The sequence below is a fragment of the Pelophylax lessonae genome (assembly GCF_965119305.1).
Source record: "Pelophylax lessonae genome assembly, chromosome: 12".
Classification (NCBI taxonomy): Eukaryota; Metazoa; Chordata; class Amphibia; order Anura; family Ranidae; genus Pelophylax; species Pelophylax lessonae.
In genome coordinates, this window is record NC_138779.1 from 2,288,086 (window position 1) to 2,360,174 (window position 72,089).

Here is a 72,089-nt window from a genome sequence, read left to right on the forward strand (position 1 = left end):
ACCTATAGTGCTCTGGGATTCCTATAACCCATAGTGCTCTGGGAATCCTATACCCATGGTGCTCTGGGAATCCTATAACCCATAATGCTCTGGGATTCCTATATCCCATAGTGCTCCAGGGAATCCTATACCCATAGTGCTCTGGGAATCCTATACCCCATAGTGCTGCGGGAATCCTATAACTCATAGTGCTCTGGGAATCCTATACCCATAGTGCTCCTGAAATCTTATAACACATAGTTCTCTGGGAATTCTATAACCCATAGTGCTCTAGGAATCCTATGACCCATAGTGCTCCCGGAATCCTATAACCCATACTGCTCTGGGAATCCTATAACCCATACTTCTCCGGGAATCCTATATCCCATGGTGCTCTGGGAATCCTATAACCATAGTGCTCCAGAAATCCTATACCCGTAGTGCTCTGGGATTCCTATATCCCATAGTGCTCTGGGAATCCTATACCCATACTGCTTCGGGAATCCTATAACCTATAGTGCTCTGGGAATCCTATACCCATGGTGCTCGGGAATCCTATAACCCATAGTGCTCTGGGAATCCTATATCCATAGTGCTCTGGGAATCCTATACCCCATAGTGCTCCGGGAATCCTATAACTCATAGTGCTCTGGGAATCCTACACCCATAGTGCCCTGGGAATTCTATAACCCATAGTGCTCTGGGAATCCTATATCCCATAGTGCTCCGGGAATCTTATAACACATAGTTCTCTGGGAATCCTATACTCATAGTGCCCTGGGAATCCTATAACCCATACTGCTCTGGGATTCCTATAACCCATAGTGCTCCGGGAATCCTATAACCCATAGTGCTCCGGGAATCCTATAACCCATAGTGCTCCGGGAATCCTATAACCCATAGTGATCCGGGAATCCTAATACCCATAGTGCTCTGGGATTCCTATAACCCATAGGGCTTTGGGAATCCTATACCCATAGTGCTCTGGAATTCCTATAACCCATAGTGCTCTGGGAATCCTATACTCATGGCGCTCTGGGATTCCTATAACCCATAGTGCTCCAGGAATCCTATAACCCATAGTGCTCCGGGAATCCTATAACCCATAGTGCTCTGGGAATCCTATACTCATGGTGCTCTGGGATTCCTATAACCCATAGTGCTCTGGGATTCCTATAAACCATAGTACTCCGGGAATCCTATAACCCATGGATGCTCTGGGAATCCTATAACCCATAGTGATCCGGGAATCCTAATACCCATAGTGCTCTGGAATTCCTATAACCCATAGTGCTCTGGGAATCCTATACTCATGGTGCTCTGGGATTCCTATAACCCATAGTGCTCCGGGAATCCTATAACCCATAGTGCTCCGGGAATCCTATAACTCATAGTGATCCGGGAATCCTAATACCCATAGTGCTCTGGGATTCCTATAACCCATAGGGCTTTGGGAATCCTATACCCATAGTGCTCTGGAATTCCTATAACCCATAGTGCTCTGGGAATCCTATACTCATGGCGCTCTGGGATTCCTATAACCCATAGTGCTCCAGGAATCCTTTAACCCATAGTGCTCCGGGAATCCTATAACCCATAGTGCTCTGGGAATCCTATACTCATGGTGCTCTGGGATTCCTATAACCCATAGTGCTCTGGGATTCCTATAAACCATAGTACTCCGGGAATCCTATAACCCATGGATGCTCTGGGAATCCTATAACCCATAGTGATCCGGGAATCCTAATACCCATAGTGCTCTGGAATTCCTATAACCCATAGTGCTCTGGGAATCCTATACTCATGGTGCTCTGGGATTCCTATAACCCATAGTGCTCTGGGAATCCTATAACCCATAGTGCTCTGGGAATCCTATAACCCATAGTGATCCGGGAATCCTAATACCCATAGTGCTCTGGGATTCCTATAACCCATAGGGCTTTGGGAATCCTATACCCATAGTGCTCTGGAATTCCTATAACCCATAGTGCTCTGGGAATCCTATACTCATGGTGCTCTGGGATTCCTATAACCCATAGTGCTCCGGGAATCCTATAACCCATAGTGCTCCAGGAATCCTATAACCCATAGTGCTCCGGGAATCCTATAACCCATAGTGCTCTGGGAATCCTATACTCATGGTGCTCTAGGATTCCTATAACCCATAGTGCTCCGGGAATCCTATAACCCATAGTGCTCCGGGAATCCTATAACCCATAGTGATCTGGGAATCCTAATACCCATAGTGCTCTGGGATTCCTATAACCCATAGGGCTTTGGGAATCCTATACCCATAGTGCTCTGGAATTCCTATAACCCATAGTGCTCTGGGAATCCTATACTCATGGCACTCCGGGATTCCTATAACCCATAGTGCTCCAGGAATCCTATAACCCATAGTGCTCCGGGAATCCTATAACCCATAGTGCTCTGGGAATCCTATACTCATGGTGCTCTGGGATTCCTATAACCCATAGTGCTCTGGGATTCCTATAAACCATAGTACCCCGGGAATCCTATAACCCATGGATGCTCTGGGAATCCTATAACCCATAGTGATCCGGGAATCCTAATACCCATAGTGCTCTGGAATTCCTATAACCCATAGTGCTCTGGGAATCCTATACTCATGGTGCTCTGGGATTCCTATAACCCATAGTGCTCTGGGAATCCTATAACCCATAGTGCTCCGGGAATCCTATAACCCATAGTGATCCGGGAATCCTAATACCCATAGTGCTCTGGGATTCCTATAACCCATAGGGCTTTGGGAATCCTATACCCATAGTGCTCTGGAATTCCTATAACCCATAGTGCTCTGGGAATCCTATACTCATGGTGCTCTGGAATTCCTATAACCCATAGTGCTCCGGGAATCCTATAACCCATAGTGCTCCAGGAATCCTATAACCCATAGTGCTCCGGGAATCCTATAACCCATAGTGCTCTGGGAATCCTATACTCATGGTGCTCTGGGATTCCTATAACCCATAGTACTCTGGGATTCCTATAAACCATAGTGCTCCGGGAATCCTATAACCCATAGTGCTCCAGGAATCCTATAACCCATAGTGCTCCGGGAATCCTATAACCCATAGTGTTCTGGGATTCCTATACCCATAGTGCTCTGGGATTCCTATAACCCATAGTGCTTTGGGAATCCTATACCCATAGTGCTCCCGGAATCCTATAACCCATACTGTTCTTGGATTCCTATACCCATAGTGCTCTGGGATTCCTATAACCCATACTGCTCCGGGAATCCTATAACCCATAGTGCTCTGGGATTCCTATAACCCATAGTGCTCTGGGATTCCTATACCCATAGTGCTCTGGGATTCCTATAACCCATAGTGCTTTGGGAATCCTATACCCATAGTGCTCCGGGAATCCTATAACCCATACTGCTCTTGGATTCCTATACCCATAGTGCTCTGGGATTCCTATAACCCATACTGCTCCGGGAATCCTATAACCCATAGTGCTCTGGGAGTCCTATACCCATAGTGCTCCGGGAGTCCTATAACCCATAGTGCTCTGGGAGTCCTATACCCATAGTGCTCCGGGAATCCTATAACCCATAGTGCTCGGGGATTCCTATAACCGATAGTGCTCTGGGATTCCTATAACCCATAGTGCTCCGGGAATCCTATACCCATGGTGCTCCGGGAGTCCTGTGTCAGTGAAGCATTCCTGAACCCTCATCCTTCTTAATTGCCTATATTTGAGAATGACAATTTTATATAACTAACAATCATGGATGTAAAAGAGGTAATGTATCTTTCTCTTCGTATCATTAAAGGTTTCATTTCTAAGCGGCTTTTCCTGGGAACGCCATCCGGGAAGAAGAAAGGATTGGCAGAGAATGGCCCCCCCGGAGTCACGCTGAATGTTCCCCCGCCGCCTCGTACCGCGGTGACATTTCCATGCCGCATGTATTATGATAATTACACCGACATTCATACAATGGGAGTTCATTGGAGGAACAAAGAGCGGAGTGTTGTGCGGAGGACGCTCAGCGCGGGTCCAACACTGAGTGGGCCGACCGACAGATTCTTAACTGTTTATTGGAACCCCTAAAATATGACTCTCCATAGGAAAGTATGACGGAGGTCCTGGCTGGAGGGGGGGCTTATTAAGATGTAGGTGATGTCATCCATGACCTTATATGGGGTCATTTATTTACCAGAGAAACATGAGAATGAGCCGCCAACACCGGGCTTATCCAACAATCAGAGCATGGCAGGGGTTCTAATCCTCCCAGAATCAGAGCATGGCAGGGGCTCTACTCCTCCCAGAATCAGAGCATGGCAGGGGTTCTAATCCTCTCAGAATCAGAGCATGGCAGGGGTTCTAATCCTCCCAGAATCAGAGCATGGCAGGGGTTCTACTCCTCCCAGAATCAGAGCATGGCAGGGGTTCTAATCCTCCCAGAATCAGAGCACGGCAGGGGCTCTACTCCTCCCAGAATCAGAGCATGGTAGGGGTTCTAATCCTCCCAGAATCAGAGCATGGCAGGGGTTCTACTCCTCCCAGAATCAGAGCATGGCAGGGGTTCTAATCCTCCCAGAATCAGAGCATGGCAGAGGTTCTAATCCTCCAAGAATTAGAGCATGGCAGAGGTTCTAATCCTCCCAGAATCAGAGCATAGCAGGGGTTCTAATCCTCCCAGAATCAGAGCATGGCAGGGGTTCAAATCCTCCCAGAATCAGAGCATGGCAGTGGTTCTACTCCTCCCAGAATCAGAGCATAGCAGGGGTTCTAATCCTCCCAGAATCAGAGCATGGCAGGGGCTCTACTCCTCCCAGAATCAGAGCCTGGTAGGGGTTCTAATCCTCCCAGAATCAGAGCATGGCAGGGGCTCTACTCCTCCCAGAATCAGAGCCTGGTAGGGGTTCTAGTCCTCCCAGAATTAGAGCATGGCAGGGGTTCTAATCCTCCCGGAATCAGAGCATGGAGGGGGTTCTAGTCCTCCCAGAATCAGAGCATGGAGGGGGTTCTACTCTTCCCAGAATCAGAGCACGGCAGGGGCCATACACCCCACACTCCATACACCCCACACTCCATACACCCCGTACTCCATACACCCCGCACTCCATACACCCCGCACTCCATACACCCCGTACTCCATACACCCCGCACTCCATACACCCCGCACTCCATACACCCCGCACTTCATACAACCCGCACTCCATACACCCCGCACTTCATACAACCCGCACTTCATACACCCCGCACTCCATACACCCCGCACTCCATACACCCCGCACTTCATACAACCCGCACTTCATACACCCCGCACTTCATACAACCCGCACTTCATACACCCCGCACTCCATACACCCCACACTTCATACACCCCGCACTTCATACACCCCGCACTCCATACACCCTGCACTCCATACACCCCGCACTCCATACAACCCGCACTTCATACACCCCGCACTCCATACACCCCACACTTCATACACCCCGCACTTCATACATCCCGCACTTCATACAATTCGCACTTCATACACCCCACACTTCATACACCCCGCACTCCATACACCCCATACTCCATACACCCCACACTCCATACACCCCGCACTCCATACACCCCGCACTTCATACAACCCGCACTCCATACACCCCGCACTTTATACACCCCGCACTCCATACACCCCGCACTCCATACACCCCCCACTCCATACACCCCACACTCCATACACCCCGCACTCCATACACCCCGTACTCCATACACCCCACACTCCATACACCCCGCACTCCATACACCCTGTACTCCATACACCCCATACTCCATACACCCCGCACTCCATACACCCCGTACTACATACACCTCACACTCCATACACCCCGCACTCCATACACCCCGCACTCCATACACCCCACACTCCATACACCCCGCACTCCATAGACCCCGTACTCCATACACCCCGCACTTCATACATCCCATACTCCATACACCCCATACTCCATACACCCCGCACTCCATACACCCCGCACTCCATACACCCCGCACTTCATACACCCTGCACTCCATACACCCCGTACTACATACACCCCGTATTTCATACACCCCGCACTCCATAAACCCAATACTCCATACACCCCGCACTTCATACACCCCGCTCTACATACACCCCGCACTACATACACCCAATACTCCATACACCCCGTATTCCATACATCCCGCACTACATACACCCCATACTACATACACTCCGTACTACATACGCCCCACTCTACATACACCCCGCACTACATACACCCCACACTACATACAGCCCACTCTACATACATCCCACTCTACATACACCCCACTCTACATACACCCCGCACTACATACACCCAATACTCCATACACCCCGTATTCCATACATCCCGCACTACATACACCCCATACTACATACACTCCGTACTACATACGCCCCACTCTACATACACCCCGCACAACATACTTCCCGTACTACATACTTCCCGTACTCCATACACTCCGCACTCCATACACCCTGCACTACATACACCCCACTCTACATACACCCCGCACAACATACTTCCCATACTACATACTTTTGTACTACATACACCCCGTACTCCATACACTCCGCACTCCATACACCCCACACTACATACACCCCGTACTCCATACACTCCGCACTCCATACACCCTGCACTACATACATCCTGCACTCCATAGACTCTGCACTACATACACCTAGTACTCCATACACCCCGCTCTCCATACACCCCGTACTACATACACCCAATACTCCATACACCCCGTACTCCATACACCCCGCACTACATATACCCCGCACTTCATACACCCGGCACTGCATACACTCCATACTACATACACCCTGTACTACATACAGTGGCGTACCTAGAGCATTTGGCACCCGGGGCGGATCCTATATCTGGCACCCCCCCCCCCCGACTTTAAAATGTAAAAACACCCACAAAAAAATGTAATGTTTCCAAGAATATTTTTTGCACAAATTTCACAGCCCCCCATCACAGTGCCCCTTGCGGTCTGCCCTCCGTCTCTCTAATCACAGTTCCCCCTTTTGCACTCTCTGCCTCCCCTGCACAGTCCTACCTTCAGCATAGATAGATAGATAGCTAATATTAGCAATGTGTTTAAGTTTGAGTAAGAGATTGTAGACTTGCTAAAGGAGATATTCAGAGACTACAGACATGATACAGGAGATGGTCAGAGACTGAGGACATGATACAGGAGATGGTCAGAGACTGAGGACATGATACAGGAGATGGTCAGAGACTACAGTCATGATACAAGAGATGGTCAGAGACTACAGTCATGATACAAGAGATGGTCAGAGGCTGCAGACAGGATACAGTAGATGGTCAGAGACTGCAGACAGGATACAGGAGATGCTCAGAGACTGCAGACATGATAAAGTAGATGGTTAGAGACTGAGGTCATGATACAGTAGATGGTCAGAGACTGCAGACGTGATACAGGAGATGGTCAGAGACTGCAGACGTGATACAGAAGATGGCCAGAGACTGCAGACATGATACATGAGATGCTCAGAGACTGCAGACATGATACAGGAGATGGTCAGAGACTGAGGACATTAAACAGTAGATGATCAGAGACTGAAGACATGATACAGTAGATGGTCAGAGACTGCAGACATGATACAGGAGATGGTCAGAGACTGCAGACATGATACAGGAGATTTTCAGAGACTGCGGACATGATACAGGAGATGGTCAGAGACTGAGGGCATGATACAGTAGATGGTCAGAGACTACAGACATGATACAGGAGATGCTTAGAGACTGAGGACATGATAGAAGATAGAAGAGCACTAGGGGGGCCGGAGAGCACAGACGAAGCAGAGAGCACTGGAGGTGCTGAAGGGCACGGTGGGGGGGGGGACTGGAGAGAATTAAGAGGGGGTTTGGAAAGCATTGTAGGGGGGTTGGAAGGTGCAGGGGTGGATTGCACTGGGGGGGACAGGGAGCACTTGGGGGGCGAGCAGGGAAAACCAGGGGGGTGGAGAGCACTGGGGGGGACAGGGAGTACATGGGGAGCAAGCAGGGAAAATCAGGGGGGTGAAGAGCACTGGGGGGGACAGGGAGCACTTGGGGGGGTGGGCAGGGAAAATCAGGGGGGTGGAGAGCACTGGGGGGGACAGGGAGCACTTGGGGGGTGGGCAGGGAAAACCAGGGGGGTGGAGAGCACTAGGGGGGACAGGGAGAACTTGGGGGGTGGGCAGGGAAAATCAGGGGGTTGGAGAGCACTGGGGGGGACAGGGAGCACTTGGGGGGCGGGCAGGGAAAACCAGGGGGGTGGAGAGCACTGGGGGGGGGCAGGGAGCACTTGGGGGGCGGGCAGGGAAAACCAGGGGGGTGGAGAGCACTGGGGGGCAGACAGGGAGCACTTGGGGGGCGGGCAAGGAAAACCAGGGGGTGTAGAGCACTGGGGGGGGACAGGGAGCACTTGGGGGGCGGGCAGGGAAAACCAGGGGGTGGAGAGCACAGGGGGGGACAGGGAGCACTGGGTGGGGGACAGGGAGCACTTGGGGGCGGGCAGGGAAAACCAGGGGGTGGAGAGCACAGGGGGGCAGACAGGGAGCACTTGGGGGGCGGGCAAGGAAAACCAGGGGGTGGAGAGCACTGGGGGGGGGGGGACAGGGAGCACTTGGGGGGCGGGCAGGGAAAACCAGGGGGTGGAGAGCACAGGGGGGGACAGGGAGCACTGGGTGGGGGACAGGGAGCACTTGGGGGCGGGCAGGGAAAACCAGGGGGTGGAGAGCACAGGGGGGGGACAGGGAGCACTGGGTGGGGGGACAGGGAGCACTTGGGGGCGGGCAGGGAAAATCAGGGGGGTGGAGAGCACTGGGGGGGACAGGGAGCACTTGGGGGGAGGGAGAAAGCACTGTGGGGAGCTGAAGAGCATGGGGGGGGCTAAAGAACAGGGGGGGTCTAGTGCACTGGGGGTGGGGCTAAAAGCACTGAGGGAGGGATTAGGAGCACTGGAGGAGGTTAAGAACTTTGGGGGGCCAGCAAAAGAAGTTGTATAGGAGGGGGATGGGGCAGCTGCATATAGATGAATTGATCTTTCCCTATTCTTCCTGCAGGAGGGAGAGGAGGAGAATCGGTTATTCAGCAGGAAGCTGCAGGAAGAATAGAGAAAGATGAATTCCTCTATATGCAGCAGCCCCATCCCCCTATCCAGCACACACTTTTGCAAATTGCAATGGGCACTCACCTTCTTCCCGCCAAGGCTCCGCCCCTTCTTCCCGCCGAGGCTACGCCCCCTTATTCCCGCCGCGGCTCAGCCCCCTTATTCCCCCCACTGCAGCTGCCTTCACACTGCGGGATCTGTCTGAACACACCGGCTGACACCCCCCAGTGAGTGGCACCCGGGGTGGGCCGCCCCCCCGCCCCCCCCCATTGGTACGCCACTGACTACATACAACCCGTACTCTATACACCCCGCATTATATACACCACGCACTATATACACCCCGTACTCCATACACCCCGCTGTTAAACTTTCAGTGCGAAATAGAAATACATTTTTATTATTACAGGTCAAGAATTGTGAACTTTGAGGCCTCCATTGACCTTGCTACATATTGAGTCAAAACTCTTTCAGTTTGAAACACACATTGCGTCCATTGTTGAGATGGTTTTGTTTGCATGTACTTTGAGATAAAAAGCTGTGTTATCTGCCCCCCGAAAGGAAACTGTGTTTGACAAACTTTTAAATACAATACTCAGAAAGACAGATAAATAAATCGCTTATCACAGGTGGATCGGCCTTTGGGGGAAAAGGTTTACATAAGACATCCTTCCCCTGGTCTTGAAACACGAAAAACCAGAGAGGTCGTAAAACTTTATGTTCAGGCCATGACTCACACAATGGGCGAAACTCAATTTCAGGATAACACCTGTGTTCACCCATCCACAAGCAGGATAAGCTATTGTCTATATCATGAGGAGACAAACAAACGGAAACGGACAAAGACTAGAATCTGTCATTTATTTACCTAAACACAAACAGGGGGATAAAGTTGTTGAAATCTACACGGAGTCACATAAACATTGTCACTTAGATTGATGAGAACTGCAAATCTCAAAATGAATTTCAGAAAATCATAAATTGATATCTTTGCCCCATCATATACAAAAGGTGTTATGGAACTATGATGTTATGACAACCTCCTACTGAGAAGTACATTATATTCTATCATATAGTAGTGTCAAAGGGTCAGACATTTCGCCCATATTTTATAATCCAGTCCCCATATCATGAATGTACTGTTGTTAACATAATAATGCCTAAATGGATAATATATTATGATCAGAAGTAACCATGTATAGGACAAGTTACATATACAAGCTGTTGTGTATCAATATATATATAACCGTATATTTTTCGATATAATTCTTACTGCTACTAATTGAAGTCTTGGGTTAAAGAGTAAAATCCAATATATATATATATTACATAAGAGATATTAAATATGAGAATGGTGGTATCCAGATTAATCTTTATTCAGATACCTGGTGGATTAAATGGACGTCATAGATGAGAGCATGATTACATTTATGTTTTTTATAATAGTCTTAAATGGAGAAATCTTTAATTAATTTTAATATACTGGTTAACCAAGAGGTGTCACCCTATGACATCACCAGTTAATGAATAAGATGTTCCAACCAATAGGAATAATGTTCCTCCCACTGGGTTTGGCTTATGATAATTTTTACTGCCCTTTTGTTCAACACAAAATAAAAAGGAATCAGAGATGTAATAGAAGACAACAGAACACAACACAACACAACAGACACACAACAGACACAAGACACAAGATACATCACACTTACAACATACACACTACCACAGCTATGCACAGACTCATCTACACAGACGACTCCATTTCAATCTGCCATGTATCTGAACCTTTGAGGGACGCCAAACAAAGCTCCTCCCTAATTGGCCACCATCTTGGAAATGCAGCCATCTTAAAGGAACCTGGTAACTACTATTCTAAGCTAAGCGGCCATTTTAAATATGGTAATTATGCCTTGCTGTTATTTGATTATTATTCAATATTGTTTATGTACTTCCTTAAATGTTTTACATTTCCTATTTAAAGGGTAACGAAAGTACAATCCCAGCCGTATAAACCATATGTAGATTTTTCTCTAAAGAGATGATTTTTGTTTTTATAACATTTTTAATATCAGATTAAGCGCATTATTTGCGATTTTACGTCTTCCGTTTTGCATGGCTTATTCTCACTTCATCTGCAGTGGAATGACTTTCGGCCATGTGATTCGCAGACTATTGTGGTCTGATTATATAGAATATTAATTTATGGTTCATACTACACCTGGGAAATACATAATCTTGCTTTATTTTACTTTCATCGTTTAGCTAAATATCACATTGCATTTATCGTTTTAAGTTGGTATTTTATGTAAGGTTATCTCTTTGTGTCACTCAAGTATGATCATTTATGGTGAAAATATGTCTTGCGAATAAATATTCTTATATATATATTCCCTACTGTAGACTGCTTCACTAAGATTGGTATATGCTTTTAAAAAGAAATTAACTGATATAAAAAAAAGAACTTGGGAAAATTGCGTGGTATACTATGAGTGTCTGAACAAAATTAATTGGGTTTTTTTTCTTAGATATTAAATTATTTGCCGTAATCGGCTGGAGGCACTGCGTCATAATTCTATTGATAGTTCAGACACCGCCTTTTAGTAATAAATTAAAAATAGTCAAATTTTATACCAAAACGCACAACATATTAAATGGAGTTGCACTGCTGAGATATCATTAATTTTTTACATATGCCAATCATAATTTTGATCATGGTGACATAATTAATAACTTTGCAAAAAAAAAAAAAATAGAATTTTTTTTTAATATTTTTTTTTTTAAATTATTTAATTGTGAATATTAATAGTAATGCCCTAAAATGTCTACATAAGGTAAGGTTCACGCTGCCAACTCTGGCTAGATGTTAATCCCACAGCCCCAGTAGATTCGGCACAGATCTAGAATATGTAGAGACACCTCTCTGAGTCTAAAATGGTGGTGTATGTATAGGCTAGTTGGAGTCATACCAAAATCCTCAGAAAAAGTCGGGCCAAAAATGGGCACCAGACGTGGGTAGGGGAAAACCTGATGTATGAACTCACCGAAAGCTTCTCTAACCCCAAAGACGTCAGGAAGCGTGATCACATACTTTTAGAATCATGGCCAATCTTACTGTATCTCTGTGAGGAACTGCACCATAAGGCTCAGCAAAAAGGAATTTAGTAAAGTTCTAATCTCCACTCCAAATAATAAGAAGTGAGATAAGGAACCTCCTTGAGCAGGTGAAAGTGACCTCTATTGGGACACATAGGTTAAGAGAATGTAGCGTGAAACTGTAGGAAAAAGTAGAACTGTGGCAGAAGTTTTATTCAGAAAGCTGTAATATAAGCAACCATTTGAAAGAACAATGTAAACGATTAATGCAATAAGTAGGAAGTTTTGAGCAAGGAAAATTTTTTTTTATTAGTGGAAGTTGCAGAGTAATCAGTAGTTGAAAATTAAGTTGCCGAGTAACCAGCAGTGGAAAATTTATAAATAAATAAATAAAAATAAAAATGTAACAGTTCCAGTAAGGACAGGAATTCATCAAAAAATAAATAGGAAAATTCAAAAAGGTTATGGTGTCCATACAAAAGGGTACTGCTTATCAGTCCTGCATTATAAATAAAATGAAGTAATTAATTAGACCCAGATATGACTCCCAGTCTGATGGTTAAGACCCAGACAAGGGGGGGAGAGTTAGGCAAAGAGTCCACGTCCTACCCCAGCCATATTCCTAAGATAGGAGGGCAGAAATTGGGCAGCCATACATAACTAGGTATGAGTCATATCGGGTCACCGCAAAAAGACTAGCACCCCTAAAGAGATACCATACACCTCCAGAATTTAAAAAGTTTGTTTTAAAAAGAGTACTGTCCCGATTTTTATTAAGAAAGGGTCCTTAGACATTACTAATCATCTTTAGGCCTACGAAAACAGCCTATCTGTGTTGTGCCTCAAGGATGTAATTTAAAAGTCGGCCCACACATAAAAAAAAAAGAAAATCCTTAACTCTGCTAGAGCTGCTATATATAATTTAAAATGTACACAGCACCAAAGCCCACTGAATTTTTGCTGTACTGTACTCAAAAGTGCCTAACACCCTTCAATGGAGGAGCCTGAGTACAACCATCCAGAATTTAAAACCCTGTGCTTTGAGGCATCGGCCAGGTACATAAAAATAAGTTTGGCCAGGGACTACAAGTTGGGGTGTTCACTGGAATGGTTGGCAAAAGAGAGCGACAATTTGCACTCCATCCAACAGACCAGTGAACAAAGAAAGGCGTGAGCCTGTCACCAAAATTGTGGCAGAAACACACCTTTCTCCTCAACCTTAACACTAAAAAAAAAAAAAAAAAATAATAATAAATAAATAAATAAAAAGGTGCAAGATTTTATACTGGATACCTCAAGGAGGACACCGGACACCCCACCAATAAGGAGGGGGGAACAGAGGCCATTTTAGGATTTCTTTCCAAGGGGACAGGGCCCAAGGTTTAAAAGAATCTCCAGAGAGTATCCCCAAAGAGCCCAATTCACCCTTGAGGATGGAAATCCTCGCTATGCCAAATATCCTCAACAAAAGGGGGGACCCCACAAATAAATAGGGATTTGCCCCATCTTAGGGCTCCCCAAAATCATCGGGAAGATGGAGACATTAAGGCCCAGACCCCGCCAGGACCGAGCAAATGGTTCTGATAGGGATCTGTCCCATCTGTCTGTACCCGAGAGACATAGGCACCGCCGGAGGCGGAGCCAAATATATAAAAAAAAAAAAAAAAGCCAATAATTCTATTTCTGAAAAGGTTTTTCAGCAGAGTAGATGCCAAGGTGGATCGGATGATCACTTGGTTCACTCAGGGCACTGTAGCCCGAACTAAAATAATTCCTCTTTAGGAACAAATCTTGTGGCCAGCCAAAGGCCACAAAATCCTTAAATGCCCAAATAGCAAGGGATCAGAGGGACACACTGAATGGATGCATAGGAGACAGAGGTTCTAACACCATTTTATCCCCAGGTCACAGTATTGAGGATCCTGAAAATCCCTGCCAGGGGGATCTTGGTTGTTAGATAATAACTACTCTCCTATTTTTCAGTGGTCACTTCATCCCTCTGACTCAAACAGGTCGCTCAAAGCGGGCACATTTCGAAAAATCGCCAATGGCGGTGATACAAGGAGGATCAAACCCTAATGACGTAATGAAGTCAAGAGGTTAAAGGTGGTATTACGGTAACCAAGAAGAATCCTCAATGTCAGGTAGTTTTGTTGCCTACCATGAATTGCATTGATGCCCCAAAGGGGGGATATTATATTTTTTTTTTTTTCCTCCCAAGTAGAAGGTAAATTCTAACAAAATAGTATATCACTGTTCAATTGTTCAATGTGTGGTATCCATGGTGATGAATACGTCCCCATGTTAATGAGCCCCAGAAGTCAGTCTCCCCTGGGAAAGGTTGCATATATAGTCTCACCGTCCATGGTGGTCAGATAAAAGGCTGATCACACGATGGAATAAAAGGAGGACTCTGAGGAAGCTCAGGATACTAACTTTACATTGAAATCCCAACTAAAAGTTATGGCTGAAAACTGTATGTATCATTTTCTCATGGAATCCATTTCCCTTTATAGGACTAAGAGACCCAGGAAGTAAGCAGGAAACCGAGAGTCTGATGTATCTGAGACACCCGAGGGGGGTGACAGTGTGAAGGACCCCGGGATATCCCTGATGGCCGGTCTACCAAGACGAACCTGTCAAGACAGCCAAAGGCAAAAGTGCCCGGAGAAATCCACATTCCACTGACCAACAGATGATCACCCTTGGATCCACACCTCACTCGGAGTCACCATGCTTGTTTACTGAAGTCACTACACCTACTTGCAGGTGTCTACACCCCATTCAACTATTCCATACCTATCTACAAAGCTGTCAAAGTCCGATTTAAGCCCTATTTCTTCAAGAGTCTGCCTTGGAAAAATGTTTCAAATGGCTACGGCATTTTTTTTCACACTTTTTCCAAGGAGGGGGGATTTGTTAAACTTTCAGTGCGAAATAGAAATACATTTTTATTATTACAGGTCAAGAATTGTGAACTTTGAGGCCTCCATTGACCTTGCTACATATTGAGTCAAAACTCTTTCAGTTTGAAACACACATTGCGTCCATTGTTGAGATGGTTTTGTTTGCATGTACTTTGAGATAAAAAGCTGTGTTATCTGCCCCCCGAAAGGAAACTGTGTTTGACAAACTTTTAAATACAATACTCAGAAAGACAGATAAATAAATCGCTTATCACAGGTGGATCGGCCTTTGGGGGAAAAGGTTTACATAAGACATCCTTCCCCTGGTCTTGAAACACGAAAAACCAGAGAGGTCGTAAAACTTTATGTTCAGGCCATGACTCACACAATGGGCGAAACTCAATTTCAGGATAACACCTGTGTTCACCCATCCACAAGCAGGATAAGCTATTGTCTATATCATGAGGAGACAAACAAACGGAAACGGACAAAGACTAGAATCTGTCATTTATTTACCTAAACACAAACAGGGGGATAAAGTTGTTGAAATCTACACGGAGTCACATAAACATTGTCACTTAGATTGATGAGAACTGCAAATCTCAAAATGAATTTCAGAAAATCATAAATTGATATCTTTGCCCCATCATATACAAAAGGTGTTATGGAACTATGATGTTATGACAACCTCCTACTGAGAAGTACATTATATTCTATCATATAGTAGTGTCAAAGGGTCAGACATTTCGCCCATATTTTATAATCCAGTCCCCATATCATGAATGTACTGTTGTTAACATAATAATGCCTAAATGGATAATATATTATGATCAGAAGTAACCATGTATAGGACAAGTTACATATACAAGCTGTTGTGTATCAATATATATATAACCGTATATTTTTCGATATAATTCTTACTGCTACTAATTGAAGTCTTGGGTTAAAGAGTAAAATCCAATATATATATATATTACATAAGAGATATTAAATATGAGAATGGTGGTATCCAGATTAATCTTTATTCAGATACCTGGTGGATTAAATGGACGTCATAGATGAGAGCATGATTACATTTATGTTTTTTATAATAGTCTTAAATGGAGAAATCTTTAATTAATTTTAATATACTGGTTAACCAAGAGGTGTCACCCTATGACATCACCAGTTAATGAATAAGATGTTCCAACCAATAGGAATAATGTTCCTCCCACTGGGTTTGGCTTATGATAATTTTTACTGCCCTTTTGTTCAACACAAAATAAAAAGGAATCAGAGATGTAATAGAAGACAACAGAACACAACACAACACAACAGACACACAACAGACACAAGACACAAGATACATCACACTTACAACATACACACTACCACAGCTATGCACAGACTCATCTACACAGACGACTCCATTTCAATCTGCCATGTATCTGAACCTTTGAGGGACGCCAAACAAAGCTCCTCCCTAATTGGCCACCATCTTGGAAATGCAGCCATCTTAAAGGAACCTGGTAACTACTATTCTAAGCTAAGCGGCCATTTTAAATATGGTAATTATGCCTTGCTGTTATTTGATTATTATTCAATATTGTTTATGTACTTCCTTAAATGTTTTACATTTCCTATTTAAAGGGTAACGAAAGTACAATCCCAGCCGTATAAACCATATGTAGATTTTTCTCTAAAGAGATGATTTTTGTTTTTATAACATTTTTAATATCAGATTAAGCGCATTATTTGCGATTTTACGTCTTCCGTTTTGCATGGCTTATTCTCACTTCATCTGCAGTGGAATGACTTTCGGCCATGTGATTCGCAGACTATTGTGGTCTGATTATATAGAATATTAATTTATGGTTCATACTACACCTGGGAAATACATAATCTTGCTTTATTTTACTTTCATCGTTTAGCTAAATATCACATTGCATTTATCGTTTTAAGTTGGTATTTTATGTAAGGTTATCTCTTTGTGTCACTCAAGTATGATCATTTATGGTGAAAATATGTCTTGCGAATAAATATTCTTATATATATATTCCCTACTGTAGACTGCTTCACTAAGATTGGTATATGCTTTTAAAAAGAAATTAACTGATATAAAAAAAAGAACTTGGGAAAATTGCGTGGTATACTATGAGTGTCTGAACAAAATTAATTGGGTTTTTTTTCTTAGATATTAAATTATTTGCCGTAATCGGCTGGAGGCACTGCGTCATAATTCTATTGATAGTTCAGACACCGCCTTTTAGTAATAAATTAAAAATAGTCAAATTTTATACCAAAACGCACAACACCGCACTCCATACACCATTTTGTACATGCACCCAGTACTCCATACACCCCACACACCCCATACAACATACATTCCACACTCCATACAGTCCATACTATACACACCCCATACTGTATACAGCAGCGCTCCATACACCCTTTACTCCATACACCCTGTACTACATACACTCCGCACTCCATACACCCTGTGTGATGGGAGTCACTTTGGTTTGGGGGGCCCATGGAACCCAGCTTACCTTAGAGAGTTTGAGAAATCCCTCTCTCTGCTCCCTAGGCCCCTCTTATGTGTAGGTCACCCTGTGTCTATTAAGGGCACAGGGTGACCAAGAAAATGAAGGACAACTTCTTCATGGACACTGAGAATATGGTTTGGATTACTTCAAATGGGACAGTAATAATTATCAACAATATCTCTCAAGAAATATATGAAGACTATCCCTGGTTTGCTTGATTCTGAACATGTTCATTGAAAGAGCTGGTCTCTCTGGCCTCTGTTCCATGTTCGTCAGTGTAGGAGACGGACAATCTGTTACTGGTGGTCTCCTGCTATTGTCTGTGTATTAAGGTGTGATGTGTTTACACTGATAATAATGTATATTGTACGTTATGAGCTCGATGACGGCAAGTCTGCTACTTAATTAGCTCAAGTTAATTAGATCACTGTCATCTATTGGTTGCTAGTGGGAAAGTAGAATACTGTTTGTGTTGGTTGTTCCTTAGATATGTTAATTATATTTATGTACACAATTTCATCTGCATATGATAATGTAATCAGGCACCTGACCTGGTGGGGTATATATTCGGTGTGAGTTTGTTCAATAAATGTTCCAGGTCTTATACAAGCTATTCTCGGCTAGTTTTGTATGGGGGTGGCTAGAATATCTGATATCTATATATCCAAACCTCCACTGGGATCCATGGTCTGGATAGCAGAAGAGAAGAGGTACAGATATCAGTTGCCATGGAAGAGGAATTCAGAAGGAGGTTGTAAGAGACGCAGATACAGCACAGGGGACCAATGTCAGAGCAGGTCCTGCTAGGATGGTATTATTTAATCCGCTTGGAAGAAAATGCTAGCCCATGAGCAGCGACATCAGGGAAAAATCCTCCCCTCCATCCAGGAAAGGTACTCATTGCAGTATGGGGTGTGGGTGCTGATTTTGGGAGATAAACTGCACAAGGAGCAGACAGCTGAGTTAAGCAGGCTGGTCTGGACAGAGATGCGTTTGGAAGAGAGCTATAGAGCCCTCCGGTGGCATGTATCCCAAGCTTGCCCTTGGATAGTAAATGACAGCCCAACAGAAGGCTTTGGCTACAGCGGCCAGGGATTGTTGTAAGGCACTGTTCCGGGCACTGAAACATATGGAGTTTCTGGCCGTTCAGGAATAGGAGCTGGAGATCGCCTACAGATGGCTGCTAGACTCTGCTCAGCGCCAGGGCTGGGCTCCCTTTCCTAGAAATATCCAGAGGTACCAGCTGACAGTCCGGAAATCCTGGCTAAAGAGTCGGCAATGTGGCACAGTAACAATGCGTTTTGCTCACCTGCACCCACACCTGCGGCAGTTCCGGAGGCCCAGGGCGAGAAGGTGGCGGTCACTCCCCAGCAGCAGATTAGGATCCAGGGGGAGAAGGGAGAGAAGGTTGTCATCCTCCCTCCCCAACAGTCAGTCAAAGCGGAGGAAACTGTCTTCCTTCCCCAGCCAGGATCTGTGCACCTGGGAGATGGAACCAGAGAAAGGTTGTCCCAACACCCAGATGAAGGTAAGGAAGAAGGAGCAGCCAACTCCCCTTCCCAGCAGCAGATGATGCCCCAGAATGATGACACCAACCCAGCGGAAGAGCTGGCAACAGAGCAGAGTGCTGCTGGCCTCTGCCCTCAACTGACAAAGAATGACTTTCCTGAGAAAGTGGATGGGACTCCACCTGTATACCCCAGGGATGCTTGGCAGTCAGCACAGGAGGAGACCCCAGACAGGTTGACTTCGAAGTTAGTCTGTAATTCCAGTCCCCCAATGCCCGTACTCGCACAGTACCCCAAACAAATTGTCCCAAACAGAGCATTACTTACCCAGCAGCTGGAGAGAAGACAGGGTGGCTGGGCTCACTTCCTCATGCTGTTGGGGATCTGAGATGATTGCCCAGCATCCCTGGAGTATACAGGTGTAGACTGTAGTCCCATCCACTTTCTCAGGAAACCCATTCTTTGTTAGTGGAGGGCAGAGGCCAGCAGCACTCTGCTCTGTTGCCAGCTATTCTGCTGGGTTGGTGTCATCATTCTGGGGCGTCATCTGCTGCTGGGAAGGGGAGTCGGCTCCTCCATCTTCCTTACCCCCATCTGGCTGTTGGGACAACCTTTCTCTGGCACCATCTCCCATGTGCACAGATCAGAGGCGTAACTAGAACCTTCAGGGCCCTGATGCAAGAAACCATGAAGGGCCCCCCAGACCCCTGGCCGGGGCCCTTACCTTCAAGCCCAGGGCTCTTCCCACTAATCCTGGCGCTCTTTACACTCATTGCATGGCCTTTTATTACGGTCCCGCAGCAGGATTCTTTCACAGGTTCTGCAGTGGGCCCCCTTCCTGCAATCTTGGGGCCTCCCCACAGTGGTGCAATGCCAGGGTCCGGTCGCAAGTGTGACCTTTGCGATCCTGGAAGTTCACCCACTGGTTTGCTACCGGGCCCCCTGGAGCATGGGGCCCGGTAGCGATTGCAACCCCTGCATCCCCTGTAGTTACGCCCCTGGCACAGATCCTGGCTTGGGAGGGAAGACAATTTCCTCTGCTCTGACTGACTGTTGGGGAGGGAGGGCAGCAACCTCCTCTCTCTTCTGCCCCAGGACCTGATCTGCTGCTGGGGAGTGATCACCACATTCTCGCCCTGGGCCTCTGGAACTGCCTCAGGTGTGGGTACAGGTAAGCAAAGCACACTGTTACTGTGCCACACTGCCGACTCTTCAGCCAGGGTTTCTGGACTGTCAGCTGGTACTTCTGGATATTCCCAGGTAAGGGAGCCCAGCCCTGGCGCTGAGCAATGTCTAGCAGCCATCTGTAGGCGATCTCCAGCTCCCATTCCTGAAAAGCCAGAAACTCCATATCTTCCAGTGCCCAGAGCACTTCCAAAATGTTCAGGATCTCTTCTCTGTAATCCATAATTTCCTTCCTCTAACCGCCACTCCAGATTGCTCCCAAAGTTAGGGCCCCCTGACAGCTTCCCGAAACAACAGTCCCAAACCACCGCAGCCAAAGCCTTCCGTTGAGCTTTCATCCGCTATCCAAGGGCAAGCTTGGGATACATGCCACCGGAGGGCTCTATAACTCTCCTCCAAATGCATCTCTGCCCAGACCAGCCTGCTTAACTCAGTTGTCTGGTCCTCGTGCGGTTTATCTCCCCACCCACAACCCATACTGCGACCAGAACTTTCCTGGATGGAGGGCAGGATTTTTCTCTGGTGTTGCTGCTCACGGACTAGCGTTTCCTTCCAAAGTTCCAAGCGGATTGAATCATACCATCCTAGCAGGACCTGCTCTGACACTGGTCCCCTGTGCTGTATCTGTTAGGGATAGATCGATTATCGGCAAGGCCAATATATCGGGGGCCACTATTCACTTTCACCGATATATCGGCAATATCGCTCACGGAACTGGCCGATATTGCCAATATTTTTGTGATGTCATTCTGCCTTCTTTGGCCGTCTCCCTCGCCTTGGACAGCCTCGCCTGGAGTCGGGACTACATACACCCACCCACAGCAGCTCGTGCCAGCCAGTGTTAATTTCGTAGACTAAAACCGACTAAAACGTTTTTGTCGACTAACATAATTCAGATGACTAAAATACGACTAAAACTAAAAGGGCATTTTAGTCTTAAGACTAAAATACGACTAAAACTAAAATGGCATTTTAGTCAAAAGACTATTAACTAAAACTAAATGAAAATTTAGATTTTGAATATTAGATTTTTCACTCCAGGACCAGCAGTAGTATATAATATGTTTGGAAATTGTAGAGAAATGCTTAAATAATGCATTACAAATTACAATTGAACTACACCCATTCGATTATAGATGACTAAAATGAGCTTTAGTCGACTAAAATGTAAGACATTTAGTCGACTAAAATATTTTGGAGTTTTAGTCGACTAAATACGACTAAAACTAAAACACTTGCAGAAGACTAAAATGGGACTAAAACTAAAATGCCATTTTAGTCCTAAGACTAAGACTAAAACTAAATTGAAATTTGCTGCCAAAATTAACACTGGTGCCAGCCAGCCACCCACATCCACAGGCCCTGTACCAGCCAGCCAGCCACAGGCACTGTACCAACGAACCAGCCAGCCACCCACAGGCCCTGTACAAGCCAGCCAGCCAACCACAGGCCCTGTACCTGCCAGCCACAGGCACTGTACCCCCCAGCCAGCCACCCACAGGCTCTGTATCAGCCAGCCACCCACAGCCCCTGTGCCAGCCACCCACCCACCACAGGGTGCCAGCCAGCCACCCACCACAGGGTGCCAGCCAGCCACCCGCCCACCCACCACAGGGTGCCAGACAGCCACCCGCCTACAGGCCCTGTACCAGCCACCTACAGGCCCTGTACCAGACAGCCACAGGCACTATACCAGCCAGCCGGCCACAGGCCCTGTACCAGCCAGCCACCCACAGCCCCTGTGCCAGCCACCCACCTACCACAGGGTGCCAGCCAGCCACCCACCACAGGGTGCCAGCCAGCCACCCACTACAGGGTGCCAGCCAGCCATCCACCACAGGGTGCCAGTCAGCCAACCATCCACCACAGGGTGCCAGCAAGCCAGCCACCCACCACAAGGGGCCAGACAGCCAGCCACCCACCACAGGGTGCCAGCAAGCCAGCCATTAAGCATTAAACAAAAATTAACATGTTCAGTACCAGATTTGTATCAAAAATTGTCTTCATTTTTGAGAAATTTAAATGTACAAAATATCGTCCCATATCGGCCGATACCGATACGTTGTGACCAAAATATCGGTATCGGCCCTAAAAAAACCATATCGGTCTATCCCTAGCATCTGGATCTCTCGCAACCTCCTTCCGAATTCCTCTTCCATGGCGGCTGGTATCTGTACCTCTCCTCTTCTTCTTTCCGGACCTTGGATCCCAGTGGAGGTTTGGATGTCCCAGACTGCAGGAAGCATCCCACTGCTTGTAACCAATATAACAGAACCACGACCCCACAATGTGCTTCCGTCAGAATACCGCTCCCTTCAGTCTTGAACATAGATATCAGATATTCTAGCTGCCCCCCATGCAACACTAGCTGGGAATAGCTTGTATAAGATATGGAACATTTATTGTACAAACTCGGAATATATACCCCACCAGGTCAGGTGCCTGATTACATTATCATATGCAGATTAAATTATGTACAGAAATATAATTAACATATCTAAGGAACAACCAACACAAACAGTATTCTACTTTCCCACTAGCAACTAATATTTGACAGTGCTTTAATTAACTTGAGCTCATTAACTAGCAGACTTGCTGTCATCGAGCTCCTGAAGTACAATACACATTATTATAAGTGTAAACACATCCCCACAGTAGACAATTGGTGAGTTAATCTGCACAATCAATAATGTGTAGAAGACAGGTGGTTGAGCTGATGATATTAGCATCTGTCATGAGTCTGACTGTGTGGAGCAGTCCCCTATTGGCAATAGGCAGCTAGGCTTTTACCATGGATCCCAGGCCTAGAGTCCCAGAGTCTGTGTGACTCGGGGAGATGTGGACTTGAATACAAAGTAACATTACTCCAAGGGTCCCCCCAGCATACACCCCACAAAGAGCAGTGTTCCCTCACAAGCCAGGGCCCATAGTCAGTAGGCAAGAGGCTAGCCTGCAGTCCCCTTCAAAAGCCCCTGTCCTGAGTGAGTTTGTCACAGTGCTGAATAACTCACGCATTGTCTACTGTGGGGGTGTGTTTACACTTATAATAATGTGTATTGTACTTCATGAGCTTTATGATGACAAGTCTGCTAGTTAATTAGCTCAAGTTAATTATATCACTGTCATCTATTAGTTGCTTGTGGGAAAGTAGAATACTGTTTGTGTTGGTTGTTCCTTAGATATGTTATTTCATCTGCATATGATAACGTAATCAGGCACCTGACTGGGTGAGGTATATATTCAGTGTATTACCGTACTACATACACCCCATGCTCCATACACCCCGCACTTCATACACCCCGTACTCCTTACACCCCGCACTCCATACACCCCGCACCCCATACAACCCACTCTACATACATACACCCCATGCTACATACACCCCGCACTCCATACACCCCGTACTCCATACAACCCCCACTCCATACACCCCGCACTCCATACACCCCGCACTCCATACACCCCTTGCTGTGACATGTATAACGCTTTCTTTTGCACCGTTTTCTCCCCTATTCCTATTCTCTGGGGGTCTCATTAGAAGATCGGCTCAATAACACTCAGAAAAGCAGCTTAGTATCCAGCAGAGTGTTTATTGAGTTTAAAAACAAAGTTCGCTTTATAAAGGTTCTGCAGAGAGTTCAGATGTTTAGTAGAAGCGGCTGCTCCTCGTCATCCAGATCTCCACTTGGTGGAATGTCGTAGATAACAAATAAAGAGGAGTAGAAGCAGCCCACAAATGCCATGAGGCTGGAGAAGTACATGACTCCATTGGCACTGCCGACAATCGACGTCAGAGGTCCCATGACGATGGAGACCAGGATCTGGGCGAGGAAATACTGGCAGCTGAGGAGAGAGATGTCCACCCCCATCCCACGTTTGGTGCCCTCCGAGCTGGAGCCTACAAACTGGAAAAAGACACTTCATGAGGATATAAAATGTATAGAAAACTCACCTGAGAGGTTCCTGGGTTGTGTTGGGTGTTGGCTGCAATGAGTGGACATGGAGGGTCGCCTTGAACTTCTTGTCTCCATTTGGCACAAACTTGGGACCGGCCATTTATCATTTCTTTTTAAAGGTCAGAGCTTCAGGGCTGCCATCATTTTCTTTACTAATTAGAAAGTTACATTTTAAATGTCGGGAAAATGAAAAAACAAACCTTGTGGTCGGGGCTCCCCCCACACTGCAAGGGTTAAAAGCTTATCCTTGCCTAGAGTACCAGCAAAACCCCTCATACAGTACCTACCTTACTACTTCCTCCCCTGATAGCCGGCGCTCTCCTCTTCCTTCGGACGCCTCGAGGAGTGGACGGGTCCTCAGCGCCCTCACTTACAATGCACACATTGCTGGTCCTGCATTGTAGGTGATGACATCAGAGCTGTGACCAATGAGTAGGGGGCCGAAGTGGAATGACTTTGGGAAAACCAGTTGCATAAAGTAAGGAACCTAAAGGGGTGAGGGATAGGGTGAGTAAAGGTGCTTTCTACTGGTACCCTAAAAATAAGCAATTAACCCTTGCAGTGTGGGAGGGGCCTCAGTACATGGGTCGTTTTACCCAGAGTTCAGTTTTAACCCATTGAGCAGTAAGGAAAGGAAAAAAAATGGCAGCCATGAAGCTTAATTATAATAGCCTGAGACAAGCATGTGTATACCGGTATCATTCTTGGATGTGAACGGAGGAGCGTCTGGTACAAAAATAGACGTGGGATTTAGTTCATGAATTGCAGACAAAATTCTCCTTATTCGGAATTTTGGATGTATCCGAATTTTCTGAATACAACAGTAACGGATTTTAACAAATCCAAAAAAAACATTAACGAAATAAACAAAATTATTTTATTTCATTTGGATGCATGAAGCATCTGAATGAAACAAATGATTCAAATGAATTTGATAATAACTGGTTGTTAGGGAGCAGGGCGGCCTTAACTACAATGCCTCATGGGAATCCCACTGACCGCAAATATAAACAAACAATGCCAACATTAAAAAACAAACAAACAGCATGCCCCCCCCCCCCCCCCAAACAATACCAGGCCCTTATCCGAGCATGCAGCCCATCCCCTCCTAATCCGTACCAAGCCACATGCCCTCAACATGAGGGGGTGCTTTGAGGCACCTGGTTCCCATGTTAATGAGAACAAGGGCCTCTCCACCACAACCCTGGGCGCTGGTTGTGGGGGTCTGCAGGCGGGGGCCTTGTTCCCATCAACATGGTGACCAGCTGCTTTGGGGGGGGGGGAGACCCTGCCCCAAAGCACCCCCCCATGTTGAAGGCATGTGGCCTGGTATAGTTCAGAAAGGGGGGGATCTCATTCGCCCCCCCCTTTCCTGGCCATGTTCGGATAAGGGTCTGGTATGGACTTTGGGGGGGGACCCCACGCTGTTTTTCTAAAAAAAAAAATGTAATGCCAGGACTGGTTTGTTCATATTCTGCTGTGAATCCCGCTGGGATTCCCGCTGACAGCAGATGAGTCATGGCTGGTAAAGAGGCGGTGGCTGGGAGGGTGCCCTGCTCCCCAACAACCAGCTATTCTTCACACAGAATTTGGGTTGGATCAATATTTTCAATTTAAATTCGAATCCATCCAAAAATGAATAAACAAAACAAAACTAAATGAATTCAGAAAACAAGTAAAATAAATGGAATTAGTAACATAACGAATTTATCCAAGATGAAAGTAAACTCATTTTTCCATTCTGCATGTCTAGTACAAAGCAATATTCCAAACGTTCACGCTACTGAAAATGGCGGAATGTGTAATGGGTGGTGTAGTGACTGTCGGCTGCAGACTGGAAGGAGATATGCCACCGGCACCCCAGGGAACTCCATAAAAGGGTCCAACGCTTTATTGAATGACCGCATCACAGCAGAAGATAGCGACGTTTTGGGGGCCATGCAAGACTGCTCACCAGGCATGTGACCTGTAGAAGAGGTGACCTGATGTGACCTCACATTCCTGATCAGCAGTCCTGCATGGCCCCCAAAATATCGCTATCTTCTGATGTGATACGGTCATTCAACAAAGCGTTGGACCCTTTTATTGAGTTTCTGGTGACCTATCTGGTACAAAAGTTCATCTCACTTGAAGGACTCTTTGATACATTTAATGGTTAAGAGTATCAGATCCAGCCAACGCGTTTCAGGAGGAAAAGTCTCCTCCTTCCTCAAGGCTGAATGTTAATAAAATCAGAACAAAATGAAGGGACCAATGTTAAGGCGTGACGAAGATGAGCGTCACCTGACGGCACTGAGACCAGCCGGCTCAAACCGAAAGACTTGGCACACCTTTTGTATCGATGCTCCTATTAGCTGATTTAGTTCATTTGGGCTTTAAATGATTTAATTGATCTGCTTTCAGTGATTATTGGGTATGATGAGAGATGTCAGTGATTATTGGGTATGATGTGCGATGTCAGTGATGGGGTGTGGATGTCAGTGATGGGGTGCAGATGTCAGTGATGGGTTGTCAGTGATGGGGTGCGGATGTCAGTGATGGGGTGCGGATGTCAGTGATGGGGTGCGGATGTCAGTGATGGGGTGCGGATGTCAGTGATGGGGTGCAGATGTCAGTGATGGGGTGTGGATGTCAGTGATGGGGTGCGGATGTCAGTGATGGGGTGCGGATGTCAGTGATGGGGTGTGGATGTCAGTGATGGGGTGCAGATGTCAGTGATGGGGTGAGGATGTCAGTGATGGGGTGCGGATGTCAGTGATGGGGTGCGGATGTCAGTGATGGGGTGTGGATGTCAGTGATGGGGTGCGGATGTCAGTGATGGGGTGCGGATGTCAGTGATGGGGTGCAGATGTCAGTGATGGGGTGCGGATGTCAGTGATGGGGTGCGGATGTCAGTGATGGGGTGCAGATGTCAGTGATGGGGTGCGGATGTCAGTGATGGGGTGCGGATGTCAGTGATTGGGTGTGGATGTCAGTGATGGGGTGTGGATGTCAGTGATGGGGTTGTCAGTGATGGGGTGTGGATGTCAGTGATGGGGTGCGGATTTCAGTGATGGGGTTGTCAGTGATGGGGTGTGGATGTCAGTGATGGGGTGCGGATGTCAGTGATGGGGTGTGGATGTCAGTGATGGGGTGCGGATGTCAGTGATGGGGTGCAGATGTCAGTGATGGGGTGCGGATGTCAGTGATGGGGTGCAGATGTCAGTGATGGGGTGCGGATGTCAGTGATGGGGTGCGGATGTCAGTGATGGGGTGCGGATGTCAGTGATGGGGTGTGGATGTCAGTGATGGGGTGCGGATGTCAGTAATGGGGTGCGGATGTCAGTGATGGGGTGTGGATGTCAGTGATGGGGTGCGGATGTCAGTGATTATTGGGTATGATGTGAGATGTCAGTGATTATTGGGTATGATGTGAGATGTCATTGATTATTGGGTATGATGAGAGATGTCAGTGATTATTGGGTATGATGTGAGATGTCAGTGATTATTGGGTATGATGAGAGATGTCAGTGATTATTGGGTATGATGTGAGATGTCAGTGATGGGGTGCGGATGTCAGTGATGGGGTGTGGATGTCAGTGATGGGGTGCGGATGTCAGTGATGGGGTGTGGATGTCAGTGATGGGGTGCAGATGTCAGTGATGGGTTGCGGATGTCAGTGATGGGGTGTGGATGTCAGTGATGGGGTGCGGATGTCAGTGATGGGGTGCGGATGTCAGTGATGGGGTGCGGATGTCAGTGATGGGGTGCAGATGTCAGTGATGGGGTGCAGATGTCAGTGATGGGTTGCGGATGTCAGTGATGGGGTGTGGATGTCAGTGATGGGGTGCGGATGTCAGTGATGGGGTGCGGATGTCAGTGATGGGGTGCAGATGTCAGTGATGGGGTTGTCAGTGATGGGGTGCAGATGTCAGTGATGGGGTGCAGATGTCAGTGATGGGGTGTGGATGTCAGTGATGGGGTGCGGATGTCAGTGATGGGGTGCGGATGTCAGTGATGGGGTGCGGATGTCAGTGATGGGGTGCGGATGTCAGTGATGGGGTGTGGATGTCAGTGATGGGGTGCAGATGTCAGTGATGGGGTGCGGTAGACGTACCCTCTTATTCTGGTAGTAGTCGCAGAGCAGGGAGTAGGGAAGGATGCAGAGTGTGGAGAAGAGGATGCCATGCGTTATACACAGAGTCAGGATGATGTAGAGATTCCTGGAGAGCGTGGCCAATCCCGTCCCCAGGCCGAACGTCAGATAGGCGATGAAGTACAGAGTGCGGATGGTGAAATATTCCTCCAGCTTCTCCAGGACCGCTTCATAGAGAAGAAGAAGAAGAAGAACATTCACAGATCTTCAATGTCAGAGAGACTTTCTGATAGAATTGTCCCCAAACCTGCAAACCACAGAGACCCACCAGATACAATATAATCAGAACTTCCCTCCCCCAATCACCAGGAACTCTGTGTAATCCTCATCTTCCCATCATTAGTACATAGATACAGTAGGAAGGGAGATTTACTGGTTTTACACTTTTTTTTATTACTTCAGTGTCTTCCTGGTTTCTGGGCTAGGCCATAATGATGTCATACATCCCAGGAGTCTTCATGGGAGGAGGGGCTTTCTCAGCTAAGCCACACCCTCCTGCCTGCATGCCTGAGCTAAGGGCAGATTGATTCCAGGAAATAAACGTTTTATAAATCATCTGCCCTTACTCAAGATGGCGGCGGCTAAAAATGATAGAGGGTTGTTTTTCAAAGTGATGGATGGAGACATGAACAGATGGATGGATGGAGACATGAACGGATGGATGGATGGAGACATGAACGGATGGATGGAGACATGAACAGATGGAGACATGGACAGATGGATGGATGGAGACATGGATGGATGGAGACATGGATGAATGGAGACGCGGATGGATTTAGACATGGATGGATGGAGACATGGACAGATGGATAGATGGAGACATGGATGGATGGAGACATGGACAGATGGATGGAAGGAGACAAGGACAGATGGATCAATAGATGGAGACATTGACGGATGAATGGAGACATGGATAGAGGGATGGAGACATGGATGAATGGATGGATGGAGACATGGAAGGACATCTGGATGGAGACATGGATAGATGGAGACATGGACGGACAGCTGGATGGAGACATGGACGGATGGATGGAGACATGGACGAATGGATGGATGGATGGAGACATGGATGGCTGGAGACATGGATGGATGGAGACATGGACGAATGGATGGATGGATGGAGACATGGACGGATAGCTGGATGAATACATGGATAGATGGAGACATGGAAGGACATCTGGATGGAGACATGGACGAATGGCTGGAGACATGGACGAATGGATGGAGACATGGACGAATGGATGGAGACATGGACGGATGGATGGAGACATGGACGAATGGATGGATGGAGACATGGACAAATGGATGGATGGATGGAGACATGGATGGATGGAGACATGGACGAATGGATGGAGACATGGACGGATGGATGGATGGAGACATGGACGAATGGATGGATGGATGGAGACATGGATGGATGGAGACATGGACGGATAGCTGGATGGATACATGGATAGATGGAGACATGGATGAATGGATGGATGGAGACATGGAAGGACATCTGGATGGAGACATGGACGGATGGATGGAGACTAGGGTTGCACTGATACTGATATTGGTATCAGTGCCCATACTAAGTATTTGCAGTATTAGTATATTAATATAGAGTATCGGTGTAAATGCTCCGATACCTGTAACCGATGTTTTCAGGCTCGGTTCTTTCAGCTGTCACCGGGATTCTCCCACTGACAGTTAAAATGTACAAAAAAAAAGCAAATATCGTATTATTAGTGTCAAGATGTGGAGGCGCCACGTCCTTTACAACTGATGACTAATTCAGCTGTCAGTGGGGTTCCCGCTAAAAAAACAATGCACCCCACGTGTGGCTGATATCTTATTTCAACAGTTGTTAAGCAGCTAAACAGGGTGTAATAACCTGCCAGTCTACAATTGTTGACATTCAATACAATAAGTAGGTTGGGGGAAGCTTGAAAAATGTGAAATTCACATCACACTGCAAACTGCCCGGCTATGGAAGTCATACCCTCTCCTCCTCCTAGTTGTAGCATCGAATGAGTGTAGTACACAGGGGGAATAAATCCACTGCACCCTCTGCCAATTATTACCATAGGATCCCCATTGTATGCAGATCATTATTGCACCTCCAGCCTGGAGGGGAGAAGGAGAAATAAGCAAGGAATGTGGAGTACGGGGATGATTTATAAAGGGGCCCTATGAGTCCAAATTTTACGGCTTTACATGATAAATGGCTTGCAAATTATTACGCAAAGGGTATAAAAACTGGATTGGTGGATCGGATCTATTCACAAATTTGTGTATTAACCTCAATTTTGCAACTTTTTATCCCTGTACTATACCACCCAACATGGACACCTAACCATTATGGAGCTGGTCCAAACTGGTCAATCTATGTTTTTGTGGAGCAGGTCCAAACTAGTCAATCCATGTCTTTACGGAACTGGTCTAAACTGGTCAACCCATGTCTTTATGGAGCTGGCCAAAACTGGTCAACCCATGTCTTTACGGAACTGGTCTAAACTGGTCAACCCATGTCTTTATGGAGCTGGTCCAAACTGGTCAACCCTTGTCTTTATGGAGCTGGTCCAAACTGGTCAACACATGTCTTTATGGAGCTGGTCCGAACTGGTCAAACCACCTCTTTATGGAGCTGGTCCAAACTGGTCAACCCATGTCTTTATGGAGCTGGTCCAAACTGGTTAAACCATGTCTTTATGGAACTGGTCCAAACTGGTCAGTCCATGTCTCTATGGAGCTAGTCCAAACTGGTCAACCCTTGTCTTTATGGAGCTTGTCCACACTGGTCAACCCATATCTTTATGGATCTGGTCAACCCATGTCTTTATGGGGCTGGCTTTGGCACAGTCATGCTGGAACAGAAAAGGGTCTTCACCAAGCTGTTACCACATGATTGGAAGAGCACAATTGTCTCCAATGTCTTTGAATAATGGAGATTACCAGGAACCTTCACTGGAACCATGGGTCTTAGCACAACCCCAGGGCTCTCCACATACTTTTTCCAATTAAGTTGTCTAATCAGTCAGGACTGACTATCCATGTAAAGTATAACCAATCAGCAGTTCAATACCCAACCAGGCAGTTGTTCTTAGATCGAAAGGAGATTGTACAATCAGACCATATCATGTGTGGCAGTACAGATACCTGAGTAAAAAGCGGCACTGAAGGCGTATATACACATCCCCCAGCATCCCATTGTAACACCAGCGTTGTATTTATGATATTCCTCGGAATTGTGGGGAGCCTTGGGATCTCCTTGAAAAACCACCTCACCCATGAAGTCCGTATAGAAGAGCAGCATTCCCTCAAATGACAGCCAACCTGCGAAAAACAAAGGAGCGTTTTAATGAGGAATTCTAAACAATCCAGACTAAAACTATTCTATAACCTGTAAGGGACTCGCCTTCTATATCATTAAATCTGAACTCCGGGATAATAAATAAATTCTTCATTAAACCGATAAATGCTACCGATCACTTAACAAATATAAAGATATCTAAATGAGTCAATCAACATGAATCGGAACTGGGAGGACTTTTCGAAGGGTCTCCTGCTAATCTCACTCCTGCCACATGGAACAACAAGGAATGACCAAATCTAAAACCATCATGGTTCATTCTGTCAGAAAGGTCAGAGTTAGTGGATGCTGTGTCTAAGAACCCATCACCCCACCAACATTCCCCTTACACCAGTCTTCCTAGCTGGCACTGTCTATGTCAGCCACAAGAACTACAAATCTGATTGACTTCTATGAACAACAACGATTAAGGCCATACTTCCCTTGGACACCTCAAGGCCATATTGCCCTTGGACACCCCAAGGCCATACTTCCCTTGGACACCTCAAGGCCATACTTCCCTTGTACACTCCGAGGCCATACTTCCCTTGGACACCTCGAGGCCAGATTTCCCTTGGACACCCCAAGGCCATACTTCCCTTGTACACCCCAAGGTCATACTTCCCTTGTACACCCCAAGGCCATACTTCCCTTGTACACCCCAAGGTCATACTTCCCTTGTACACCCCAAGGCCATACTTCCCTTGGACACTCCTAGGCCATACTTCCCTTGGACACCCCAAGGCCATACTTCCCTTGGACACCCCGAGGCCATATTTCCCTTGGACACCCCAAGGCCATACTTCCCTTGGACACCCCAAGGCCATACTTCCCTTGTACACTCCAAGGCCATACTTCCCTTGGACACCCCGGGGCCATACTTCCCTTGGCCCCCCCGAGGCCATACTTCCCTTGGACACCCCGAGGCCATACTTCCCTTGGACACCCCGAGACCATACTTCCCTTGGACACCCCGAGGCCATACTTCCCTTGTACACCCCGAGGCCATACTTCCCTTGGACACCCCGAGGCCATACTTCCCTTGGACACCCCAAGGCCATACTTGCCTTGAACACTCCGAGGCCATACTTCCCTTGGACACTCCGAGGCCATATTTCCCTTGGACACCCCAAGGCCATACTTCCCTTGTACACCCCGATAAACGAGTCTTGCTAAGATTTATGGGCCCCTGGGATGGAGAGGAATGTCCCGGTACAAGGCTCACAATCTATTAGACTCCCACACAGCCATGATCCCAGAATTTACCTAAGAAATGGTTGACGCATAGATTGCGCAAGGCTTTGGGCATGTTGCAGATGGACGAGCACAGGACTTTCATGGAAAGCGTTTGATGCGATATCTCATTGGATCCATTGAGTTCGCTTTCGTACTTTGCACCGTTCAGCAATATGTTAGCCACCTGCACCATAAGAACTCCATATCAGCATGCAATACAGTCAGAAACACCTAGGGATCAAACCATGTAACATTAAGTCATGCACAGTCACCTCACAGGTCCTCAATCTCAGATACAACAATTCACATTTAAAGAGAACCAGTTTGCAGAGTTTAAGCCTGAAGTGTGTTCAGCAGATAGCGCAATGTGCTGGTTTAGACTGGGCGCCATATGCCACTGAGGGACCTCATGTATTTGGATTAATCTACATACACACCACCTGACTTCCTGTTCCTGGGGTGTCTGATGACTGTTGGACAGCCTAAGCCCCTCCCCCCTGGGATTCTAAAGGATGATTTCATCAAAGATTTCCCGTTGATTTCTATGGAGGACCCATTGAGTTTCCTTACATTTTGCTTTTAGAAAAACATTTTATGGAAAGGATAAAAACTTAAGGAAATACCTTCAAGACAATCTTTTCATTGACCATGCAGGTCAACAGGTGTACTTTATTGGTATCTCCTCCCCTATCACCTGCTCTCATTTTTTTTGTACCCCCATTTCTCCATTTAGCTAATTGGACTGAAGAAAGATGTCCGGTACTTCCAAATATGGAGGAGCGTGTGAGTCACTCCTTGTCGTCACATGTGACTCGCTCCTCTTCCTCGCATGTGACATTGCTGGTGATTGGTTGGTTAGGCACCCAGTGTTGCCCCAAGGGGTGGGGAGGATTCCTCATGGCTGGAGTGGTTCCTTCACTCACTCCAAGCAGCCAATCAAGGGGCAGTGGAGGAGTGAAGGAAGACGACTATGTGCAGCTGGTGGCCAATGGCATTAAAGGGAACCTGTTACTTCGTCCTCTATGGGAAAAACACAGATTCCCTTTATAGTAAACAACTTAAGGGATGACTCCACCGCACGCTGATATCTTCATTTTGCTATGAGGTAAAATGGTTTTACGAAGTCAAATGATGGGGTCACATTGTGAGGGCCATGCCTTAATTTTAGCATTATGGGGGGGGGGGGGGTGCCAGGGGCAACAAAGAAAAAAACAGCAGAGAATATTCACCACTTAAGTCTTGGGTGTCTCAACCTACTGGTGTCCACTAAAATATGAAATTCAGTAAAAGCTTGGATTGAGAGTAAATTGGTCTGAGAGCCTTTTGCAAGACAAGCAACAAAAATGTTGACTTGATAAAGAAGCGATGTCTTGATATACAAGTAGCGTCACGTCACGTCACGTCACAACTGAGTATAAAAGAGAAGAGAGGCGCCTCTAAGTGTAGCAATGTGGTTACATTTAATAAAGGTTCAACATTTAGTTGTTGGTTGATGATTAAAAGAGGCGCATCTAAGTATGCCGGCATCCAGGGTAAATCAGTCCGCATAGACCGTCCTCCTCACCGCTATCTACGTCATCCCTTCCACGCTGCGCTCCACAAGTGCTTCAAGCCTCGCTTTCAGATCGCTCTCCTGCAGGGAAGTCTTCCCGGTCACGTCTGCAGACTGACAGTGGTGAGAGCCAGCCGTGCAGAGGATGGTCTGGATGTGGACAGCTTTACCCCGGATGCCAGTGTTCTATCAGATTTCTCTACCCCATCAGATTTCCCTACCTACATCATTTTCCGGTTGAGATCAGCTGTGGATTCATCATGCAGCAGCTTGTAGCCGCGTCACACGTCCTATTGGGCATGCGCAGAATAGGTAGGGAATTTTGATAATATCGTAAGGGTCAGACAAAAGCCCTAGTGTGCATGTGCCGGCGCATGCGCACCAACGGGTCGGGCAGCAGGATCTCTTATAACAAACATCCATGCGATCTCCATGGCCCACACTGCGCCTACCCGACAATGAGACAGTGGGCGTGCGCGTGTGGGTAGGGAATAGGATTGTCCCATTGTCGGCTCGGCGCAGTGTGGGCCATGGAGATCGGATGAATGTTTGTTATGAGAGATGCCACTGCCCGATCCGTTGGTGCGCATGCGCCCGCTCATGCGCAGTAGGACTTGTGCCTCACTCCTTACGATGTTATCAAAATTCCCTACCTATTCCGCGCATGCGCAGTAGGAGGTGTGACGCGGCTACAGCTGGTGCATGATGAACCCGCACCAGAAATGACGTAGGTAGGGAAATCTGATGGGGTAGGGTTTTCTGACAGAACACCGGCATACTTAGATGTGCCTCTTATACGTAATCATCAACCATGTGAATTGCTAAATGTTGAACCTAAATTAAATGTAACCATATTGCTACACTTAGAGGCGCCCTCTCTTCTCTTTTATTCTCTGTATCTCCTGCTGGATTTTGCTCCTCATCCCCTTGTGGAGGCGCCATTTGTGGATGGAGATTTTATGGTTACACAACCAATCACATTGCTGAAATCTTTTTCTATGGACTATAAACTGAAGGATTTATGAATAAATGGTTGTGGAAGGAATCATCTGAGTTTCCATTATTTCCTTTGGGGAAATTCGCTTTGATATAAGAGGGCTTTGGATTACAAGCATGTTTCCGGAACGATTTATACTCGCAGTCCAAGGATTTAATGTATTTGTTTGGATGGAGATACATTATAAAATTAACATTTTCTAAAAGAAATATGGAGACTGCCATTGATGTCCTCTTCCTAGCTGACTGGCTGTCTGTTTGGTGTCAATAACCGAGAACAAGTAATCAGATCGGTGAAGTCAGAAAACCTCATCTACAGATTGTTCTGCGATAATGACTCAAAGTATTATAACCAGAGGAATTTGCAGAAACAGAGGACAGCAGTTGAAGCCTCCTTTTATCTCTCAGGAAAACTTTCTTTAACATAACCATTTTTATAGCGAAAATCATGTAAAAAAAACTAATTATTTATCAAATGGATCATTAATAAGGGCTTTGATTGCCCAGATTCTATATTTAAAGTATTTCTACAGCCAAAACTGTTACATGATACCCATTCATATCTAAGCGACTTAAAGTTGCAGCAACTTCAAAGTAGTTCCTGCACTACTTTGGTCCGACTTTCATGCAACTTGAGGGCCAAAGACTTCAATGTTAACCCTCAGAACTTGAATGAAAGTCGTACATGAATGTTATACGACAGTTGTCCATTATCACTGGTCAAAGCCAAAGACATTTCCAAGTTGCACCCATCCAAAGTTGCGTCAAAGTTGCATCAAATGTGCACTGCAATGTCCGTGCAATTTTGGAGTCGAACAAAATGTGAATGGAGCCTTAACCACTTGCCGACCGTCGCAAGTACATATACTGCGGCGGTCAGCCCCTCACAGGCAAAGTGACGTACCGGTACGTCACTAGCCTGTGAGGCTCTGGGGAGCGAGCGCGCGCCACCGGAGACGCGCTCCCGCTCCCGCGCGGTCACGGTCCCCCCGCACATGTGACCGGCGGAGCCGATGTCCGCCAGTCACTCTGCGATCGTCCGTGCAGAGGGAGAAAGGCAGGCGGCTGATGTAAACAAGCCGCCTGTCATTCTCCCTTGTGTATGAATGGTGATCACACGGTTCTACTATGTAGGACCATTGATCACTGTTCTTACAGCTCAAGCCACAGCCAATCACAGTAAGAATCACACCCCTATGGACACACACAGCCCCTCCCTCTCAAATAAAGTTAACCCCTTCACTACCAGTGTCATTTTACAGTAACAGTGCATATATATAGCACTGATTACTGCAGTAATGTCACTGGTCAACCCAAAAGTGTCAAAAATGTCAGTCAAGGGTCCGATCTGTCCGCCCCAATGTCGCAGTCCTGCAAAAAAAATTGCAGATCGCCACCATTACGCGTTTAAAAAAAAACAACAAAAATTACAAAAATCTTTAGTAAACGCGATAACTTTTGCGCAAACCAATCAAAATACGCTTTTTGTGATTTTTTTTACCAAACATATGTAGCAGAAAACAAATTGGCCGAAAATGTTAAAAAATTTAGATTTTTACATTTTCTTTTTTGGGGAATTTCTTATAAAAAATGTGAAAAATATTGTTATTTTTGCAAAATTGTCGCTATTTTTTTGTTTATAGCGCATGATCAAAAAATCGCACAGGTGATCAAATACCACCAAAAGAAAGCTCTGTTTGTGGGAAAAAAAGGACGTCAAATTCGTTTAGGTAAAGCGTTGAACGACCGCGCAATTGTCCATTAAAGTCACGCAGTGCCGAATCGCAAAATACCCCCTGGTCGGAATGGGGGTAAAATCTTCCGGGGCTTAAGTGGTTAAAGTTTTGGATAGTGAAGAGAAAGGGCACAACGCTCTACTGAAGCCATGAATCCACCCCGGGGTAATTCCTCTCCTACCCCTGCATTGGAGGCATGTTTTTAGTGTCAAATGTTATGCAACAGTTGTCCATTATCATTGGTCAAAGCCAAAGACATTTCCAAGTTGCACCCTTCCAAAGTTGCGTCAAACTTGCACTCTAAAGTCAGCGCAATTTTGGAGTCGTACAAATGTGAATGGAGCCTTAAAGTATTGGATAGTGAAGAGAAGAGGTACAATGTTCCACTGAAGCCATGAATCCACCCTGGGGTAATTCTACTCCTACCCCTGCGTTGGAGGTATATTTTCCCTGCCCCTGGCAAAGAGGGGTGGCACAGAGGGTAAATCTTCCCAGCAGGAACATAGAAATAAACACAAAGGGGGGGGGGGGGCTAACCCTACCCTACTGTTGCCTTTAGATACACTTTAAAGTTGGGACTGTTCCAGAATATTTATGTCTCTGTGATGACCCCATGGGTCATGCTATGCCCCTTCAGCTCTCGAAACATTGACATCGTCTCTTCTCTGTGGTTCCCAGTATGAGTCACTCTAAATATTTTAAATGAGGGTGTTTAACTTTGCCCCCCCCCCCCATTGACTGCTGTACCCCCCATTCCTACACCATGAGATATTGGTATATCTTGTCCATGTTACCTGTTGGCTGAAGGTTACATTCCGTCTGCGGCTGCTCTCAGGAATAGTTCCCGTCACTATATCTGGAATGGCCAGGGACTGCGGCCTTTTCAGAATTCCGGATGATCTTGGCTTTGGTGCATCAAGGGACCCAACTCTTAAGATGGTTCTATCTGTGCCAGGACTTGTCGGGTTGTCTGTTGGGTCCAGGTTTCGGTTTCCACCGCAGTATAGGTTCTCGGGTACTCGAGGAAGGCTGCTGGACTGCCTTGGCAAACTACCCGAGGTTGTGGTGAATCCATCGTGCCCTCCGGTAAAACAGTCAATGAGAACGCTGTCAATGTTGGTCGTGCCAAACGAGGAAGCAAACTCATGAATTCCAGTTAAAGAATTGTCCCGGCTGATGAGGCTGCCGTACTTTGGTGTGAGGGGACTGAGGGGGGAGATGGGACTGGTGAAGCTTGCATACAAGTGGTTGGAGTTCTGGGAGGGTTGTTGGTTTTCTTGCTCTTCAAAAAATATGGGAGGCGATGGCGGAAGGGGAAGACTGGGGCTCTTCATCACTTTTTTTTTCTTGCTGAAGGACTGAAGAGGTTTTTCCGGGATGCTGATCAATGTCAGAATTGTCATGATGGTCAGAGTTATTGAGGTGAACAGATAGATAACCCGCAACTGTCCTCCCATGGCTTTTCCAAAGCTGGTCTTGTTCCAGTTAATGCCGCCAACCACATAGCCAAAACCACCGCCAAGGCCTGAAGGAGGAAATACAATTTCCTTATATTGCAGAAGCCATTGTCAGTTTTTGGACACAGAATAGGGTTGGGATGTATGGCATCTTGTTTGTAGCATGGAAGCCTGGATGTGGTGGTGGGTGGATGGGGGAGTGGGGTGGATGGGGGGAGTGGGGTGAGTTCAGTACTTACCACCAAGCAGCGCATGAATATTGAGTCCCCGATCCTGATCCCCTGGGGAGCACACGTCCATCATGTAGGCATGGCTGGGATTATCCGCAGAGTCGGCACTGAAATCCATGAGGATGACTCCACAAATGGTGAGGATGAGACCCCATTTATGGTCGGCCTGGGTGTCTCCCACAGACAGACCAATGTCCCTCCCATTCAGCAGCAGTGTAAGGCCAAATAAGGCTCCTAGAACACAAATCATAAAACGTTATTAGAAATGAATTCATGACTGCAGGATATTCCGCTCACATTATCCACAAACTTCTCCTCTCTGTGCTGTCCCCTCCAGTGCTCACTGGAGTGCCGGGCTGTGCAGGGGACGGGGGCGGCTGACTCAGGCTCCAGGTGGCTCTCTGAGAGCCAGCTGCCGGTCCAGGCATCTGGGTGGATCCAGACATAAAAGTCGTGATGTCTCCAGAGCGTGGAACGGCTGAGTGACGTCAGCCGATAGCGGACTTTGGCCCACTGTTGGATGAATTCGGATCACAAGAGTGCAGAACAAAGTGCCCTCCGTTGACCTACAGGAGAAGTACAGCCAAACAAGGTTTCCCCGTACTTCTTTCATTTCTGAATTTATAGTTGGAAGACAAAAAAGAAACATGTCAGAATATACACCTGAAGGCAAATCTGTGGAATGTGGAGGCCAGGTGAAGCTTCCAAATTTCTCAGTGTAACCGGTGTTGCCAACCGGCAGTAATTTTACTGGCAGCCACTAAAAAATGGGCACTTTTCTCCTGCCAGTAAATGCCAGTGACTGGAAAAGGTTATCAGAAAAAATATGTCTGTGACGCTCGGCTCGGAACGGCCCATGCTCAGTACTGGTCCAGAGCCAGCCAGGACCATCGGAGTGCCTTTTACTGTGTGTAGGTTGGCAACGCTGTGTGTAATGAATATAGTGCCTTGATAAAGTATTCATGACTAGGGATGATCGAACGGTTCGGGTCGACCATCGGTTCGACCCGAACATTGGGTGTTCGAAAATTCGGCCGAATTCCGAACTTTTTGCGGCAAAAGTTTGGAAAATTCGGCCACCAGAACCGCCCAAAATGCAATGGGACAGGAACTGGGCTGTGAAAGCCCGTGATTGGCCCAGAAACGTCAGTAAAAGCCAATTGAGGGGGCAGGAGGATGCTAGGAATGTGATTGGAAGGACTACGGGGTCCAGAGGCCAATCAGGAGTGAATACGCCCCCCAGTATATAAGATAGCCCTGCCAAACCTCTAGCACTGTAATACAGAGGCTGTGGAAGAGAGTGGAAGCAATTGTGTTTCTCCTGCTGCTTGTAAAGCTCCAGTGTCATTTTGCAATTATTAGTGTGAGGAAAGGGATATGCAGTGTAGTTAGGGTACTATATACCACTATAGTTAGATTCAAAAATCTAGTTTTTGTAGGGATAGCTTTAAGTGTCAGGGTGACCGTAGTGTAGTTTAGGGTGACCTGATTCTGCCATGTCAGGGTGAACCCACTATGCAGATTCTGGGTTAGGGGTATAAATATATATATATATATATATATGTACACACACATTCATATATATATATATATATATACCCCTATACAGAAGTTCAAAACGACTGAAAAACGCCTGAAACAAAAACGCCCAGGTGTGAAAGGAGGGTAACACCATCCCTGCGCTACTGAAATTCTAAGAAAAACAATCTTTTTTTTCCTGGTTCTGGACATGCTACAGAGCTGAAACTTCACAGGTACACCTTTTAGTCCCCCCCAGACACCAAATCCAAAGAAATCTCATTTTTTTTTTCAATAATTTTTTCAATAATTGGCTCTCTATCAAAAACGACAATTTTTAAGAACTTTTTTTTTGCCTGATTCATAGTCCCTGGGGCATGACCCAGAACCCTAGGCACTTTTTAGGGGCATTTATTGGGTTTTAGGGCTTCAAAATTGTGTTTTTTGATTCCAGAAGTTCAGGTCCCATTGATTTCAATGGGGTTCTGGAATCCGAACCGAACTTTCGGGAAATTCGGGTGTTCTGGTCGAACCGAACTTTTCAAAAGTTCGATCATCCCTATTCATGACTAGGGTAGTTCAGATCCCACCTGTTTAACCATATTACCTGGATCAGTACCCAACACCACCCCCCCCCCCCCCTTTACCTTTAAATTACAACACTAACTCAGCATTGGGATTTAATGGCCGGTTCGGCCTTTTATTAACAAAAACCATAAATAACAGAAAAACATAAAACAGTCAAACCAATCCAGATCAAAGAATGGTTGCAGATCCTTGAGGATACCATCCCCCACAACATTGGAGTCTGTGGTACCATTAAGTTGGGTTCTGTCCCCAGGCGCCAAAACACCTTCTGGAGGACTCAACTAACCGACCACAGACCTCTACCTCCTTACACTTCCCAGTCGGTCTAGACTGAACCAGACCAACCATAGGACTCCATACCTGAGATGGGTCCCACAATTTTATCGTTTGACACCATGTTTTGGACCCTCGTCAAGGACCCCAACTGCCAACGTCCAACCTCCTTAGCAGAACGATAGAAAACGGCATCACCCGGGGGGGCGGGAGGGACGTTCCTCCTATGATCTTCAGTCTACAAGTGAAGCCCCTTCACTCCTCCCCTCCATCTACTCTCTCTCCTGCTCCTCCCCATCACCTCGTCTGCTCTGCCAATAAGGGAAGAGTCCTGACCTCTCATATCCCAAAAACTAACTTAACCCCCTACTGCCTGGTGTCCCTTCCACCCTGTCATGTATGCCCTGTGCTTATCATTTCCTTCAAGCTGGGGGCGTGTCTTAACACTTGAAATATCCCACATTTTCTCATGTTACAACCAAAAACGTAAATGTATTTTATTGGAATTTTATGTGATAGACGACACAAAGTGGCCATAATTGTGAAGTGGAAGGAAAATGATAAATGATACAAATAAATCTGTGAAAAGTGTGGCTGCATTTGTATTCACCCCCCTTTACTCTGATACCCCTAACTACAATATAGTGCAACCAATTGCCTTCAGAAGTCACCTAATTAGTAAATAAAGTAATTTAATCTCAGTATAAATACAGCTGTTCTGTGGAGCCCTCAGAGGTTTGTTAGAGAACCTTAGTGAACAAACAGCATCATGAAGGCCAAGGAACACACCAGACAGGTCAGGGATAAAGTTGTGGAGAAGTGTAAAGCAGGGTTAGGTTATAAAAAAATCTCCCAAGCTTTGACCATCTCACGGAGCGCTGAGCAATCCATCATGGGAAAATGGAAAGAGTATGGCACAACTGCAACCCTACCAAGACATGGCCGTCCACCTAAACTGACTGGCCGGGCCCCTACCAAGACATGGCCGTCCAGCCGGGCCCCTACCAAGACATGGCCGTCCACCTAAACTGACCGGCCGGGCCCCTACCAAGACATGGCCGTCCACCTAAACTGACCAGCCGAGCCCCTATCAAGACATGGCCATCCACCTAAACTGACCAGCCGGGCCCCTACCAAGACATGGCCGTCCACCTAAACTGACCGGCTGGGCCCCTACCAAGACATGGCCGTCCACCTCAACTGACCGGCCCGGCAACCCTACCAAGACATGGCCGTCCACCTAAACTGACCAGCCGGGCCCCTACCAAGACATGGCCGTCCAACTAAGCTGACCAGCCGGGCCCCTACCAAGACATGGCTGTCCACCTAAACTGACCGGCCAGGCCCCTACCAAGACATGGCCGTCCACCTAAACTGACCGGCCGTGCCCCTACCAAGACATGGCCGTCCACCTAAACTGACCGGCCGGGCCCCTACCAAGACATGGCCGTCCACCTAAAGTGACCGACCGGGCCCCTACCAAGACATGGCCGTCCACCTAAACTGACCGGCCGGGCCCCTACCAAGACATGGCCGTCCACCTAAACTGACCGGCCGTGCCCCTACCAAGACATGGCCGTCCACCTAAACTGACCGGCCGGGCCCCTACCAAGACATGGCCGTCCACCTAAAGTGACCGACCGGGCCCCTACCAAGACATGGCCGTCCACCTAAACTGACCGGCCGGGCCCCTACCAAGACATGGCCGTCCACCTAAACTGACCGGCCGGGCCCCTACCAAGACATGGCCGTCCACCTAAACTGACCGGCCGGGCCCCTACCAAGACATGGCTGTCCACCTAAACTGACCGGCCGGGCAAGGAGAGCATTCATCAGAGAAGCAGCCAAGAGGCCCATGGGAACTCTGGAGGAGCTGCAGAGATCCACAGCTCAGGTGGGAGAATCTCTCCACAGGACAACTATTAGTCGTGCGCTCCACAAATCTGCCCTTTATGGAAGAGTGAGAAGAAGAAAGCCATTGGTGGAAGAAAGCCATAAGAAGTCCTGATTGCAGTTTGGGAGAAGCCATGTGGGGGAGGAGCAAACATGTGAGGGGAGGAGCTCTGCTCAGATGGGACCAAAACTCAACCAAAACGCTATGTGTGGGGGAAAACTAACACTGCACATCACCCTGACCACACCATCCCCACTGTGAAACATGGTGGTGGCAGCCTCATGGTGTGGGGATGCTTTTTTTCAGCAGGGACAGGGAAGCTGGTCAGAGTTGATGGGAAGATGGGTGGAGCCAAATACAGGACAATCTTAGAAGAAAAGACTTGAGACTGGGGGGGAGGTTCACCTTCCAGCAGGACAACGACCCGAAACATCCAGCCAGAGCTACAATGGAATGGTTTCATGTGTTAGAATGGCCCAGTCACAGTCCAGACCTAAATCACATTGAGAATCTGTGGCAAGACTTGAAAATTGCTGTTCACAAATGCTCTCCATCCAATCTGACAGAGATGAGATATTCTGCAGAGAAGAATGGGTAGAAATGTCCTCTCTAGATGTGCAAAGCTGGTAGAGACATCCCCAAAAAGACTCCCAGCTGTAATTGGAGGGAAAGGCGGAGCTACAAAGTATTGACTCCGGGGGGTGAATACAAATGCAGCCACACTTTTCACAGATTTATTTGTATCATTTATCATTTTCCTTCCACTTCACAATTATGGCCACTTTGTGTCGGTTTATCACATAAAATCCCAATAAAATAAATTTATGTTTCTGGGTGTAACATGAGAACATGTGGAACAATTCAAGGGGTGTGAATACTTTTACAAGGCGCTGTATGTGGTAATATAATTGGGGCCTCTTTTTTAAAAGAATATTCATTTCAGAGCGCAGCGGTCAGACCCGCCCCCTGCTCAGTGCTCCAATCAGCAGTGCTGCTTAGGGAGGGTAAGTGTTACTGATTGGAGCACTAAGCAGGGGGCGGGTCAGACCACTGAGGACCCGCCCACAGCACTCTGTGTTGAGCAGCGGTGCTTCTCCTAAGCTTCCATCAGAGAATTTTAGAACCTCTCTCAGCTTAAAATGAACACAAGAGCTGACAATAATTCTGTGTATACAGACTGACTGATAATGAATGAACATTGGGTGGGGGAGGGGTGGTCCTCTGTCACCACTATGGGAATGGTGACATCTTTATGGACTTCCAGTCCCCGGGCCGCCATGACCTCTGCTGGTCCCACTGATGGTCCCAATGCTTTGTTGTTTGTTGGTTCACCCCGACAACGATCAGATAACGGCGGGCGAATGTGCGCAGGGCGTCGCCCTAACACTGAGTACATAAAGGAGTTCCAGCAATTTATAACCTCCTCTTATCGATCGTTTCCTTCTCATGGGATTTTATCTCTCCGCCTTCCTCATACCTGCCGCCTACCTGAACCCAGGTGTGGATATCCCTACAGAGTTCCATTGTTCCAGCTTACAGCAACTATGGATATACCGGACCTATAGGATCCTTCTAGAAGCTGCAAATCACTGTATAGACAACGCTACTACACCGCTACTACATTACTACTACACAGCTACTACACCCCTACTACATCACTACTACACAGCTACTACACCCCTACTACATCACTACTACATTACCACTACACAGCTACTACACCGCTACTACATTACTACTACATCACTACTACACCGCTACTTCACCGCTTATACACCTCTTCTACATTACTACTACACCGCTACTACACCACTACTACATTACTACTACACAGCTACTACACCGCTACTACATTACTACTACACAGCTACTACACCCCTACTACATCACTACTACACAGCTACTACACCCCTACTACATCACTACTACATTACCACTACACAGCTACTACACCGCTACTACATTACTACTACATCACTACTACACCGCTACTTCACCGCTTATACACCTCTTCTACATTACTACTACACAGCTACTACACCCCTACTACATCACTACTACACAGCTACTACACCCCTACTACATCACTACTACATTACCACTACACCGCTACTACACCACTACTACATTACTACTACACAGCTACTACACCGCTACTACATTACTACTACACAGCTACTACACCGCTACTACATTACTACTACACAGCTACTACACCGCTACTACATTACTACTACACAGCTACTACATTACTTCTACATCACTACTACACAGCTACTATACCCCTACTACACCGCTACTACACCCCTACTACACCCCTACTACATTACTACTACACCCTACTACACTGCTACTACACCCCTACTACATAACTACTACACAGCTACTACACCCCTACTACACCCCTACTACATTACTACTACACCCTACTACACTGCTACTACACCCCTACTACATCACTACTACACAGCTACTACACCCCTACTACATCACTACTACACAGCTACTACACCGCTACTACATTACTACTACACAGCTACTACACTACTACTACATTTCTACTACAATACTACTATAGCTCTACCACACCACCATTACTGTACACTGCTACTACACTTCTACCATACAACTTCTTTACCTCTACCACACCTCTATTACAACCACTACTACATCACTACTACACTGCTACAACACCCCTACTACATCCCTACTACACTACTACTACGCCCCTAATACACCATGACTTTACATTTATAACACAGCTACTACACCACTTCCATATCCCTGCCACACCTCTACTACAGCACTACTACACTGCTACTACTGCTGCATCACTGTTACTACACTGATCTCAGGATTATGAAGTTCTCTGATTGGACGGAGTTCCTGACATCACTGCACACCTCTCCCCCTCGTCCAATCAGAGATGCCGTTCATTCATCGAGAAATACAAAGTGTTCTGTGATTGGCTCCTGTGTTCGGATCACAATACTGCGACACCAATCACACGGCTCGGATGTGACTTTCCATATTCTAGGGGGCGGAGTCGCTCTGTAAGTTGCAGTGAAGTAGTGCGGGAAACTTTTCCAGAATTCCTCCAATCAGAACCGACAACACTGAGAGCTGCGATTATTATTATTGTCATGTGACTCTGTGCGACCGAGACTAAGGGGCGGGGCCAAGAAACTGATGGTGATCCCTGTAGTAGTGGTGTGATAGAAGTGTAGTAGCATTCTACAGTGAGGGAAAAAGTATGTGACCCCCCGGATGATTTTATACATTTCCCCACTGACAGAGAAATTATCAGTCTATAATTTTATTGGTCGGTTTATTTTACCAGGGAGAGACAAAATAACAACAAAAATATCCAGAAAAACGCATTTCACAAAAGTTATAAATTAATTTTACTTTTAATGAGTGAAATAAGTATTTGATCCCCGACCAATCAGCAGATTTCTGTCTCCCAGGTGTCTTCTATACAGGTAATGAGCTGAGATTAGGAGGAATCTCTTATAAGGAGTGCTCCTAATCTCAGCTTGTTACCTGTATAGAAGACTCCTGTCCACAGAATCAACCAATCAGATTCCAATCTCTCCACCATGGCCAACACCAAAGAGCTGTCCAAGGAGGTCAGGGAGAAGATTGGAGACCTACACAAGGCTGGAATGGCTACAAGACCATCGCCAAGCAGCTTGGTGAGAGGTGACAACAGAAAATAACTGTCAGTCTCCCTCAGTCTGGGGCTCCATGGAAGATCTCACCTCGTGGAGATCCAATGATGGTGGAGAACGGTGAGGAATCAGCCCAGAACTACACAGGAGAATCTTCTCAATGATCTCAGCTGGGACCATCGTCACCAAGAAAACAATTGAAGGACTGAAATCCTGCAGCACCCGCAAGGTCCCCCTGCTCAGGAAATCACATGGTACAGCCCGTCTGATGTCTGCTAATGAACATCTGAATGATTCAGAGGAGAACTGGGGGAAAGTGCTGTGCTCAGAGGAGACCAAAATCAACTCAACTCGCTGTGATTGGAGGAGGAGGAATGCTGCCTGTGACCCCAAGAACCCCATCCCCCACCATCACACATGGAGGAGGAAATATTATGCTTTGGGGGTGTTTTTCTGCTAAGGGGACAACTTCACCGCATCAAAGGGACGATGGGCGGGGCCATGTACCCTCAAATCTTGGGTGAGAACCCTCAGCCGGGCATTGATAATGGGTCATAGATGGGAATTCCAGCATGACAATGACCCAAAACACACGGCCAAGGCAACAAAGGAGTGGCTCAAGAAGAAGCACATTGAGGTCCTGGAGTGGTTCCAAACCCAAATCCCATAGAAAATATGTGGAGGGAGCTGAAGGTTCGGAGTTACCAAACGTCAGCCTGGAAACCTCAATGACTTGGAGAGGATAAAATCCCTCCTGAGATGTGTGCGAACCTGGGGGCCAACTACAAGAAATGTCTGACCTTTGTGACCTCTGACCTCTGTGACCTCTGACCTCTGTGACTGCCAACAAGGGTTTCTCCACCAACTACTAAGGGGTCAAATACTTATTTTACTCATTAAAATGAAAATCAATTTATAATTTTTCTGGATATTTTTGTTGTTATTTTGTCTCTCACTGGTAAAATAAACCGACCAATAAAATTATAGACTGATCATTTCTATGTCAATGGGGAAACCTACTAAATCAGCAGGGGGGGGGGTACTTCCCCCACTGTAGTAGCTGTGCAGTAATGGTGTAGTTCAGATGTAGTAGCAGTGAGGTAGTAGCTGTGTAGTAGAGATATAATAAGAGTCTAACAGCTCTGTAGTAGTAGTGGTGTAGTGGTAGCAGTGTGATAACAGTGTAGTAGCGTTGTAGTAGTGGTTTGGTAGCGGTGTGATAGTAATGTAGTAGCGGTGTGATAGTGATGTAGTAGTGGTGTAGTAGAGGTGTGATAGTAATGTAGTAGCGGTGTGATAGTGATGTAGTAGTGATGTAGTAGCAGTGTGATAGTGATGTAGTAGCGGTGTGATAGCGGTGTGATAGTGATGTAGTAGTGGTGTAGTAGTGATGTAGTAGCAGTGTGATAGTGATGTAGTAGCGGTGTAGTAGAGGTGTGATAGAAGTGTAGTAGAGGTGTGATAGTGATGTAGTAGTGGTGTAGTAGCAGTGTGATAGTGATGTAGTAGCGGTGTAGTAGTGGTGTGGTAGCAGTGTGATAGTGATGTAGTAGCGGTGTGATAGTGATGTGTAAGCGGTGTGATAGTGATGTAGTAGCAGTGTAGTAGAGGTGTGGTAGCAGTGTAGTAGAGGTGTGGTAGCGGTGTGATAGTAATGTAGTAGAGGTGTGATAGTGATGTAGTAGCGGTGTAGTAGAGATGTGATAGTAATGTAGTAGCGGTGTGATAGTGATGTAGTAGTGATGTAGTAGCAGTGTGATAGTGATGTAGTAGCGGTGTGATAGTGATGTAGTAGCGGTGTGATAGTAATGTAGTAGCAGTGTGATAGCGGTGTAGTAGTTGTGTAGTAGAGGTGTAGTATCGGTGTAGTAGTGATGTGATAGTAATGTAGTAGAGGTGTGATAACGGTGTAGTAGCGGTGTGATAGTAATGTAGTAGCGGTGTAGTAGTGATGTAGTAGCGGTGTGATAGTAATGTAGTAGCGGTGTAGTAGTAGTGCTTACCCCAGTGATTTCCAGCCTCTATGAGGACCCCCGGGTACGGGATCTCATACTTACGTTGGTCCGATGTATCAATGTAAATATTTCCATACCTGGAATTCGGCTTTAATGGATGAATTGATATTTTTGCCTTGAGCGCCCCCTATTGGACCATTCCTGGGGACGTCACTCACCTATGGCGAGAACGAGTATGAAGGGCCGCCTCCGGCCAAACCTGGAAGCGCAGGAGTCACTCCACGCCCCCAATAACGGCTGGAGGAGGAAACCTGAGGAGACAAATCAAACACAACCCCGTTATTACATCATCTTCTGATGTCATAGGATGCCCCGCCCAATCCACTCATTTCATTGTATCCAGGCAGATCCTGATGTGACATCATAGAAGATTCACCATCTGGCTGACAACACACCATACAATCTGATTGTATACAGCACCCCCTGCTGGACAGATTCATTATCAGATTTCATTTTGACATGAAATTTGGATTTAGTTTTAGTTGAATAAAAATTCCGCTATCGGTGTTAATTTAATCAATAAAAAAAAAAAACACAGTTCCTTTCATTGGTGATCACACCGCACACTTCAGATCGATCGCCGCCGTGCCGGTTATACGAGTTATAATGCGATTTATATAACGATCGGTAATAAATGATTTGCGTCTTCCAGAAATTACAATAAATTGGCAGTTTGATGAGTAAAGTGTCATATTGAGGAAAGCGAACGATCTGAAATAATCGTGTGTTGAACCCACGGTCGGCTGATTGTATGCTGGGAGGAACGGCTTTGGAAATTATCCATGATGTGTGATACAACATTTAGTCTCTTATAATCTTCTGTATTCCTTTCTTATACATGATATATAAAACTAAAAACGATTGTTTGTTTCGGGGATTTCAGGTTTTGGGTTAAACTCTGTCAGGTTTTTCTCACAGCTTAACAAACATTCAATAAAATAAACCCCCAATGATCTCTGTAGCTGCGGGCACTGTGGATAAAATCATCTTCACAGCAGAAGCCCTGAAATCCTTCCAATTGTTCTCTAAGCAGCTTACCTGCTGAGTCACTGCTGTGAGGGGGAACTGAGCATCTGAGTCACTGCTGGGAGGGGTAACTGAGCATCTGAGTCACTGCTGTGAGGGGGAACCGAGCATCTGAGTCACTGCTGGGAGGGGAAACTGAGCATCTGAGTCACTGATGGAAGATGGAGGTACAGGGGATGCTGAGCTGCAGAGTCACTGCTGGGAGGGGGAGCTGGGTGGGCTGATCTGCTTAGTCACTGTAGGGGGTGGGGGGGTACTTAGCTGATAAATCACTGCTGGAGGGAAAGCAGGGGGAGCTGAGCTGCTGAGTAATTGCTGGAGGGTGTTTGGGGTGGGCTGATCTGCTGAGTCGCTGTGGGGGGGGGGGGGGTTTGCTTCGCTGATAAATCACTGCTGAGAGGGGGAGCTGGGTGGGCTGATCTGCTTAGTCACTGTAGGGGGTGGGGGGGGGTACTTAGCTGATAAATCACTGCTGGAGGGAAAGCAGGGGAGCTGAGCTGCTGAGTAATTGCTGGAGGGGGATCGGGGTGGGCTGATCTGCTGAGTCGCTGTGGGGGGGGGGGTTACTTAGCTGATAAATCACTGCTGAGAGGGGAAGCAGGGGGAGCTGAGCTGCAGAGTCATTGCTGAAAGGGGGAGCAGGGGGAGCTGAGCTGCTGAGTCATTGCTGAGAGGGGGAGCAGGGGGAGCTGAGCTGCAGAGTCATTGCTGAGAGGGGGCGCAGGGGGAGCTGAGCTGCAGAGTCATTGCTGAGAGGGGGAGCAGGGGGAGCTGAGCTGTGGAGTCATTGCTGAGAGTGGGAGCAGGGGGAGCTGAGCTGCAGAGTCATTGCTGAGAGGGGGAGCAGGGGGAGCTGAGCTGCAGAGTCATTGCTGAGAGGGGGAGTAGGGGGAGCTGATCTGTGGAGTCATTGCTGAGTCATTGCTGAGAGTGGGAGCAGGGGGAGCTGAGCTGCAGAGTCATTGCTGAGAGTGGGAGCAGGGGGAGCTGAGCTGCAGAGTCATTGCTGAGAGTGGGAGCAGGGGGAGCTGAGCTGCAGAGTCATTGCTGAGAGTGGGAGCAGGGGGAGCTGAGCTGCAGAGTCATTGCTGAGAGTGGGAGCAGGGGGAGCTGAGCTGCAGAGTCATTGCTGAGAGGGGGAGCAGGGGGAGCTGAGCTGCAGAGTCATTGCTGAGAGGGGGAGCAGGGGGAGCTGAGCTGTGGAGTCATTGCTGAGAGGGGGAGCTGAGCTGCTGAGAAGGAGGGATAGCACAGAGAAGAACTTGAAGGACTTTAGTGCTTCTGTTGTGAAATTTGAGGAATAACTCCTCCACAGTGCCTGCAGCTACAGGGGTCACTGACTGATTGTTAAGAACAGGAAGTAAATCATTGGATGTCCATCTCCTGGGGGCGGGTCCCTTTCATTCATACATTTTAGGTGTCACAGTTCCAATCAGAAATGAACATTACCCAGGATGGGGCTGATAAACCACACCATGCTATAGAACTCATCTGGAAGACCCATCTGAAGAAGTACCGGGGTGACGTACGCCGTCTCCATTGCATAACAGAACTCGATGCCGAACAATATGCACCCATTAAATAAAAGTTCCATGAAAGATCTTCGAGGGTAAAGGTCTGCAAAATCGATCAGATCGAGGGGACACGGGGTGTTGGGGGGAGGGGGCGGTGACGGCCGGATTAGTTTTCTTCTCTTTGGATGTCTTTTGAAATTGTTGGCTCGATGGCTGAGGTGACCCGTAACCGAGGGAGTGTACCCACAAACCTGAGACCTCCAGAAATCCTGGGTGACCATGCTGGGGGCCGAGGGGTCGGGGGGAGGGGAGAATGCAGCTGAAGCCATTATCAGATATTTCTAGGTCTGCAAAACAGAAACACAAAATCAGTTATAAATTCACAGGAACCGCCATGGGGCGAGCATGGACGCCGCCATCGCTGACCCCTCCCACACTACTTACTATTATAATCATACATATAAATATAATATAATAACTATTATAATAATACATATAATATAATATAATATAATAATAATAATAAACAAATATATACTATAATAAATATAATATAATATAATAATAATAATATAATATAATATAATAAAATCAAATATAATATAAAAAATTATAATATAATATAATAAATATAATATAATATAATAATAATAATAAACAAATATATACTATAATAAATATAGTATAATATAATAATAATAATATAATACAATCAAATATAATATGATATGATATGATTGATATGATAAATATAGTATACTATAATATAAAATAAAAAGATAAAATATTTCATGAAATAATGCATTAACCACTTGTTTCCCAGGCCTATTCTGACACTTCTCTCCTCCATGTAAATAGTATAATTTTTTGCTAGAAAATTACTTGGAAACCCAAAACATTATACATGTTTTTAAAGGAGAGACCCTAGAGAATAAAATGGTTGGTGTTTCAATTAGTGATTATTATAATAATATAATATAATATATATATAAAAAAAAGATTTCATACGAATACAAATCCTAAATATGAATCCCGAATATGAATCCAGCGGTCTTTCAAATGCAGTTTTTTTGGGAAGAAATACACTTTCATGAATTAAAACAAAACAGTAAAGTTAGCCCATTTTTTTCTATAATGTAAAAGATGATGTCACCGCGAGTAATCAGATACCCAACATGTCACGCTTCAAAATTGCGCACACTCCTGGAATGGCGACAAACTACAGTACTAAAAATTTTCATAGGTGACACTTTAAAAAAATTTACGGTAACCAGTTTAGAGTCACAGAGGAGCTCTCACTCTAATGATCGCGGTGATATCTCACATGTGTGGTTTAACCACTCGCCGAACGCTTCGTGTTTCATACGGAATTTGGAGATATTATTTCAGAATTAGAAAAGTATTTTTCTTGTCTCCGGTGCTTTTTCATTCACAGTGATAATATACTCTATATACACAATATGTCTGTCAGTATATATATATATATACACACAGTATCTGACAAAAGTAAGTACACCCCTCCCATGTGACAACACTGAAGAAATGAGACTTTGCTACAATGTAAAGTAGTGAGTGTACAGCTTGTATAACAGTGTAAATTTACTGTCCCCTCAAAATAACTCAACACACAGCCATTAATGTCTAAACCGCTGGCAACAAAAGTGAGTACACCCCTAAGTGAAAATGTCCAAATTGGGCCCAATTAGCCATTTTCCCTCCCCGGTGTCATGTGACTCGTTAGTGTTACAAGGTCTCAGGTGTGAATGGGGAGCAGGTGTGTTAAATTTGGTGTTATCGCTCTCACTCTCTCATACTGGTCACTGGAAGTTCAACATGGCACCTCATGGCAAAGACCTCTCTGAGGATCTGAAAAAAAGAATTGTTGCTCTACATAAAGATGGCCTAGGCTATAAGAAGATTGCCAAGACCCTGAAACTGAGCTGCAGCACGGTGGCCAAGACCATACAGCTGTTTAACAGGACAGGTTCCACTCAGAACAGGCCTCACCATGGTCCACCAAAGGGCTGCATGAGTGCTGCCGGCACTGGGGAGCTACAGATCATTGAGGGAACCATGAATGCCAACATGTACTGTGACATACTGAAGCAGAGCATCATCCCCTCCCTTCAGAGACTGGGGGGCAGGGCAGTATTCCAACATAACGACCCCTCCAAGATGACCACTGCCTTGCTAAAGAAGCTGAGGGTAAAGGTGATGGACTGGCCAAGCATGTCTCCAGACCTAAACCCTATTGAGCATCTGTGGGACATCCTCAAACAGAAGGTGGAGGAGCGCAAGGTCTCCAACATCCACCAGCTCTGTGATGTCATCATGGAGGAGGGGAAGAGGACTACAGTGACAACCTGTGAAGCTCTGGTGAACTCCATGCCCAAGAGGGTTAAGGCAGTGCTGGAAAATAATGGTGGCCACACAAAATAATGACACTGTGGCCCCAATTTGGAGATTGTCACTTAGGGGTGTACTGACTTTTGTTGCCAGCGGTTTAGACATTAATGGCTGTGTGTTGAGTTATTTTGAGGGGACAGTAAATTTACACTGTTATACAAGCTGTACACTCACTACTTTACATTGTAGCAAAGTCTCATTTCTTCAGTGTTGTCACATGGGAGGGGTGTACTTACTTTTGTCAGATACTGTATGTCTGTCAGTATACACTATGGAGGTCTGTCAGGATGTAAAGCTCTGACGTCAGTCGGAAACCTGGAAGAAATTTGGGATCAGTTATAAAATTGACAGATTTCCCCCCAAATTTTCAGTAACAATAAAACGTATTTTTTTTTTCTGCATATTTGATTGATTTCTGATCGCGGATTTCAATATTTCTATCAATCAGAAGATTTCATTAAAACCCATAAAAATAAAATTAAGAATAAGATGCCACATCGGGGATTTCCACCAATCAGTCTCCGGCTCATTGCGGACAGAGATGGGAGATGAACTCTGATTGGCTGTTGGGGTTGACTACTCTTTAGTCTTCGGCTCCGGATATTCTGGAAACCAATTCTGCGGCGAGCCGTCTCTGGAAATGATTTGGCGCGGCGATGTATGAGGTCAGCAGTCGTAGATTGGACCCCCCGGGGACGACGACACGTGTCGGGATGAGCTGAGCGGCGAGCACATGTGTCTCTGTCTGACGCTACATTGTATCAGTCCGTATCTCTGTCTCATTAGATGCTCCATCCCCGACCAATCAAATGGCCGGATGCAGCAGACGTTTTTTTTTTTTTTCCTTTTACAGCAATGCAGCAAAAGTAATTTAACCGTAAACTAGAACAAAGACCCCCCCACCCCCACCCCACCCCAAAGATGAAGATGGAGGGGGATGAAGGGTGAGGGGGGATGGAGGGTGAGGGGAACGTTACCTGGGAATTCAGGGACATTCTCCGGTAGAGTTGGGATGCTGCATGGAGGATGATGATGGATCTCCAGGCTGCCTCTGCTGCATCCTCCCTCCCTGTAGCAGAGGATGCTTCCTTCTGGCAGGAGGGGAGGGGGGGGGGGAGGTGTGCGTCTTCTGACATCACCGCTCTGCCGTCTCCTGGTGTCTTCCATTGTTCTGCCAGGATGCTGAGTCCCGCACACCTGACTCCGGCCATGTGATTGGTAGACGGACGCCTGGCAGATCCCACGCAAATCCACCTCCATGTTATTCGGGGTCATCCATAATAATGGGACTCCTCATTGCTGTGCCGACGAACGACGCTCCGCTGCAACGCATGGAAAACGCATGCAGGATGACAAAATTCCCAACGCTTTGCATTTTACTGCACGCGAAAATCCCCCCCCCCAGATGTATGAGCATTATGTGTCATCAAAAATCCCCCCCCCAGATGTATGAGTATTATATGTCAGCAAAAATCCCCCCCCCAGATGTATGAGCATTATATGTCAGCAACCCCCCCCCCCCCAGATGTATGAGCATTATATGTCAGGAACAATCCCTCCCCCAGAAGTATGAGCATTATATGTCAGCAACCCCCCCCCCCCCAGATGTATGAGCATTATATGTCAGGAAAAATCCCCCCCCCCCCCCGATGTATGAGTATTACAGTCAGGTCCATAAATATTGGGACATGGACACAATTCTAATATTTGTGGCTCTATACACCACCACAATGGATTTGAAATGAAACAAACAAGATGTGCTTTACCTGCAGACTTTCAGCTTTAATTTGAGGGAATTTACATCCAAATCAGGTGACCGGTGTAGGAATTACAACAGTTTGTATTTGTGCCTCCCACTTTTTAAGGGACCAAAATACTTGGTTGCAAATCCTTTGAATTGGATCAAATAATTGCATGCAATCTGAACAGGAATGCGGTGCGATTCTTGTCTGAATCACATGCAGTTTCCCGCACTGCTTAGGGTAACCCTAACCTGCATTGCTCCTGTGTGATCCCAAGTGACGTCATGATGACGTGCCAACCCCCATTCTTATATATTACATGTGCCAATCTGAATGGTGCTGCGGCACCCTGCGTTTCAGTGCGGTGCGTTTTTGGAAATACCGAGTATTGGCGTGAGTACTTTGTACATGTGCGAATGCTCCGATACCCGAAACGAATACCTTTGCACTGCGATTTGAGCTCATGAGCTCAAATCGCCCTGCATATAATTACCTGTGATTTGAACAGGAATGTGGTGCAATTCCTGTCTGAATTGCATGTGGTTTCCCGCACCGCTCCTGTGTGGACCCGGGCTTGTCATAGTGACTTCAGCCGGAGTTCCCATAGGAGCAGTGCGGGAAACCACATGTGATTCGGACAGAATTCATTCCTGTTCAAATCGCATGCATTTCTTTACAGTGAGAACTGAGTCCATTCACTTTGTTTAGGTATTTGTATTAGTACTCGGTATCAGTGAGTGCGGAGGAGTCAGGACTGGCAGCAGGCAAAATCTGCGAACACAGCAAAGGTCAGGGCAGGCAGGAGATGGCAGAGGTAACTGATTTGTAGCAATCTCAGGACAGGCAGCAGACAGGAGAAGTAAATGTTAAACATAACAAAGGTCAGGATGGGCAACAGATAAGAGAAGTATTTGTTAAATGTACTGAAGGTCAGGATGGGCAGTCGTTAAGAGAAGTATATTTTAAAGTAACGAAGGTGAGGATGGGCAGCAGATGAGAGGTTTTCATTAAACTTTGCAAAATAAAGGATGGGTAGCAAGGCAAGGGAAGTATCCATTAACTGTAGCAAGGGTCAGGATGGGCAGCAGGCAAGCGAAGTATCCATTAAATGTAGCAACGGTCAGGATGGGAAGCAGGCAAGCCAAGTATCCATTAAGTGTAGCAACAGTCAGGATGGGAAGCAGGCAAGCCAAGTATCCATTAACTGTAGCAAAGGTCAGGATGGGCAGCAGGCAAGCCAAGTATCCATTTACTGTAGCAACGGTCAGGATGGGAAGCAGGAAAGCCAAGTATCCATTAACTGTAGCAAAGGTCAGGATGGGCAGCAGGCAAGCAAAGTATCCATTAACTGTAGCAAAGGTCAGGATGGGCAGCAGGCAAACAAAGTAACCTATAACTGTAGCAAAGGTCAGGATGGGCAGAAGGCAAGCCAAGTATCCATTAACTGTAGCAAAGGTCAGGATGGGCAGTAGGCAAGCGAAGTATGTGGTGTACTTGGATTTCGCTAAGGCGTTTGATACAGTTCCCCATAAATGCTTAATTTATAAAATAAGGTCTGCAGGTATCGACCGCAGGGTTTGCTCTTGGATACGGAACTGGCTAAAGGGGCGTGTCCAAAGGGTGGTAATAAACAGCGCATACTCAGACTGGTCTGAGGTGGTAAGCGGGGTCCCCCAGGGCTCAGTCCTAGGACCAACCTTGTTCAATTTATTCATAAACAGCATTGAGGTCGGGATCAGGAGTTCGTTATCAGTTTTTGCAGATGACACAAAATTGGGCAGGGCAATAACAGCACAGCATGGGGCAGATATCCTACAGAATGACCTGGACAAAATAACGGAGTGGGCAACGACATGGCAAATGAGGTTTAACGTGGAGAAGTGTAAGGTTTTGCACTTGGGGACTAAAAACATAAAAGCACAATACACGTTAGGAGGGGAGCCCTTGGGGGGAATCAAAAATGGAGAAAGATCTGGGAGTCTTGGTTGATGATAGATTAGGCAACAGCATGCAATGTCAAGCGGCAGCTGCCAAAGCCAGCAGAATATTAGCATGCATAAAGAAAGGGATGTATTCCAGAGATAAGACTATAATCCTTCCACTTTATAAAACTCTGGTCCGACCGCATCTGGAGTATTCTGTCCAGTTCTGGTCGCCAGTCCTCAGGAGGGATGTGTTGGAGCTGGAGAGAGTCCAGAGAAGGGCAACTAAACTGATTAGGGGATTGGAGGACCTTGACTATGAAGAGCGTCTACAATCGCTCGATTTATTCTCCCTGGAGAAGAGACGCCTGAGGGGGGACATGATAGCAATTTTTAAATATCTCAATGGGGATCCCAGCTTAGAAGAAAAGCTGTTCAGTCTCAGGGATTGCATGAGGACTCGGGGGCATACAATGCGATTAGAGGAGAAGCGTTTTAACCTCAGGCAACGTGGGGGGTTCTTTACTGTTAGGGCTACAAGATTGTGGAATTCTCTACCACAAGAGGTGGTTTCTGCGGGAAGTATGGTGGCTTTCAAAAGACTTCTAGACGTACATCTCAAGGATCAGAACATTCAGGGGTATGAGAGATGAGTACAGCCACACACATCTACACAGGGGGAACTGGATGGACTATTGTCTTTATTCAACCTCACCTACTATGTAACTATGTAACTATGTATGTAACTATTAACTGTAGCAAAGGTCAGGATGGGCAGCAGGCAAGCAAAGTATCCATTAACTGTAGCAAAGGTCAGGATGGGCAGCAGGCAAGCCAAGTATCCATTAACTGTAGCAAAGGTCAGGATGAGAAGCAGGTAAGCGAAGTATCCATTACCTGTAGCAAAGGTCAGGATGGGCAGCAGGCAAGCCAAGTATCCATTAACTGTAGCAAAGGTCAGGATGGGCAGCAGGCAAGCAAAGTATCCATTAACTGTAGCAAAGGTCAGGATGGGCAGCAGGCAAGTGAAGTATCCATTAACTCTAGCAGAGGTCAGGATGTGCAGCAGGCAAGCGAAGTATCCATTAACTGTAGCAAAGGCCAGGATGGGCAGTAGGCAAGCAAAGTATCCATTAACTGTAGCAAAGGTCAGGATGAGAAGCAGGTAAACAAAGTATCTATTACCTGTAGCAAAGGTCAGGATGGGCAGCAGGCAAACAAAGTAATCTACAACTGTAGCAAAGGTCAGGATGGGCAGCAGGCAAGCCAAGTATCCATTAACTGTAGCAAAGGTCAGGATGGGCAGCAGGCAAGCCAAGTATCCATTAACTCTAGCAAAGGTCAGGATGGGCAGCAGGCAAGTGAAGTATCCATTAACTGAAGCAAAGGTCAGGATGGGCAGCAGGCAAACAAAGCAACCTATAACTGTAGCAAAGGTCAGGATGGGCAGCAGGAAAGTGAAGTATCCATTAACTGTAGCAAAGGTCAGGACAGGGAGTAAACGGTAGAGGGATCTGGTAACATAACAAAGGTCAGGGCAGGGAACAGACAGTTGGGGGACCCAGTAATGTAGGAAAGGTAAATACCAGAAACAGGCAGGCACAGATACAGCTGCACTTGTTCAGCAGGAAAACTCTCAAACACTGGGGCACTGCTTGATGATGTTTAAATAAAGCGTCTCTTGAGCCAGGGACCAATCTTGGGGCTGGGGGATGTGTGACCAGAGGTGGAAAGCACGTAGTTCAGCAATTGGAACGTTAGTCAATAAGAGGAGGAGCAGCACTGCTGGGCCGGGACCGATGGTGGACAAGTAAATATGTAGGAGTCTACAAGGGGGCTGCCAATACCTTTCAGCCCAATAAGTATGAAGATGGCGGCTTATCCAGGAGGCGTGTGATAAATTTGAGTTGGGATGGATGTCTATTTGTCCGCCCAGCTTTCTATTGTTGGGTATTTTCGTTATCAGTGGAGCATTGTGGGCTGATTTGGCTCCTGGATTCTCAGATGCCCCAACTGGGATCTTCCTGACTCTCTTCCATTCCACCTGGGAGTTTTGGGTGTCCCATAGCTGCTCCAGTCGAAGGTAGGCTCCCCCTAAGCTGTCCAAGTTCTGATGCCTGCTGGTAGGGATAGGCTGCACTGGTCTGGCTGATGGCGGGGATCGGAAAAAGCCCGTGGTGTTCCTGCCCCTGGGGTGGCAGCCCAGGGGTGCCGTAAATTCTCACTGGTGAGGCGCAGTTCACCTGAGTTTTTTGGCACCTTGGTCACTGCACCCCATACACTCTTTTTTTCGCACCTGCCTCTTGGGACGGCCTTTTGGCCAGGACCAGAGGAATTTTTTTATTCCTGGCCAAGGGGCCTGTCAAGGTCTTGACACAACCGGCACTTCTCCACTTCCCTTTCCCCACTCTTTGTGTAATGTGTTCACGTTTTCCTTTTTTTGGTTGTCACGGCACGATTAGTAGGGCGTAGGTTCTCGGGCCTGTCCTGAAAATCTTGGGAGGGGGTGGATATGGCATTCTGCTTAGTTCGCCCTCTCTCATGGGGTCTCCCTTCGGGGGAGCCCCACCTAGTACTTTCTGTGGGCTGTTTCAGCAGTCCTCCCAGAGAACGGGGTTTGCCTGGTTTCGGCCAGGTAGGACCAAGTGAGTACCCCAGTCCCTGTCAGGAGTCTTGCACCCCAGGGGATCAGGGTCAGGGCCTTTCCTTTTCGGAGGAGGGCCATGTGTATGCCCAGTGCAGTGGTGTATTTTAGTTTTGTGCTGCCCTAGGCAAGACTAAAATTGGGCGCCCCCTCCCCCTCCTATGTAAATGTGACCCACTCCTTCCTTTTTAATGGCTGTGACTCCCTCCAAGATCGAAGGACTACAAGTCCCAGCATGAACCCATGGGATGTCATGGGGGGGGTGAGAGGGGGTGGGAGAGAGAGAGGGGGGTAGGTGAGGGAGGGAGAGAGGGGGGATGAGAGAGAGAGGGTGGATGAGAGGGGGGATTAGAGAGAGAGTAGGGGCTGAGAGAGAGAGAGAGAGAGAGGGGGGGGTGGTGAGCAAGAGCGAGGGGGATGAGAGAGAGGGGGATGTGAGGAGAGAGGGGGGGGAGAGAGAGAGCGAGAGGGGGTGAGAGAGGGGGGATGAGAGAGAGAGTGGGGGATGAGAAAGAGAGAGGGGGAGGGGTGAGAGAGGGGATTAGAGACAGAGGGGGGGGGGGTGAGAGAGAGGGGGTGAGCAAGAGAGAGGGTGGATGAGAGAGAGAGGGGGATGAGAGAGAGGGGGATGTGAGGGAGAGGGGGGGGAGAGGGGGGTGAGAGAGAGAGCGATAGGGGGTGAGAGAGAGAGGGGGGATGAGAGAGAGAGGGATAAAGAGGGTGGCTGAGAGAGAGAGAGAGAGAGAGGGGGTGAGAGAGGCAGCTCTAGCAACTAGTGGCCAATCGAGTCTAAGGTGGAGGGGTTTTTTTTTTTGACGCCCCCCTGCAAAGTGCCACCCTAGGCCTGGGCCTTGTTGGCCTAGGCCAAAATACAGCACTGGCCCAGTGCACTTTTTGTGTGTCTCACCTTTGGGTCTGTGCACTTTTTTATGCACCGGGTGTTAGTTGGAGTGTTCACACACCAAGGGCTTAAAAAAAAAAAAAAAAAAAAATAGCTGCTCCAGTCACATTCCTCATTATATAATATAAATATCCAATAGGAATATTGGAATCTAAGGATTCCCCTCATGATGACCACCATAGGTGTGGAGACTCCGGTGTTCATCTCACCAATGGAGAGACAGAAGAAAATGTGAGGGAGTTTTAATTCTCCATCGAACACTGAAGGATCATTTCTGGGTGGACTGAAATATTTTCTACTTCTGATCCCCCCCCCCCCCGGAGGTTTGTGGCTCCATCATGAATTGGCCGGGGGTTGGGAGATAATTGCATGATCAGTGACAGAATTCCCGGATGAGGTTATTTGTAGCGTCACTCCTAATAAGAGTCAATTCTCTGCGGAGGACCAGAAGCTGCTCAGAGGAGCCCCCCCCCCCACCATTCAATCAATGAGCCGACAGATGGAGAGCAAAACCCATAAAGTGTCCCCATAGAGACTCCCCCAACCAGCCTCCGGGTCATCATTTCTTCTGTCACACCCAATATAATCTTTGACTCGGCTGTTATATTGGAGGGCTTAGAATAACAAAATCTAAAACAAGCAGCCTGACAAAGAAGACATTTATATGTCAGGGCAATGAATATATATATATACAGTATATGTGCTACATCTCTGCAAAACATTCTCATTTCCTGCAACCACATCAGGGCCAGCGTGTTACACCCCTTCCTGTCCGGGACCTTTTCGCTTTCACTCTGTAAGAAGTTCGATGATTGTGTAGCACACACAGGTGCAAAGTTAAGGCTTCCCGCCTCAACCTCTGCAACAGGTTTTTTTTTTTTTTTATTTAACCACTTGCCTACTGTGCACTTAAACCCCCTTCCCATCCAGGCCAATTTTCAGCTTTCAGCACTGTCACACTTTGACTGACAATTGCGCGGTCATGCTACACTGTACCCATATGAAATTTTTATCATTTTTTTTCACACAAATAGAGATTTCTTTTGGTGGAATTTAATCACCTCTGGGTTTTTTATTTTTTACAAAAAAAAAAGAATAAAGACAGAAAATTTTGAAAAAAAAAAAAAAGTTTTTCTTATTTTCTGCGAGTAAATTTTGAAAATAAATTTTTCTCCTTCACTGATGTGCCCTGATGAGGCGGCACTGATGGGCACTGATAGGCTGCACTTATGGGCACTAATGAGGTGGCACTTATGGGCACTGATGAGGAGGTACTAATAGGCCGCACTGATGAGCATTGATAGGCGGCATTGATAGGCGGCACTGATGAGCACTGATAGGCGGCACTGCTGGGCACTGAGAGGTGGCACTGCTGGGCACTGAGAGGCGGCACTGAGAGGCGGCACTGAGAGGCGGCACTGATGGGCACTGAGAGGCGGCACTGGCGGGTGGCACTGATGGGCACTTGCGGATGGCACTGGACACTGATGGGTGGCACTGATGAGCGGCACTGATGGGCAGCACCATCAGTGCCCACACTGATTGTGGGCATTGATGGGGGGCACTGATGGCGGGCACTGTGGGCACTGATGGGGGGCACTGTGTGTATGTTTTTACCTTCAGTAATCAGGGCACTGGTGATCGGTGCCCTGATTACATTGCTGTGTGTCCCCGGCGCTGTGAGGCTCCCCCTCCTTCCTCACACTGCAGTGTCTGTGTGAGGAAGGAGCGCCGGCGATGAGAGATGATCTCATATGTTTACATATGAGATCATCGCTCATTGGACGGCCAGATCACGTGGTGAATGGCCGCTGTGATTGGCCATTCACCACGATCTGTGATCGGCCGTGTCCAAGGGACACGGCCGACACAGATTTTCCCCGCAGCGCGCTCGCGGGAGCGCGCTGGGGGCGTGTCACTGGGAGGCCGTTTAAAAACGGCTTCCCGAAAATTCGAGTCCGCGCTGCAGCCGTATATAGGCTGTAGCGCGGATGGGAAGAAGTTAAAGCCCGTGGTGTGTGAACACACTCAAGAGTCAAGACTATCACCCCGGTGCATAAAAAAGTGCACACAGACAAACATGAGGAACACAAAAAGTGCACAGGGTGTGCAAAATGGTCTGACCTCCAAAGAGGATGGACCCTGACCTTGATCCCCCGGGGCGCAAGACTCCTGACAGGCAGGGCCGCTGATAGGGGGGGCCACCAGCCCTCTTGTAGGGGGCCCGAGCACACAGGGGGGGCCCACACAGAGAGGGGGATTAGTGATGGACAACAAATACAGAAATCTTCCTCCAGCACCTGAATCTGATCTCTGTCCCCCTCCCTGCTAACAGCTTTTATCTGCTGAGAAAGAGACAGTCGTCCCTCACTAATCCCCCTCCATTGTGTGGGCCCCCCTCCCAGCACTGGCTCTAATGTTATCTCTGCTCAGGAGTTTATTTGTAACTTTGTTTCTCTCTCTCTGTCTCTCTGATCACTGAGCTCCAACTGCCCAGCCTGTATATTTTTCTCATCTCATCTTCTTTTTTATTTAACATCGTTTTCTTTTTAGATTTAGCAGGAATTATGCGAGTTATGTTATATTTGTGTCTGATAATAGTGATTTTGTTGTAATTTTAGCTAAATATATCTTTAATATTTTCTTGGGGGGGCCCTGCGAGGTAGTCTGTACGGGGCCCCGCGATTTCTAACAGCAGCCCTCCTGACAGGGACTGAGGTACTTCCTATGGTTTGCCTGGCCGAAACCAGACAAACCCCGTTCTCCAGGGGGACTGCCAAAACAGCCCACCCCAAGTACTAGGTGGTGCTCCCCCGAAGGGAGACCCCAGGAGAGAGGGCAAACTAAGCCAGAAGGCCATATCCACCCCCTCCCAAGACTTTCAAGGCCTGAGGACCTACACTGTACTCATCATGTGGAAGAAAAGGTGAAAGTGCAGTGACACAACAAGAAAGAACACACACACAAACAAAAAGGTGGGGAAAGGGGAGTGGGGAAAGTGCTATGGTGCCATGGCAGTCCTTCCGGCCAGGAATAAAGATTCCTCTGGTCCGAGCCAAAAGGCCGTCCCAAGAGGTAGGTGTGAAAAAAGTGTGTGTGGTGCTGAAAAAACTCAAGGCGAGCTTCCCCTCACCAGTGAGAATTACGGTACAGGTGGCTCTGAAGAAGAGGAATTCCACGAAACGTGTCACCCGCGGGGTCTTCAGTGACGGTTCTTTATAGGTGTTGATGCATTGGATGGAACTCACTGAGATCTGCGATGCGCTTTTTACTGTTACTTTTATAATACTTACCGTGTTTTTATACAATAAATGATTTGTCTCGGGATAATGCACTCGGTCGGCGCGCCCTCTGTGTGTTTTGTATAGTTGCAGTGTTAGACTTCCCCAAGTCTTTGAGGGCAGCGAGACCGCAGTTACCCGTTTTCAAAAGCAATGAAGATCGAAGCATCTCCATCTGGAGGGGTCATTTTCCTAAGTGCAGGAGGTATTGTGTGTGTCACTGTCAGACTCATCCACCTTACTCACCGTCCTGTGTCCTCCACCCCTCTCTGCCAATCCCTCCACTGGCCTCCATTCAGTGTCCTCCACCACTCCCTGCCAATCCCTCCACTGGCCTCCATTCAGTGTCCTCCACCCCTCTCTGCCAATCCCTCCACAGGCCTCCATTCAGTGTCCTCCACCCCTCTCTGCCAATCCCTCCACTGTCCTCCATTCAGTGTCCTCCACCCCTCTCTGCCAATCCCTCCACTGTCCTCCATTCAGTGTCCTCCACCCCTCTCTGCCAATCATTCCACTGGCCTCCATTCAGTGTCCTCCACCCCTCTCTGCCAATCCCTCCACTGGCCTCCATTCAGTGTCCTCCACCCCTCTCTGCCAATCCCTCCACTGTCCTCCATTCAGTGTCCTCCACCACTCCCTGCCGATCCCTCCACTGGCCTCCATTCAGTGTCCTCCACCCCTCTCTGCCAATCCCTCCACTGGCCTCCATTCAGTGTCCTCCACCCCTCTCTGCCAATCCCTCCACTGTCCTCCATTCAGTGTCCTCCACCCCTCTCTGCCAATCCCTCCACTGTCCTCCATTCAGTGTCCTCCACCCCTCTCTGCCAATCCTTCCACTGGTCTCCATTCAGTGTCCTCCATCCCTCTCTGCCAATCCCTCCACTGTCCTCCATTCAGTGTCCTCCACCACTCCCTGCCGATCCCTCCACTGGCCTCCATTCAGTGTCCTCCACCCCTCTCTGCCAATCCCTCCACTGGTCTCCATTCAGTGTTCTCCACCCCTCTCTGCCAATCCCTCCACTGTCCTCCATTCAGCGTCCTCTTCCCCTCTCTGCCAATCCCTCCACTGTCCTCCATTCAGTGTCCTCCACCCCTCTCTGCCAATCCTTCCACTGGCCTCCATTCAGTGTCCTCCATCCCTCTCTGCCAATCCCTCCACTGGTCTCCATTCAGTGTTCTCCACCCCTCTCTGCCAATCCCTCCACTGTCCTCCATTCAGCGTCCTCTTCCCCTCTCTGCCAATACCTCCACTGTCCTCCATTCAGTGTCCTCCACCCCTCTCTGCCAATCCTTCCACTGGCCTCCATTCAGTGTCCTCCATCCCTCTCTGCCAATCCCTCCACTGGCCTCCATTCAGTGTCCACCCCCCCCCCCCCTTTCTGCCAATCCCTCCACTGTCCTCCATTCAGTGTCCTCCACCCCTCTCTGCCAATCCTTCCACTGTCCTCCATTCAGTGTCCTCCACCCCTCTCTGCCAATCCCTCCACTGCCCTCCATTCAGTGTCCTCCACTCCTCTCTGCCAATCCCTCCACTGGCCTCCACTCAGTGTCCTCCACCCCTCCCTGCCAAATCCTCCACTGGCTTCTATTTAGTGTCATCCACACCTTTCTGCTAATCCCCTGATCTCTACTCAGTGTCATCCACCCCTCTCTGCCAATCCCCCCCTAGTCTCTGTTCAGTGTCCTCCCCCTTCTTTCTGCCAATCCCTCCACTGGCCTCCGCAAAGTGCCCCCCACCTCTCTCTACCAATCCCTCCACTGGCCTCTGCTAAGGGGGGGGGGGGGGCTTTGTGCTAGGAGGATGTAATTTTGCTAGGAGAGAGGGTTGGGGGTATTTTAATGAGAAGGGAGGTTTGTGCTAGGAGAGGGGATTGGGGGGGGGGGGGGGGTTTGTGCGAGGAGGGGGCGATTTGTATCAGGAGAGGGAATTGGGGGGATTTGTGTGAGGAGAGGGGATTGGGGGATTTGTGCTAGGAGAGGGGATTGGGGGGATTTTATTTTTTATTATTTTTTTTACATATTTAGGAGCCCTGTTGGAGGGCTTTGATGAAATATCAACAGGGGGTATTTGTGCCTCGCGGGGTGATTAGTGTGTGCCCAGGCACACCTGGCACACCCTCTGCACATGCCTATGCTAAAGGAGAAGGGTTGGGAAGAAGAGATGGAAGAGAAGAGTAGAGTCATGAAAGCTGCGAGATGGGAATGACTCAGCCCGGAGTTCGCTGGAGAACAAAACGCGGGAGCTCAGAGCAGGGCCGCTGATAAGGCAGGACAGTCAGTCCTCCTGTACTGGACCCGAGGCCCATCAGTTCATAAGAGAGGTCCTGCTGAGCAGGAGGGCCGGCTGTACTGTCTCATTGCAAACTGAGTCTCTTCTGCCTCCTCCTGCAGCGCTGCCAGCTTCTCCTCCTCTTTCTCCCTACGGCTGCACTGCAGGGACAATGGTTCCAGCACATGCGCCCCGCCCATCTTCTGTCCAACCCCCCCCCCCCCCGTGTGCCGCTTTCCCCCAGAGCACTTCCGGCTTCCCTCCTCTCCTCTCCACCAGCAGCTGCTGCAGGCTCACAGGGGGAAGGGGGTCGGTAATAATATAATTTACTGGTCCCTTCCTTTCCTGAATGAATACAGTGAGCGATCAGTACCAATCACTCCCGTGTACATTCATCACTGAGGCATAGTAAATTGTGTTTACTATGCTTCAGTTTGTGAATGAGCAGGAATCCTCAGAGCGCCTCCTATTTAATCATCTGTGCAGCTGAGGCTACAGAGAAAGGGACTGATACATCTATGTCCTCAGTCACATGCAGCCAGAGGGGCCCTGGCAGGTAGGCTGTATGGGGCCCTGGGATTTCTAACAGAAGCCCTGTCTCAGAGTTCAGATTAGAGATGAATTGTGAAGACATCGGTGACAGTGCCCACCGTCACTGGGAGTGAAAGACAGATAATTAATGGTTTGGATTGCTTCAAGTGGGACAGTAATATCTGTCAGCCATGTATCTCTCAAGAAGTTTGAAGATTTAATCCCACTTTACACTGTGAGACCTATAGCCTGCTGCCGTGAAGTCTGTGACACCTAGATGTGTATTCCATGTACTTCAATGCAGGAGACGTTCAGATTGCCATTGGCAGTCTTTTCCTATTGTCTGTTTTGAGGTGGGCTGTGTATTGTGTGAGGTCTGCCTGTCCCATTGTTAAATGTTAATGACCTCACATTGTTCTGTCCAGATGGCTAGATAATTAGTTCAGGTTAATTCTGCTTCTGTATACAATTTCATCTGCATAGGATAATGTAATCAGGCAGAGGGGAGGGATTGTGTACACTGTATGGGAGTGACTGAGTGTAAAACTCTGTTTTTATTGGATTGTGAATTTCATGTCCTGTTCCCCACAAGGTCCACCTGGGCGGTAACCTTGTCGGGGAAAACTGTATAAAAGAGCAGCTGTACCATTAAACTGAGAGATCTACTCCACCCTCAATCTAGAGTCCTGTCTCTTATTGGGGGAATCTGCTACAAGGGATTGCTATGTTCTTCATACTCCCTTGGATAATCACTAAATTCTTGTAAGAGCTTGTTCCTGTTCTTGCTGCACTCTCTGGGGAAAGAGAGGTTCACCCATTGGAACCTGGAGCCTTGTCGTAGGTCCAGGGTGGGTAGGAGACGGCGAGACCCCAACCCACTGCGGCGGTTTGTGGGGTCTGCGGTGGTTCTGGTGTCTGGTGGAGTGCTTGGAGCCCTCGGGAAGCACTAGGAGCATCCGTCAACGGAGGTACCCAGTCGGGGTGCCAGTTGATCCGTTACAACATCCAAGACCCCCTCTAGAGAAAAAAAGGGGGAAAGGAAAGGCCGGGGGAGGAAGAGAATGGTCCTAAGTGAAACAGGGAGCAAGGGAAATCCAGGGGAGGGGTTGGATAAGGATAAGAGGGCCTGGAGGTCTCCTACTGTAGCTCAGGTCCAGGGCAGAGAGATGAAATACTTGTAGCTAAGGCTGGAGGAATTCAGGATTGAGGGGCATCAGTAAGTCAGAGCTCCCAAATTTTCAACCTATTGTGAAAGTCCTGAAGAATATCAGACATCTTCCATGGCTTCCATACACTCTTGTTATCTCTTGCAGTTTGACCCAACGTCTTCTCCAAGCCTGGGTCTATTTGGCAGCTAAGAAATGGTAGGTGGTCAGTCTGTGTTGGGTGGCAGTGTAGATGTAAGAAGGTCAACCTCATCTCTCTCCAGACGGTACCATGAAATAAAGTTTAGAGAAGGCCAAATAGACCATAATAGGGCGATCTCAGGTATGGCCACCAAGTGTGTAGGACAGCCTACAATAAATGGCGGACCATGGTCTGGACCCGGACCAAGTGATGCTTCTGTCCGGACCGTCAACCTTCCAGTCTTCAGCGCTAGATCCCAGCTGCACTACCATCATTGGTTGCCAGGATCACCGGCGTCCTAGCAGCCAGTGATGTCAGTTGTGCGGCCCGCCCTCTTCAGCAAGTGTCTCCGCCCAGCTCCCGCCCCCTGCAGCACCCTTCTTCTTCAAGCTCCCATTCCCGCCTGCATGGTTACGGGGACCTATCAGGTACACCGCTTACTAAGAGAGGCTCTACCAATCTAAAGGTGTACTGTCACACCTGAAACCTAAGGCTGGGCACTCTGATGGGGACATCTGATCTATGGGGGCACTCTGATGGGGACACCTGAGCTATTGGGGCACTCTGATGGGGACACCTGAGCTATTGGGGCACTCTGATGGGGACACCTGATCTATGGGGGCACTCTGATGGGGACACCTGAGCTATTGGGGCACTCTGATGGGGACACCTGATCTATGGGGGCACTCTGATGGTTACACCTGATGTAAAGGGGCACTCTGATTAAGACCCCTGATGTAAGGGGGCACTCTGATTAGGACACCTGCTGTAAAGGGGCACTCTGATGGGGACACCTGCTGTAAAGGGGCACTCTGATGGTTACACCTGATGTAAAGGGGCACTCTGATTAAGACCCCTGATGTAAGGGGGCACTCTGATGGGGACACCTGCTGTAAGGGGGCACTCTGATGGAGACACCTGATCTATGTGGGCACTCTGATGGTTACACCTGATGTAAAGGGACACTCTGATTAGGACACCTGATGCAAGGGGGCACTCTGATTAGGACACCTGCTGTAAAGGGGCACTCTGATGGGGACACCTGATGTAAAGGGGCACTCTGATGGGGACACCTGATGTAAAGGGGCACTCTGATGGGGACACCTGATGTATGGGGACACTCTGATGGGGACACCTGATGTAAAGCGACACTCTGATGGGGACACCTGATGTAAGGGGGCACTCTGATATGGACATGTGATGTAAAGGGTACTCTGATGGGGACACCTAAAGCATGGGGGCACTCTGATGGGGACACCTGATGTAAGGGGGCACTCTGATATGGACATGTGATGTAAAGGGGCACTCTGATGTCATCCTTCTATATTACTTCTAATGAGAGCCAATACACGGCAGAGGTAGTAGCTTGGAGGTAATAGATGTAGAGGTAATAGATGTAGAGGTAATAGATGTGGAGGTAGTAGCTGTGGAGGTAATAGATGTGGAGGTAGTAGCTGTGGAGGTAATAGATGTAGAGGTAGTAGCTGTGGAGGTAGTAGATGTAGAGGTAGTAGCTGTGGAGGTAATAGATGTAGAGGTAGTAGCTGTGGAGGTAATAGATGTAGAGGTAGTAGATGTAGAGGTAGTAGCTGTAGAGGTAGTAGATGTAGAGGTAATTGATGTAGAGGTAATTGATGTAGAGGTAATAGATGTAGAGGTAATAGATGTACAGGTAGTAGCTGTGGAGGTAATAGATGTAGAGGTAATAGATGTAGAGGTAGTAGCTGTGGAGGTAATAGATGTAGAGGTAATAGAGGCAGGGGTAATAGATGTAGAAGTAGTAGCTGTGGAGGTAATAGATGTAGAGGTAGTAGCTGTAGAGGTAATAGATGTAGAAGTAGAAGCTGTGGAGGTAATAGATGTAGAGGTAGTAGATGTAGAGGTAGTAGCTGTAGAGGTAGTAGATGTAGAGGTAATAGATGTAGAGGTAATAGATGTAGAGGTAATAGATGTAGAGGTAATAGATGTAGAGGTAATAGATGTAGAGGTAGTAGCTGTAGAGTTGTAGATGTAGAGGTAGTAGCTGTGGAGGTAGTAGATGTAGAGGTAATAGATGTAGAGGTAATAGATGTAGAGGTAATAGATGTAGAGGTAGTAGCTATAGAGTTGTAGATGTAGAGGTAGTAGCTGTGGAGGTAGTAGATGTAGAGGTAATCGATGTAGAGGTAATAGATGTAGAGGTAGTAGCTGTGGAGGTAATAGATGTAGAGGTAGTAGCTGTGGAGGTAATAGATGTAGAGGTAATAGATGTAGAGGTAATAGATGTGGAGGTAATAGATGCAGAGGTAGTAGCTGTGGAGGTAATAGATGTGGAGGTAGTAGCTGTGGAGGTAGTAGATGTAGAAGTAATAGCTGTAGAGGTAATAGATGTAGAGGTAATAGATACAGAGGTAGTAGCTGTGGAGGTAGTAGATGTAGAGGTAGTGGCTGTAGAGGTGGTAGCTGTGGAAGTAATAGCTGTAGAGGTAATAGATGTAGAGGTAATAGATGTACAGGTAGTAGCTGTAGAGTTGTAGATGTAGAGGTAGTAGCTGTGGAGGTAGTAGATGTAGAGGTAGTAGCTGTGGAGGTAATAGATGTAGAGGTAATAGATGTAGAGGTAATAGATGTAGAGGTAATAGATGTAGAGGTAGTAGCTATAGAGTTGTAGATGTAGAGGTAGTAGCTGTGGAGGTAGTAGATGTAGAGGTAATTGATGTAGAGGTAATAGATGTAGAGGTAGTAGCTGTGGAGGTAATAGATGTAGAGGTAGTAGCTGTGGAGGTAATAGATGTAGAGGTAATAGATGTAGAGGTAATAGATGTAGAGGTAGTAGCTATAGAGTTGTAGATGTAGAGGTAGTAGCTGTGGAGGTAGTAGATGTAGAGGTAATTGATGTAGAGGTAATAGATGTAGAGGTAGTAGCTGTGGAGGTAATAGATGTAGAGGTAGTAGCTGTGGAGGTAATAGATGTAGAGGTAATAGATGTAGAGGTAATAGATGTGGAGGTAATAGATGCAGAGGTAGTAGCTGTGGAGGTAATAGATGTGGAGGTAGTAGCTGTGGAGGTAATAGATGTAGAATTAGTAGCTGTGGAGGTAGTAGATGTAGAGGTAGTGGCTGTAGAGGTAGTAGCTGTGGAAGTAATAGCTGTAGAGGTAATAGATGTAGAGGTAATAGATGTAGAGGTAATAGATACAGAGGTAATAGATACAGAGGTAGTAGCTGTGGAGGTAATAGGTGTAGAGGTAGTAGCTGTGGAAGTAATAGCTGTAGAGGTAATAGATGTAGAGGTAATAGATACAGAGGTAGTAGCTGTGGAGGTAATAGGTGTAGAGGTAGTAGAGGCAGGGGTAGTAGCTGCAGGTACCCTGTTGGTTATCAGCACAGGGAGAAGAAAAGCTGTAAATCCTATAACACATCCCCCCATAGAGATAATACTCATCATATCATGTGAAGTGTACGGTACTTTGCAGGCACAGCGGTATATACTGTAGGTAGATATACCGGGGACATTTTGTGTCGGACTGAAGATTTGAGTGAAGAAAGCAGCCACCAGCACAAGGAACACTTCTCA

At 47.2% G+C, this 72,089-nt stretch overlaps 1 protein-coding gene across 2 annotated transcripts; it reads right to left on the reverse strand.

The window, feature by feature from the left end:
• Nucleotides 1-23,941: 23,941 nt before the first annotated feature.
• SLC45A1 (solute carrier family 45 member 1) lies at nt 23,942-51,830 on the reverse strand. Of its 2 annotated transcripts, none has more exons than XM_082274448.1 (8): nt 51,742-51,830; nt 49,109-49,201; nt 39,001-39,225; nt 38,099-38,829; nt 33,051-33,204; nt 31,592-31,768; nt 28,412-28,617; nt 23,942-24,264 (listed from the first exon to the last, which is right to left on the reverse strand). In XM_082274448.1, exons 3-8 carry the CDS (start codon nt 39,107-39,109, stop codon nt 23,998-24,000), a joined length of 1,644 nt encoding a protein of 547 aa, XP_082130574.1. In that variant the 5' UTR covers nt 39,110-39,225; nt 49,109-49,201; nt 51,742-51,830; the 3' UTR covers nt 23,942-23,997. The 2 variants fall into 2 exon arrangements, with proteins under 2 accessions (XP_082130574.1, XP_082130573.1); XM_082274447.1 differs by having other exon boundaries at nt 51,426-51,820.
• Between the last annotated feature and the right edge of the window lie 20,259 nt (nt 51,831-72,089).

Coding starts and splice junctions, on each gene's coding strand:
- SLC45A1 (XM_082274447.1), bottom strand. CDS start 51,819: ATGGCTTCAGCTGCATTCTCCCCTCCCCCCGACCCCTCGGCCCCCAGC. Junction 38,830..39,000: donor TATTCATGCGCTGCTTGGTG/GTAAGTACTGAA, acceptor TTCCTCCTTCAG/GCCTTGGCGGTGGTTTTGGC. Junction 24,265..28,411: donor ACTACTACCAGAATAAGAGG/GTACGTCTACCG, acceptor GTCTTTTTCCAG/TTTGTAGGCTCCAGCTCGGA.